The sequence below is a fragment of the Cloeon dipterum genome, chromosome 1 (assembly GCF_949628265.1).
Source record: "Cloeon dipterum chromosome 1, ieCloDipt1.1, whole genome shotgun sequence".
Lineage (NCBI taxonomy): Eukaryota > Metazoa > Arthropoda > Insecta > Ephemeroptera > Baetidae > Cloeon > Cloeon dipterum.
This window is the reverse complement of record NC_088786.1, coordinates 37,260,112-37,331,987: the sequence shown is the minus strand read 5'-3', so window position 1 is coordinate 37,331,987 and position 71,876 is coordinate 37,260,112. Positions and strand designations below refer to the sequence as shown.

General features: G+C 39.3%; 3 protein-coding genes across 4 annotated transcripts; all 3 read left to right on the top strand.

Annotated features, from left to right (window-relative positions):
* Positions 1-33,328: 33,328 nt before the first annotated feature.
* On the top strand, positions 33,329-36,798 carry LOC135945646 (major royal jelly protein 3-like). Its single transcript, XM_065493469.1, has 5 exons — positions 33,329-33,423; positions 34,247-34,568; positions 35,435-36,031; positions 36,213-36,369; positions 36,536-36,798. Exons 2-5 carry the CDS (start codon positions 34,257-34,259, stop codon positions 36,553-36,555), a joined length of 1,086 nt encoding a protein of 361 aa, XP_065349541.1. The 5' UTR covers positions 33,329-33,423; positions 34,247-34,256; the 3' UTR covers positions 36,556-36,798.
* A 723-nt stretch (positions 36,799-37,521) lies between these two features.
* LOC135945125 (protein yellow-like) lies at positions 37,522-41,001 on the top strand. Of its 2 annotated transcripts, none has more exons than XM_065492552.1 (5): positions 37,522-37,663; positions 38,417-38,738; positions 39,068-39,661; positions 39,855-40,014; positions 40,383-41,001. In XM_065492552.1, the coding sequence occupies exons 2-4, from the start codon at positions 38,427-38,429 to the stop codon at positions 40,002-40,004; spliced, it is 1,056 nt and encodes a 351-aa protein (XP_065348624.1). In that variant the 5' UTR covers positions 37,522-37,663; positions 38,417-38,426; the 3' UTR covers positions 40,005-40,014; positions 40,383-41,001. The 2 variants fall into 2 exon arrangements, with proteins under 2 accessions (XP_065348624.1, XP_065348634.1); XM_065492562.1 differs by having other exon boundaries at positions 40,335-41,001.
* A 961-nt stretch (positions 41,002-41,962) lies between these two features.
* Positions 41,963-45,834, top strand: LOC135948453 (protein yellow-like). Its single transcript, XM_065497747.1, has 4 exons — positions 41,963-42,178; positions 42,373-42,972; positions 43,351-43,510; positions 45,312-45,834. The coding sequence occupies exons 1-4, from the start codon at positions 42,041-42,043 to the stop codon at positions 45,596-45,598; spliced, it is 1,185 nt and encodes a 394-aa protein (XP_065353819.1). The 5' UTR covers positions 41,963-42,040; the 3' UTR covers positions 45,599-45,834.
* Positions 45,835-71,876: the final 26,042 nt, after the last annotated feature.

Genomic DNA, 71,876 nt, shown 5'->3' with positions numbered 1-71,876 from the left:
AAGAGGTGCGGGGTGGATACAAGCGGCCGAGAAGGAAGACGACCTGTTTATCGCACCAGTTTATTTATGATAGCAGCCAACGTGCAGCTCGGCTACCCAAATAAAGGATGAGCGGGGGAGCGAGAGAATTTCCTTCTTGCTCGTCGTCAGGAGAGCGAATGTGTGTGAGTGAGAGAGCAGGTGCGCGCTCGCGAAAGAGGCTCTTTTAGCTCTTGCGCTGCCTCTCCTGTGGGCGCCCGAAAATTTACGTCGTTACACATCGGTACAGAACAATTATTAATGCAATCGTAATCTCGTCAGGTTAAACCTTGACAATTTTGTTCCCCAATTGCGAGTTAGGGCGACCGAAATTTGCAATTATTAAGCAAAAACACGAATTATTCTCTTCCTCAAAAATGCATTGGGTTGATGAAACTTTCTCAAAATTATCTGCATTTGATATCAAGTTCAGATGGCTAGGCGGCATATTAAACTAGAATCTGGAAAAACGTTAAAAAAATCTGAAAAGTTTGATTTTTTGAAAATTTTGCCGCAAAAAAATTCACTGTGTTTCGAAAAACAGTCTGATTTTACAAAACCACACATGGGCGGACGCGCCTTATTTGTGCGCATCGACTGGCGCAGCAATCGTCGCCCGCCGGCCCTCGGGGCCCCGGCCAATCCCCGAAAACCAATTTTTTGACACAAACCGCGTTTTTTTCACTTTTAAAAATTCATATCTCGGCTCCTATCGGTCGTACGTTAAAATATTATAATGTTGGCTGTTCTCGCCGTAACATGCTGCGTATGTTGTACCCAATTGCCGCCCCCACCCACCTCCGCCACCCCAATTATGCACAATCACCACAAATAATTTATTTCACGCGAAACAAGTGAAAATGGAAGCTCGGCTAATTAATTGTACTTAAAACACGCTATCGAATTATTAGCAGGAATGGATTTTATATTTTTTATCTTAAATTAAGGAAAGGAACTCTAATGCGAGTTTAAAAAGCTATTCTTACCATTTTTGCTGCGTGTGCAGCTGCAGCGGGAGAGAGAACAAAAATTAACGTAGCGAGCGAGCGAGGGTTAATGCTCGACTGCGAGTGTCCTTTTTTAGGGGAGAATCCAGGAGCCTCTTTTCAGTGCGCGCACGGCGAGTGCGGGTATTTTTGCTGCCGCAGGTAGTAAATCTGGCGGCGGCGACAAACGCTCTCGCATGAATGATGAAATCTCCCATTCTTTTATCGCTGCGACGCTCACACTTTTTATCCTTAACTGTTTTTCTTCTTGCATTCCAGCGTATTTTTGTGATTTCAAACTGCGTGCAGGGAAACAACAATTGCAAAACGCCGTTAATACTAAAAACGGATTTTGAAAAAGAATTAATTAAGCTCTGTTATACAATTTCACACAATTTTGTTGGCATTTTTGCTGGTGGTTGCGGAGACATAAAGGATTTAATTGCAGCATCGAAAGAAAATATCGGGGGCATTGAACTTTTATTAGCATGCTGACGATTAAATTAGGGTAGCCCAGCAACTACCCCAACAATTAAATGCGATGTTTATGAACAATTTTAACCAATAAAACATCTCAAAATTCGCATTGAAAATTTTATTTTAAAGAGTGTTAGTCAGGATTCGTAACCCTTATAAAAACGGCGGTTAAAAACACCTAATGAAGTAAAATAAATATAACAAAAATTTATTAAAAAAAATTTAAGTGGATTAATTATTTTTTAATTTTTAAGAGTCTTTTAAAATGGTCTGCTGTCATTTTTTCCAATAATTTATACTTTGAGGCAAGTAATTTAGCTTTTGCAAAAGTAAATTAAGGCACAGACTGCGACAGTTGAAAATATTTGCTCTCGGTACAGTTCCAGAATTTAATTGCAATGTGAAAGAAAGGATCGCAACAAACTCGCACGCGCCCAAGCCTCCCTCTCGCGAGCGCGCACCTGCTCGCACACACACACACACACACATTCGCTCTCGCTTACGGCACGTGAGCGAGAGGGTTAATTCTCTCGCTCCCCCGCTCGTGCCTCTGGGTAGCCAAGATGCGCTTTCGCCGCTATCATCAATAAAATAGCGTCTTTTCCATCTGCCACGTCTCATTCAGCTGAAATTGCACAAAATCACAGAGAATACGCCTGTAAATAAATCTCAACGCGCCCGAGCTTCACACACACACAAACACTCCTGACGGCACGCGCGGAAGAGAGTAATTCTCTCGCTCCTTCGCTCGTCCCTCTGGGTAGCCAAGCTGCACTTTCGCCTCTTTCGTCAATAAACAGGTCGTCTTTCTTCTCGGAAGCATGTGTCCACCCTGCACCCCTGCTTTAACGTCAATTATGGCGAGAGGAACAGGGCGAAAGAGCGCACCCGGGACAGGGATTACGGGATTTCCGACGAATTTTGTATTTCGGGACAGGGCGATTTAAACATTCATGGAGATCATATGGCTAATTTTAATGGATCCTCTTATTTACTGCAGATGTCGTGAAAAATAATCGTAATCATTCTATTTAAAGCATTTGGCGCCTTCCTGCCAGTCACTGCAAGCATTATTTGAATTAACTCTGCGGCCGCCAATAAAATATACCACTCATTGTCAGAGCCGCTGATTTTTGTGCTGCAGGTGGCGGGCGCGAACGGCTCTCCGCGGGAGAGGCAGCCGAGAGAGTGAAGCGGGCGCGAGCAGCGCAGCTCTACTTCACTTGGCGCGCAGCTCGCTCCCTGCTGTCAAACCTGAATTTTGTGTTTCGGGACAGGGACAATCTGCAGCGGGACGAGGGACACTTTTATCGGCAGCATTAAAAGTCTAAGCAGGATTCTCGGTTTGTCAGTTCGAGGAGGAAAGGAAACAATCAGGGCTCGCCATTTTTGCAATAAGTTTCTGGCACAAAAAAAAACAGCAAAAAACCTCTATGGTTTTAGTTTTATCCGCATTTTCCAAATTTAAATCCGAAAAGTAATCTATATTTTGTACCAAAAGAGCCAGATATTTTGGAAAATTACGATGAAGGTTTAAATTTTCGGTCTCTTGGTGAAACCGGTGCAGAGTTCTCAAAACCCTCATTTTTTTTGGAAGAACCCCACTGCATTGCAAAAACTGTTTTTTGCGGGTTTTAATGCAATTTTTCGCAATTTTACGAATTTTTTTATTGAAAATCTAAAATTCACATGATCGATGACTTAAAATAGGGCTTTAAAAACCAGTAAAAATACCACTGGTTTCACCAAAAGATAGACAATTGTATTACGAACCACAATTTTTCAAAGTTTCTGTATTTTTCAGGGTAAAATGAGCCATCTTTGGGGTTAAATTCGGGAAAATGATAGAAAACCCGAAAACTGGTGGGTTTTCAAGCTGGTTCATTGCGCCAAAAAACTATGGTGCATTTTTGCGAATTGCAAAATTGGACCAGTGAAATTTTTAATGATTTTGTAAAATCCATATTTATAGTCGTCCATCATGAGAATATTTCATCTTCCACGTGTGTCAAAAAGATGCGCAAAATAGGAGAAAACCCCGCAAAAAATAATTTTTTATGTGACGTTTTTGCTTGGAAAAATTTGGGGTTTTGCGAACCCTGAAAACAATTAATAGTAAAAATAAGTTGCTGTTACCGCCGACCAATTTTTAAAAGTTAGCACTCTTGCAAGATTTACAATTTAAAAACGCGGAAAAAACGGCTGGAAAAACCCACCAGTCTTGGGTTTTCCGCATTTTTACGAATTTGACCCGAAAATAGTCAATTTTCGCTCGAAAAGAGTCTGAAATTTTAGAAAATTATGCAGAGAGTTAAAATTTTCAGTCTCTTGGTGGAACCAGTGGCTCGAACACTGATTTTGGTGATTCTGAAAAATCCCTATTTTTGGTCATCCGTCATGAGAATTTTTTATTTTCCATAAGAATGCATGTGTTTCGGATAAAGGCACAAAATTGCAGAAAAACCCACAAAAAAAACGGTTTCTTTGCAATGCAGTGGGTTTTTCGAAAAGTGCGGGTTTTTGCAAAACCTGCTGGTGAATGGAGCGATCCAGAAATTGGGTAAGAGGATTATAGCGTTCGCGGGCTTTGTAAAATAATTAATTTGAAGCGGAACGAATTCGAAATGAAAACACGCATTTAGTATGTTTTAAATAAAATAATTAGATTGAAATCATGATGCTGATTAAACAATAAATAAATCAAATAAATACTTTATTTTTCCGATTATTTTTTTTTTCTAATTTAAGCTGAAATCAAAACTCTTGTTGGATATATTATTTAGTTTGACTCGCACCAATAGAATAAAATCTGCACGTGAAATCTGTTAGTTGACTAACAAAATCGGCAATTATCCGACCCCCAGCCACCAAGCAAGTACAGTCATTCAGCCGACCGCCATCTAAATAAATATAAACTGCCTGGCATTCAGGTCTCTCCCGCTAGCACGAGAATAGAGAATTCTTGTCTCTTGTGCTCTTCTATTCTCCTATTTTGTGCCTCAGTTGCCCTCTCGAATCCCAGGGAATTATCTGTTTTCAATGCTCATTATTCTCTCGCCGACGATTTTCAGGGTTTTTCAAAATTATTTAGAGGCTGCACCAACCTCATTTTGCCTTTGCAAGAATACTTAATTAGTAAAGATATTCATGAAAATTTTTACAAAATTTCTACAGTGACGCTCACACTATTTATCCTTAACTGTTTTTCTTGCATTCCAGCGTATTTTTTGTGATTTCAAACTGCGTGCAGCAAAACAACAAATAACCGTTATCACAATGCGACTGATGACTGATCCCTCGGCCGAGCTGCCTTCGGCCGCCTCAATTACACCCAATTTTCTTGGCTTTTTAGCTGGTGGTTGTGGAGACATAAAGGTTTTAATTGCAGCATCGAAAAATAATTTTCGGGGGCATTGAACTTTTATTAGCATGCTGACGATTAAATTAGGGTAGCCCAGCAACTACCCCAACAATTAAATGCGATGTTTATTAACAATTTTAACCAATAAAACATCTCAAGACGGGCATTGATAATTTAATTTTAAAGAGTGTTACTCAGTACCTGAAACAGCAAATTATTTAAATTCCCGCATCCAAAATCGATTTTATTTACTTCAGTCTGTTCGATTAATTTTCTTAGACACGTTCCCGTCGAGAAAATCGTGTAAACTAGTTCCCGTGATTTTTAATTGCGACCCGGAGGATTCGCGTAACCCTTATAAAAACGGCGGTTTAAAACTCCTAATGAACTAATACAAATATAATAATTAATTTATTTAAAATTTTTAAGTGGATGAAATATTTTTTTAATTTATATCTTTTAGTCTTTTAAAAATATGCTGCTGTCAGTTTGACAATTTTGTATACTTTAATAGGCAAGTAATTCAGCTTTTGCAAAAGTAAATTAAGGCACAGACTGCGACAATTGAAAATATTTGCTCTCGGTATATAGTTACAGAATTTAATTGCAATGTGAAAGAAGGGACCGCAAACAACTCTAAATGTTGCAATTTGGTTGGGAATGAATGAGGGCGGCATTTGGAAGTACCTCGTCATATACGACATTCGTCGCTCTGATGCTTTTCAATTTTTCGCAGCGACGAGAGACGTCCAAAATTCCTGACAAAGATTCCGCCAGATCAGTGGTTCCGTCCGAAGTTCTGATAGATATTTTATTTTTTCCTGAGCCCAAAAAACCAGTTTAGCTGTCGTTTCATTCTGAGAGTATTAATTTTCTTCTAATTATACTCAGTTCACGTTAACTCCTCTCAATCCAGATTTTTGACTAATAATTATTTTGTTCGGGCAATTCTTATTATTTTAAAAATTTCTGCAGTCAAGCCTAACAGAACTATTTTTTTACTAATTTTTTTTATTAAAAATTACATCAAATGGAAATTCGATTAATACACTCTCATCAACGTGAAAAATAAATATATTTCAGTCATAAAATTGAATTACTCTGTATTCAGCATTTTGTACTCCAAAATTTTCTGAAGTAATAGCGTTTCTCAATTCAGTGAAACTTTCAAAGTAAGAGTTTTCAAGAAGGTCATCCTCGGAATTTTTCCTCGTGCTCTGATGCATGCCAAATGTCTTGAGATTTTGCAAAATATCGCGTCGCGCAATACGAGCAATGACGGTGGCGTTGTCGCTGAAGTTAATATTGGGAAGGTCGATGTAGAGGTATTCCAGCAGCGGCGCTGACAAAATGCTCGAAAAAGCAACCTCAGTATTCCAATCTTCGCTGCGGCTAAACAAGGAAAAATTGTCAAATAATTAAGTTTTTAATATTGTCTCTTTCTCTGGATTATTTTAAATTAGAAATGCATCTAAAAGCAAGCCCGTTGGCCCGCATTGTTAAGGGTGTCAAAACAATGGGAGTTTATTGAGCAGTTCGGGGATCTAATGCTGACTACCCAATCTCAGAGACGGCAAAAAGTGGTTAGTTTAGTGACTCGAAATTCTCAAATAGCTCAAAGAGCAGGGAGGACTAGCCACTTTCTGGGTTTCGCACCTTTCCAGCGTCATTAGGGACAAATATCTGGCGTTTCAATTAGGACCTCGGAGTGGAGAGGCGATAAGAAGGCCACATTGGGCCCAAGCTCCTTTGCGGCCGCTCGGGCCACTCAGGCACCATGTTATCCGCTCGGCGGTGCTATTGGAAATATGGGACCCAGATATCCTTACCATTCATTATAATTCCTCCATGAAAATCTATTCAGTTGTTGCATCGCATCAACAGGCGCATCATTCCCAAACAATATGCAACAATTTAATTCCAAGGAGTGCAGATTAGGGCATAAGCTGAAGATTTCGCTGAAGGTCATGTTCTCCTTGCTGTTCACACGGTATAGTGTCAACTCCTGAAGACTCTGTCCGTTTCTGTTCATGAAACACCGCAATGCTAGCGCCGATCCATCAAAGCAATCAAACCTTGAGTATTTTATTTCTGGAAGGTACGAAAAATCGTCCAATTCTTCAATAACCTCCTGGTCAAAGGAACGAAACTGTAACAATTATATCATTAATTTTTAAAGAATAACCAAATTTTAGAAGTGTGATTAAAATGAAATCAAATCCTTACATCTATTTTCTTTAGATTTTTAGCGAACTGTTGTACCACAAGAAGTTGTCGTTTTTCTTCTGGCACTAATCTTAATTCGGTGAATCGCGTATGACCTGCATATATCGAGTCCGATGTGGGCATCGTAGTTTGTATCAACAGGTCCATCCTTCCAGGGTTAGCACTACACATATCGATGTTGATGAACACGAAGTCATCTCTGAAGGCAACGCTTGATGCTTCCACGTCATTTATGATTTCAAAAACTTCCATGATTCTTAATTTTTCGCATCGACGAGAAATGTCCACAATTCTTGACAAAGGGACATCAATATTATATATCTTAAGGATGGCCAAATTCTTCAGCTGAATAATCGATTCAAATTCGCGTTCTCCAAGGGAATGATCGTGTTGCGAACCGTAGACAACTAGGTCTTCCAGATTTGGAGTGTTCGACCCTAAACACCGGATGAACTGAAAATGTCATCGTATATTAAATTTATAGAACGAAGTATTTAAAAGTCAATTTACCTCTTGAAAACGATAGTTTGACAAGTCTGTATGGGATCTCCAGTCCATATCGCTCAGATCTTCGGTGTCAAGTTTTGTATAGGATTTCGAGTTGATCACGAAAGGCAGAATTGCCCATATTTTATCCATGTGGTTTCCTTGACCGTCACACTCAAAGCGATGGTTGTCCTTCATTTGAAACACTGCCTCGAGCATCTTCTGCCGCACGGGTCCTGAAATTAATTCGTCGTTTTATTTCACTTGAACAATACAGTTCAAACATAATTCATTTTTTTAAAAACAAAATGCCCAGCACTTCTCGTTGGATATGAGCTCACTGATGGCCAATAACATGGGATCCGAATGGCTCCAAAAGCGCTCAGGCCCAATTTGGCCATATTTACGCCTCCCCGCACTGAGCTCAATAGCGAAACGCCAGACATTTCCCCTAAATCCACTGGTAACTTTTACAAACCAAAATGTGTCATTATTGCCATCTCTAACATATTATAGTTATCCAGTATTAGATCCCTGAACTGCTCAAATATTGCTTTGAAACTCGTGGGAATTTCTTAAAAATTCGTGCCAACTTCTTGAATTCAAGTTATTGAGGAGTATATTTCAGTCTCACAGTATTTTTCAATTTTTTTTTTTTGGGGGACGGACCTTAAAAGCATTCTGAATTTTCAAATTTGTGTATTTTTAATCTTTTGATATTGCGTTGCTTACCAATACAGGTGTTGACCAAGTCCTTGTCATAATTTTCAATGTTGTCAAACACGGTTTCGATAGCCATGTCCAATAGGCTTCGCGGCTCCTGTAAGAAAAAAGGTTTTTATGAAGAGAAGTGCAGCGTATAAGAGTAAAAGAAACATTTTATTGATTAGCCAGTTAAATTCTTATGGCAACGAGGGGTGAAAGGCAGAAATAAAATTGTAAGACGACATTTTTTTATCCAATTTTCTCTTTTTTAAACAGACACTGACGTGGTTAAAAATAAGAAGGAAATTACGATACAAATTAAATCTATATTAGGTCCATATATACAGTGTTAGAATTTTAATAGAAACAAAACCATTTTCACCCGTGAAAGAGCGAATATTGGTGGTATTCCGAGATGCACAAATTTTGGCCAAGCTCTAAATGGCCTGGAAAGCAATTTCGGAGCGGAGTTTAGGTCGATTGCCCTGAAAAAGCTACGTTGAAGCCAAGGCCAAGACGTTTCCAACGAGGGATCGTGGTCGTTGATCCTACAAACGGTTGAATTTAAAAAAAAATCAATTTTCGTATCGGAAGAGCGTAAATTTATTTTTAAATTTTTTTATTAATATTTATTTTATTTTAATATTTAGTTTTTCTATTTGGTACAAAGAAGGTTGGCTCTGTCGCACGGCGCTCCGACAAAACGTGCGCCACAGCTACGGACCACGCCACTGCACAGCACAACACAACCCGAAAAAGGTGAGTGTTCAAAATTATCGCAATATATTTTGAAAAGTGGCAGAAAGAGCGGAAAAATAATTAAAAACGCGGCGTGGGAAGGATCTCGGGTTGGGGTAGCCTGAAAAACTTCGTCAGGGTATTGCCCACGAAAGCCGAGCAAAATCTCTATTTGATGAGGGGTGTATATAACATTTGAATTATATAAAACCTTCGTCGGCTGCGCACTCGTCTTCAAAACGAGAAAAACAATTATTTTAAATTTTATGTGGGCTCCAACAATCTCAAAATTGGTACAAAGACGCGTATTAGTCTTCCTTGTTGTCTGAAACAGGTGGCAAAACATTATATCCTTTTTGAAAAAAAAAACGTTATTTTTTTATTTTCCGTGTTATTCACGTTTTTTTAATCCTCACATTGGTTCTTGTCAAAATATGAAAGAGGGATCGGGTCGTAATTGGTCTCAAAATGTTGCCACATTTAATATTTACGTTAAAATATCGTGAGTTTTGCTCGATTTTCGTCAGCAACGCGGCGCAGGGGCCGCCTAATTTGTGCAATCGGCGCGTCTTGCCTGTCTCACGAGGCCGAAAAGACTGTTCCTCTCGCCATAATTATTGTTAAGGAGAGTGCGGCGTGGACAAAAGCGGCCGAGAAGGAAGTTCATTGATGATAGCGGCGAAAGCGCAGCTTGGCAATCTAAAGGGACGAGCGGGCAGCGGGAGAATTACCCTCTTGGCTCGCGTGCCGTGAGGACTGTCAGGAGAGCGAATGTGTGTGCGAGTGTGGGTGTGCGGGCAGGTGCGCGCTCGCGAGAGAGAGGCTCTTGGCTCTTGCGCTGCTTCTCCTGTGGGCGCCCGAAAATTACATATATCGGTACAGAACTATTCGTAATGCGATCGTAATCTCGTCAGGTAAAACCCCTGGCAATTTTGTCCCCCAATCGCGAGTTAGGGCGACTGAATTTTGCAAGTTTTCGAAAAAACACGATTTTTCCTCTGCCTCAAAAATCAACTTGTTGATGAAACGTTCAAAATATAATCTTCATCTGATTAAATTTTCATTTTAATATTTAATTTGTCTATTGGCAGGAAGAGGTAAGCCGCGTTACAACGTGCGCCACTGCACTACACGGCAAAAATAATTAAAACTAATACGCCACGAAAAGGATCTCAGGTCCCAGGTCGGAGAATTCTGAAAAAGGGCGTTTGGGATTTCGAGTTAAAAGTTGATTAAACCTCTCCGTGATGGCTCGAGGAAGACAAAACGACAAACTGTCGAATTTTGACGAAAATGTGGCGTAATTGCGAGCGGGCAGCGCACAGTCACGAGAGAAAATACTTGAAAATCGAAATGAAAAATTCTAGAAGAACCACAAAGTCCAAAATCGAGATTTGAGATTGTTTCGACGCCCCCGGTGGTGCGCACAAGCTAAAAGGAAATATTATTGCCCAGGGGTCGGTGCGGCTCCCTGTGCCCATTTTGTAAAAATCCCCTCAAGTTTAAACATGGGTGAAACGGCCCGCGGATCCAAATTTTGCGATATTTATGAAATCTTCGACAGTGTTTTTAGGTGGCATACCAAACTAAAATCCGGGTCAAGGTGAAAAATCCGAAAAATTTGATTTGTTTCAAATTTATGCCGTAATAAATTCGCCGCGTTTCGAAAACAGGTTCGATTTTACAAAACCTAACACGGGCGGACACCAACGAGGCGCATCGACTGGCGCAGCAATCGTCGCCCGCCGGCCCTCGGGGCCCCGGCCAAGCCCCAAAAACCAAATTTTGAAATGTCACAAATTGCGTTTTTACACCTTTAAAAATCCATAACTCGACTCCTATGCGTCGTACGGTAAAAATCAATGTTGGCTGTTTTTGCCGTAACATGCTGCATATTTTAGCCGAAAACACGACCCCGCTCGCCCCAATTAGGCGCAATCATCACGAATTAAACAATTTATCTCACGCGAACCAAGTGAACAGGGGCGCTAGGCTGCTTAATTGTACTAAAAACACGCCTCGAAATTATTAGCAGGCACGGTTTTTAAATTTTAAATTTTTTAACAGAAATTTAGGAAGGACTCAAATGCGAGTTTAAAAAACTATTCTTACCATTTTAGTTGCGTGTGCAGCGGCAGCGGCAGAGAAACGTAGCGAGCGAGCGAGGGTGAAAACACAACTGCGAGTCTCCTTGCTTTTAGAAGAGAATCCAGGAGCCTCTTTTCCGTGCGCGCATGGCGAGTGCGAGTATTTTTGTTGCCGCAGGTAGTAAATCTGGCGGCGGACTCAAACGTTTTCGTAATAAATTGGGAAATCTTTATTGTCGCTGCGTTGCTCGACCATTAAAATACCTTTTACGTAACTTTAACAAAATATTTTCATCATTGCTCAAACTATAAATATTTTTACACAGCACGGAATTTTTTAGCTCTGTAATTGCATGCTGCATGGACCAAACTCGCGCGTTAAGCGCGGGGACGAGCAACAGGCTGAATGACCTGTGTATAATTCCAAAATATTAGTAATTTTAGGCAATACCAGATATGGTTCTTTGTTAAAAAATAATTCTCTTAAGTGAGTGAGCCTGTTTACCAGACGTGGGTTTTTTCCTGCCGCATTCCGCTGCTTCAATAAAGGCCAGTGCATCTTTGTTCTGTTTTCCTTGCTTGGGGCACGGCAAAATGCATCAATCACAAAATATTGTCCGCGGCGGGTGAAGCGACGCAGCGACGAAGAAAAGGAGCAGTGAGGGAGGAGAGCAAAAGACCACCCGCACGATGCGCGTGCATTTTTTATTATACATATAATAACTGTCGAGAAAAACTACTTCGAATGCAGTTTTTGACTCCTTTTGATGCATTGAAATGCATTCGATGGTTAAGAGGAGTTTGTTAAGTCCGTTTAAAAAATTTATTTCACACACAATCAAGGTTTTTAATTATCTTCTCACAATATTTCGTCTTTTTCTTGCTGGATTCCTAATTAAAATTATTAAATCTGATTGAAGCAAATAAAAAATTAAATAATAATCTTTTTTGAAGAATTTCAGTGGTCTTATCGCAATAAAAACGAAATTACGAATTTGCAATGTTTAAATGAAGAATAAATCAGAATATTAATCGCAGTTGTTTATATTTATCAATTTTTGTCACATTAAGGAAGATTTCAAATGCACTGTAAAGATTATTCTCGAATAAATCAGTGCATTTAATCGTTAGAATGTCACAGAAGTCAATTTAATTTAACCATTTTTATTTTCTTTGAAACTGGGTGGTCTTCGCAGCTTCGCGAGAGATTTCACGAGACAAGCTGATCATCAAATACGCTCATTCCACCTGCTGGCTGGGGGATGCAAGGTCGGTTTCGAGGGAAATAAATGGTTGTTGTCCGTGGAAGGAACGGCGAAGGCGAGAATAAAGTGAAGAAGAGAGAAAAGAGGCTGGTCAATGGAGAGAGCCACGAATCGGGTAAGAGGATTATAGCGCGCGCGGGTTTAGTAAAATAATAAATTTTGAAGAAATATTTATGCTAAACTTATAATCCTGCTCATTGGTTGAATTAGTTTGATTCGCACCAAAGGAATAAAATCTGCTCTTAATACAATTAGTTCACTAAAAATCATTTCTTAAAATCACGTTGATGGCTGCATTTCCACCTGAATGCACGTTGTGTGAGTCTGGACCCCGGGGTGTTGATAAGAATGTTATTTAATATCCAAAAAGCAAATGAATCCTTTTCTGAAAAATGTGTTTAGGAAAAATCAAGGAAAACTTCTATTTATTCAAAATAATTTCACTGAGGGTCAGCAGAGCAACAATTAAAGCCTTTCGCGCCAGAAAAGTGAAACCTTTAAAAGAGTTTGAGTTATGCGATTGGTTGAGGAGTTAAAATCCCCGACCAATCACGTGGCCAATAGTTTGCACAATCTGCTGACCAATGCAATTCACTTTCAAATAAGTTCCTTCCTTAATTCCTTCATCTCGCTGATTGTACAGAAAGTAGGCACATTTTTCGGTGATTTGAACGATTGCAGAGTCGAACAGTTGTTTGAAAATATTGTGTCGTCGTTTTCCAGTGTTCGGTGGCGGAGACGACGTGGATAAATGGGTTTGAAGCTGAAAAGGACGTTCCACAAACCCAAGAGCTGGACCGGTATGTGCAATAACCTTTGACACAATGCGACTGATCGCTCGGACAGCCACCTTCTGCCGCGTTTCCAGCAGCGGGGAAAAAGGTTGCTCGAATTCTCTCCTCATTTAGTCGCAATGTTTGCTTCACGCATTTACCAAATATCCAATAATGGCTCTTTGCCGCTTAAAAGTTCAATTACGCTAATTAGGAGAAGAAGAATTTTGAAACAATTGACTCAATAATTATATAAATAAATTATCAAGCATTTAGCGATTCACCTCGGTTTTTAGTCATATAATTTGGTGGCAACTCCCGCCACAGGAATAACAGTAAAATTAAAAATTTTTACCGGATATTAAAGAATTTTGTGAAACAATTTAACTACTAAGAATTACACCAGTTGCACAAACCTTGAGTGTTCGAAGCCGCAAAAAGATCAGTCAAGCCATTCGCAGTAGAAACGTTGGGAAAAAATTTTATTTCAAAAAATAGTTTTTTTCCAATCTACGGAGATTGGCTAAAGCGAATTTGGATTTCAGAACGTTACAAGAAAGCATATTTAGTGAAGATAGGATTCACAGTAAAAGGATCGGGTCTGAAATCGCAGCGGAAGTGTCTTAAAATTAAAATTATTATGGAAGTAAACGGTAGCGCCATCTATTGGAGGCTTCAAACTTCAAACAATGAATCGATTGCGTTTTTTAACACTTTGAATCTTTTTAAGTAAGGTGAATACTTTTCAGGGTGATTCTCGGGATTGTACAATGATTTTTCAGCCATATAAAAGTACTGGAGATTTCGCAAGATTTCGCGTCTCTGAATCCGAGCGATGACGGTGGCGTTGTCGCTCAAGTCAATTCTGGGTAGCAAAATGAAGAACTTTTCCAGGAGCGGCGCTGACAAAATGCTCGAAAAAGCGACTTCATCGGGGCAAGCAGGTCTGCAATGATTCAAAGTTAGAATAAAAGGCTAAAAAAACTGAAAATTTGGATATCATTGAATTTATGTAACGGAGTCTGTCAATCCAACGAAAAGTATTTCCTGTTCAAAATTAAAATCAGATCATAAATGCAAATATCATATCCCCTTCTTCGTAAGAAGCACAACATTCCGAAAAAAATTATTAATATTTTTGTATGAATTCCTTGCCTTGTTTTGGAAGCACAGACAGTTCTTGCATCAGTCCACCATTCAAATCGTTTGAGTTGTTGCATCGCATCAACAGGTGCATCATTCCCAACCAAAGTGCAGCAATTTAAGACCAAGGACCGAAGATTAGGGCAGAAGTTGAAGATTTCGCCAAAGGTCATGTTCTCCTTTCTGCCAACACCGCGTAGAGACAACTTCTTAAGACTCTGCCCGTTTCTTCTCATGAAACACCTCAATGCGTGCGCTGATTTATGGCCGCATTTAGCCGTTGCGTATTTTATTTCTGGAAGGTGCGGAAACTCGACCATTTCTTCAATATCCTCCAGATAAGAGGAATCAAACTAGAACAATAAAATTGTTATTAATTTTTTAAGACATTGCTTAATTATAGAAGTGAAAGTCAAAAGGAATCAAATTCTTACGGTTATTTCCTTCAGTTTGTCAGCAAAGTGTTGTGCCAAAAAAAACTCACGATTTTTTCTTGGCATCAGGCTCATATCAATGTAATGCGTGTGATCTGCATATTTCGGGTCTTCTGGCATCGTAGTTTCCATCTCCAGGTGCAGCTGACCAGGGTTGTGATTAAAAGCCTCGATGTTGACATGCAAAAAGTCATCCCTGAAGGCGGCATTTGGAAGTACCTCGTCGTACACGACATTCGTTGCTTTGATGCTTCTCAATTTTTCGCATCGACGAGAGACGTCCAAAATTCCTAAGAAAGAGACACAAACGTGTTTTATCTCAAGGATGGCTAAATTCTTCAGCTGAATAATCGAAGCCAACTCGCGTTCTTCGAGCGAAAATTTCAAATTCCTGTGTGGTCTGCAGATTTTTAATTCCCTCAGGTTCGGAGTGTTTACTCCCAAACACCTGGAAAACTGAAAAATGTAACATAATTTTATTTACCGAATTAGTATTTTAAATAAATTTACCTCTTTAAAGCGAGACTTGGACAAATCAGAGCAATTGCAACGCATCATCAGATCACGGAAGTTGAGTTTTGTGCATAATTTCGAGTAGATCAAGCAAGGCAGAACTGCCCATACTTTGTCATTGTGATTTTCATGACCATCGCATGTCACATAATGTTTCTTTGTCTTTTGAAACAATTCGTGAAGAATCTTCTGGCGAAGAGGCTCTGAAAATGTATTAATGTTTACTATTTTATTTGATTTTTGTGGTACATCAAATTTTATTCATTTTTTTATTTCTGCTCAGCACAACCCGTGCGCTATTGCTAACCACGTCCCAAAAACACCGCCAAGCTTGGGCCTAACATGGCGATCACCCTGCACCCAGGGCGTTTTATTTAAATGTCAGAAATAAAACCCTAGGATAGGGGTTTAATAGCATTTAAAATTTTTAGTTTGGTCTAATCTGTAGACATTTCTGTACTCACCAATAACGATTTTAACGTGATCCTTGTCATATTTATCAATGTTGTCACACACAGATTTGATGGCCAGGTCCAATAGGCTAGTTGGCTCCTGAAAGAAAAAAGATATTTTTTTGTTTTTTCATGCAAGAACTGCTGCGTATTAAAGGTAACTAACAATTGATATGTGGCGCAAAATTATTTCTCCTGGCAACGAGAATGAAAGGCAGAAATAAAAATGTGAGAAGACGTTTTTTGATCCAGTTTTGATCCAATTTTTCTCTGCTTTTTTAACTGTAACTAACATGGACAAAAATTTGTCCATATGTGTTAGAAGCTGCCAACAGATGGCGCAACCACAGACTTTCTAAACAAACTTTGTTTTCAGCGGTTTTAAGGCATTTCCGCTGCGATTTCAGACTCAATCTAGCTATTTTGCATTCTCCAATTAATTTCTTTTTTTTGACGTGCTGAAAACCAAAATTGGTTAAGCAATTCGCCGTAGAAACGTTGGAAAAGTTTTTTTTATTTCAAAAAATAGTTTTTCACGATTCTACGGCGATTGGCTTAACCGATTTTGGTTTTCAGCACGTCAAAAAAAGCAAATTAATTGAAGAATGCACGGTAGCTAGATTGAGTCTGAGATCGCAGCGGAAGTGCCTTAAAAGTGAAAGTCTACGCTGGCGCCATCTGTTGGCGGCTTCGAACACTTAGGGTTTATGCAACTGGTGAATTATCAAAATGTTAGAGCCCAACCAATTTATTCAAATGGAGTTCTGGTATATTCATATATTCCGAATTTTAAAGAAAAAAAAACAATTTTCGCCTGTGAACGGGCCCGCCCGGCCGGCCACAAAAATGAAAAATTTTAAAGTGACAACTCGCGTTTCCCCCTTAAAAAATCCATAACTCGACTCTTAAGCATCGTACTTTAAAATAGCGATGTTGGCTGTACTTCCCGCCAAATTCTGCATATATTAGCAAAAATCACGACCCCCGCCCGCTCCCGCCAGCCCGCCACTCCAATCATCTTAAATTAAACAATTTATTTCACGCGAACCAAGTGAAAATTAAAGCTCGGCTGCTTAATTGTTCTAAAAACACACCTCAAAATTATTAGCAGGAATGGTTTTCATATTTTTATCATGTATATATTAAGGAAAGGAACTCGAATGCGAGTTCTCAAATTTATTCTTACCATTTTTGTTGCGTGTGCAGCGGCAGCGGCAGAGAGAACAGAACACACACGTTGCGAGCGAGCGAGGGCGAAAACACGACTGCCAGTCTCCTCGCTTTTAAGGGAGAATCCAGCAGGGGCCTCTTTTCAGTGCGCGCATCGCGAGTGCGAGAATTATTGTTGCCGCAGGTAGTAAATCTGGCGCGGCGGCCTCAAACACCCTCGCATCTTCCCTCCTTTTATCGCTGCCATGATCAACCCATTTATCCTCCCGCGCTTTTCCTTTTCTTACATTCCAGCGTATTTTTTGTGACCTCACGTGCGTGCAAGGAAACAACAATAACCTTTCACACAATGCGACGGATCCCTCGGCCAGGCTAGCCGCGTCTCCAGCAGCGCGGCAAAAGGTTGCTCGCATTCTCTCTTTTCATTTATTCGCATTTATCCAATATCCAACGGCTCTTTGCCGCTTAAGAGTCCAATTACTCCACGCCGTTCGTATCCCAATATAAAAAGGGAATTTGATACAAATTAATTCTGTTATTATGCGTTATTAAACACTCAAAATATTTTTCCCAGCTCAGAAATCAAGAGAAAATGAGTGTTTTGTTGAAAAAGCAGGCAACTTTATTCAATCTGAAAATAGCTCGATTGAATTAAAATTTACTCGCCAGCAATTCAGAAACGTGTCCACTCCGTGTCCTCTTAAATTGGCTTAATTTTCATAGTTGCGGTCTTAAACCCCGATGAATAGTATTTAGTATCATGAAAAATGAGATGCCAATTACATTTTAAGCTCCATGCTTAAATTATCTCTATTTGCATTTTCCCGCTAATTTCAGTTGATGCATTTTCACATTTTGGGCAATGTGAGCGCGCTGAAGTTGGGAAAAACCAGCGCGCTCATCCGCGTGCTGAGGTGTGATCGGATTTTCTCAAAATAGGGAAATAAAAAGCAGCGTAGCAGAGCGCAGCCCACTGCCTGTCCGCGCCACTTTATTTTAATACACTTTGGCCGCGTTGACAACTCTCAATCGGTGCTAAGACGGCGGGGTTTTCCTGAAATAAATTTTGTGTTCGTCTTCCACTAAACGCTTAAAACCACTCAATCAGAATAATCTCGTCTGCATTAGATTAAATTAATTATATATTCCTCTAACGCAATGTTATTTACAGAAAAAAGAGGGAAAGGGCACTTGAAAAAGCGATCAGGTCGCTAATAAAACATCGGCAATCAAGAGATAATAGCCGAGCCAAACAAGACCTATGCTAAAACACTATTATTATTATCAGGCAATAGTTTTTCCAAAACCTTTTCACACAATGCGAGTGACCCTGAGCCGAGCCGCCTCAACAGCAGTGCACAGGGTAGCTCCATTTCTCAAACTTTATTGACAATTCGCTGTTAACCAGGATGTGTTTTTGCTGTGGAAAATAATTTGTTATCGTCGTTTGCAGCTGTGGACCAATTCCGCCAGATCATAGTGGTTCCGTCCGAAGTTCTGATAGATATTTTATTTTTTCCTGAGCCCAAAAAACCAGTCTAGCTGTCGCACCATTCTGAGAGTATTAATTTTCTTCTCTTTATACTCAGTTCACGTTAACTCCTCTCAATGCACAGATAATTTGACTAATAATTCTTTTGTTGGGGCAATTCTTATTATTTTAAAAATTCCTGCAGTCAAGCCTAACAGAATTATTTTTTTAATAATTTTATTTAATAAAAAATACATCAAATGGAAATTCGATTAATACACTCTCATCGACGTGAAAAAATATATATTTTAACCAAGAGATTCAATTCTTCTAAATTCAGCATTTTGCACTCCAGAGTTTGCTGAAGTAATAGCGTTTTGCAATTCAGTGAAACTTTCAAAGTAAGAGTTTTCAAGAAGGTCATCTTTGGAAACGATCATCCGCGTGCTCTGATACATGCCAAATGTCTTGAGATTTTGCAAAATATCGCGTCGCGCAATCCGAGCAATGACGGTGGCGTTGTCGCTGAAGTCAATTTTGGGAAGGTCGATGTAGAGGTCTTCTAGCAGCGGCGCTGACAAAATACTCGAAAAAGCAACCTCAGCATTCCAATCTCCGTCGATGCTGAACATAAAAAATTGTCAAATCATTAAAATTTTTAATATGCAGTCTCTTTCTGTTCATTTTTTCAAATTATATAAGCTTCTAAAAACATCCCGTTGGCCCGCATTGTGAATGCCTTCTCAGGAGTATCAATAAAGCAATGGGAGTTTATTGAGGAGTTCACGGATCTAATGCTGGCTACACCCAATGTAAGTATGACAAAAAGTGGTTAGTTTAGTGACTCGAAATGCTCAAATAGCTCAACGGGCAGGGAGCACTAGCCACTTTCTGGGTTTCGCACCTTTCCAGCGGCATTAGGGACAAATATCTGGCGTTTCAATTATGACTTCAGCTTGGAGAGGCTAAAAGAAGGCCACATTGGGTCCAAGCTCCTTTGCGGCCGCTCGGGCCACCATGTTAACCGCTCGGCGAAGCTATTGGAAAATATGGGACCCAGTGAGCTCTCATAACCCACGGGAAATTTTGTGCAGAGGTTCAAAATAAATAAAATCTGATTGTTAAAATTAAAATCAGTTGATAATGATCAAAAGAATGACTATTATTTTAAAATGATATCCTTACCGTTCATCATAATTCCTCCATGCAAAACTTTTCAGATGTAGCATCGCATCAACAGGCGCATCATTCCCAGACAATATGCAAATGTTTAATTCCAAGGAGTGCAGATTAGGGCAGAAGCTGAAGATTTCGCTGAAGGTAATCTTCTCCTTGCTGTTAAACCCCTCTAGAGATAACTCCTGCAGACTCTGTCCGTTTCTTTTCATGAAACACCTTAAAGCGTTCGCCGGTCCTTTATAGCAATCAAACCTTGCGTATTTTATTTCTGGAAGGTAAGGAAAATCGTCCAATTCTTTAATAACCTCATCGACAAAGAAATGAACCTGTAACAATAAAATGATAATTAATTTTTAAAGAATAACCAAATTTTAGAAGTGTAAGTAATAAGGAATCAAATTCTTACATCCATTTTCTTTACATTTTTAGCGAACTGTTGTACCAAAAGAAGTTCCCGTTTTTTTTCTAGCGCTAATATTAATTCAGTGAATCGTGTATGAGCTGCATATATCGAGTCCGATGTGGGCATCGTAGTTTGTATCATCAGGTTTATCCTTTCAGAGTTAGCATTCCACGTATCGATGCGGACGAACACGAAGTCATCTCTGAAGGCAACGCTTGATGCTTCCACGTCATTTATGATTTCAAAAACTTCCATGCTTCTTAATTTTTCGCATCGACGAGAAATGTCCACAATTCTAGATAGAGGGACATCACATCCAATTATCTCAAGGATGGCCAAATTCTTAAGCTGAATAATGGATTCAATCTCGCGTTCTCCAAGGGATGGTTTTTTCCAATTGTAGAAAATTAATTTTTCCAGGTTCGGAGTGTTCGACACTAAACACCGGATAAACTGAAAATGTCACCGTAAATTAAAGTTATGGAATGAAGTTTTTAAAATGCTTTTACCTCTTGAAAACGAGAGATGGACAATTTACCAGATCTGCAGCCTATGAACCTCAAATCTTTAGTGTCCAGTTTTGTATAAGATTTCGAGTTGATCACGACAGGCAGAATTGCCCATAGTTTGTCGACGTGGTTTCCTTGACCGTCACACTCTAAGCGATGGTTGTCCTTCATTCGAAACACTGCCTCAAGCATCTTCTGCCGCACGGGTCCTGAAATTAATTTGTCGTTTTATTTTACTTGAACAATACAGTTTAAACATAATTCTTTTTTTTAAACCAAAATGCTAAGCACTTCTCGTTGGATATGAGCTCATCGATGCCCAAATAACATGGAGCGGATAACAAGGGACCCAAATGGCTCCAAACGAGCTCAGGCTTAATTAAGCCGTATTTACTCTTCCCCGCAATGAGCTCATTTCATCGATACGCCAGACATTTTCCCTAATTCCGCTGGAAATTTTCGTAAACCAACAAGTTAAGTCCCCAGCCCGTTTCGCTTTTGGAGCACTTCGAGTCACTTTTACAAACCATAATATGTCATTTGCCATTTCTGACATTAAATAGTTAGCAAGTATTAGATCCCTGAACTGCTCAAATATTGCTTTGAAACTCCTGGGATTTTCTTAAAAATTCGATCCAACGGACTGGTTCTTGAATTAAAATTATTTAGGAGTATGTTTCCGTCTCACGTTATTTTCCAATAGTTTTTTTTTTTTGGGGGGGGGGGGGGTGGATCTTTCAGCAACCTGAATTTTCAAATTTGTGTATTTTTAATCTTTTGATAGTTCTTTGTTTACCTATACAGGTGTTGGCCAAGTCCTTGTCATAATTTTCAATGTTGTCAAACACGGTTTCGATAGCCATGTCCAATAGGCTTCGCGGCTCCTGTAAGAAAAAAAAGTTTTTTTATGAAGAAGTGCAGCGTATAAGAGTAAAATATCATTTTATTGATTAGCCAGTTAAATTCTTATGGCAACGAGGGGTGAAAGGCAGAAATAAAATTGTAAGACGACATTTTTTTATCCAATTTTCTCTTTTTTAAACAGACACTGACGTGGACAAAATTAAGAAGGAAACGATAAAAATTAAATTGATATCAGGTCCATATATTCAGTATCAGAATTTTAATAGAAACAAAACCATTTTCACCCGCGAAAGAGCGAATATTGGTGGTATTCCGAGATGCATAAATTTTGGCCAAAAGCTCAAAATGGCCCGGAAAGCAATTTCAGTTCGGAGGTTAGGTCGATTACCCTGAAAATGGTAGGTTTAAGCCAAGGCCAAGACGTTTCCAACGAGGGATCGTGGTCGTTGATCAGACAAACGGTTGAATTTAAAAAAATCCTTTTTTGTATCGAAAGAGCGTAAAATTATTTTTAAATTTTTTATTGATATTTATTTTATTTTAATATTTAATTTTTTTATTCGGTACAAATTAAGGTTGGCTCTGTCGCCCTGTCCACCACAACGTGCGCCACAGGAACGAACCACCCCAACCCCCTCCCCGCACGCCACTGCACCGCACACCACAACCCGAAGGTGAGTGTTCAAAATATATGCAATATATTGTAAAATCTCCAGAAAGAGCGGAAAAAGAATTAAAAACGCGTTGTGGAAAGGATCTCGGGTAGGGGTAGCCTGAAAAATGTCGTCAAGGTATTGCCCACGAAAGCCGAGCCAAATCTCTATTTGATGAGGGGTGAATGACATTGGAATAAAATAAAACCATCGTCGACTGCGCACTCGACTTCAAAACGAGAAAAAAATTGAATTTTAAATTATGTACGGGCTCCAAAAAATCTCAAAATTGGTACAAAGACGCGTTGTTGTGTGAAACAGGTGGCGAAATATAATGGATTCGCTTTTCCAAAAAAAAAACAGTTATTTTTCATTTTCCGTGTCATTATTTTTTTTAGAAAATTTCAAAATTCACGTTTTTTAATCCTCACATCTGTTCTTATAAAAATTTGAAAGCGGGATCGGGTCGTGATTGGTCTCAAAATGCTGCCAAATTTAATTTTCACATCAAACCATCGTGAGTTTTGCTCGATTTTTTTCAACAACGCGGCGCAGGGGCCGCCAAAGCTGTGCCTTGCCTGTCTCACGAGGTCAAAAAGACTGTTCCTCTCGCGATAATCGACGTTATAAGGGGTGCGGGGTGGACAAAATTGGCCGAGAAGGAAGACGACCTGGTTATTGATGATAGCGGCGAAAGTGCAGCTCTGCAACCCAAAGGGACGAGCGGGGAAGCAGGAGAATTACCCTCTTGCACACGTGTCGTCAGGATAAGAATGCGTGCATGATGTATGCAAGGAGCGACAAGAGAAGGTCGCGCGCTCGAGAGAGGGAGGCTATAGGGCGCAAGCGAGTTGGTTGCGATCCCTCTTCTTGTCGTGACGCGACTCGGCCTGATTTGCCCCAACATGCGCCTGCAGACCTAAGGATGGCCACCGGACGCTCCGGCCGCTACCCAAGAACCGCACCGTTTTATGTTTAAAATTGGTCTTTCTTTATTTTTCCTTAAGCGGCAAACGAGCACTGTTTAACTTAAAGTAACTTTGGCGCCCCAAACTGTGATTTTCCCATCTCTGGCTGGCACGTGAAACCCCAAGATGTGTCACACCACCCCTTTCCCCGAGCTTCGAGGCGGCTTTCGCCGGCTCGGTCCGCAGACGGTTTCCTGGCCTTTTCCGAGCAGCATCTCTCTTGCGCCTCTGCCTACTAGTTGTCCCTCTTTTGCCTTGCCAGTCACAGTAAGAATTTATCTTTTATTTTCAAAGTTTCGTCCGCGTAACTTAACTTCAGTAAGGTAATTACGGCCAATTTCGCGTTTGAAAGTCTTTTTCTCTCTGTTAGAGACACTCTGAATAATAAACCAAACAACCTAATTTCTAAGCCCAAATCTCCGCTGTTTGTCTATCTCTTGACCAGTAGCATAATTAAAAGAACGATAAAGGAACCTGAATATTTCATCATTAGTTAAAGGCTCACTTAAGGAGCAGCCTTTTTCTTTCTTGAAACTCATTGAATAATATTTAAAGTGATATTACCGCGGCCTGTCCTGATTATTCTCGGCTTGCGGCCTCGCGTGGCTCTCGACGCTGAATAATTAAGTTTGGCTCCGGGACTTATCAATTGTTTACAAGTAAATCTTAATTCGACTGATCTTGTTTGGGCCCTTCCGGCCGATTAAGGAATTAGAGCAAAATAGTGAGAATTAATTGTCAATAACTCGGAGACGATTGATCGTGAGAGGCAGCCGCCGCGACGATGAGTGAGAGGGATGGCTCGGCGGCAGCGAGAAAGCTCGGCGAGGCCAAGACGCCACTCCAGTTCTGCGGGCTTTAAGCTAACGGGTCGGAGGGCACTCTAATCATGTATTTTGGTATAGCAGTGTTGCAGATATTCGCCTTGTTTGGAATTGTACCACGAGCAATACATTCAGTTGTCAGTCTGTGCCCTAATTTATTTTCGCAAAAGCTTAATTACGTGGCTTAAAGTGTAAAAATAAAATAATGAAACTGGCATTAAAATATTTTAAAGACTCTCATAAATTAAAAAAATCAAAAAATTAATTCTTCCACTTTAAAAAATTACAAACTATGAGATTTACAGGCGTATTCACTCTGATTTTGTGCAATTTCAGCTGAATGAGATGTGGCAGATGGAAAAGACCCGTCTATCACGCCAGTTTATTTAAAATAGCGGCGAAAGTGCAGCTTGGCTACCCAAAGGGACGAGCGGGGGAGCGAGAGAATTGACCCCTTGCTCGCGTGTCGTCAGGAGAGCGAATGTGTGCGTGAGTGTGTGCGAGCAGGTGCGCGCTCGCGAGAGAGACGCTCTTGCGCTGCCTCTCCTGTCAGCGCCCGAAAATTACATATCGGTAAAGAAAAATAATTATTAATGCGAGCGTAATCTCGTCAGGTAAAACCCCTGGCAATTTAGTTCTCCAATCGCGAGTTAGAGTGCCAAAAATTTCAAGTTTTCTCAAAAACATGACTTTTCCACTTCCTCAAAAATCAAATTGTTGATGAAACGTTCACAGTATATTTTTCATCTCATCAAATTTTCATTTTAAAATTTAATTTGTAATTGGCAGGAAGAGGTGAGCCGCATTACGCTGCGCGCCACTGCACTACTCGGTAAAAAATAATTAAAAACGCACCGCGGAAGGATCTCAGGTCTCAGGTTGGAGAATTCTGAAAAAGGGCATTTGGGTTTTCGAGTTAAGAGTCGATTAAACCTCTCCGGGAGGGCTCGAGGTCGACGAAACGACGGTCTAATTTTGACAAAAATGTGGCGTGTTTGCGAGCGGACAGCGCGCCAGCCGCATTTCACACGCCGGCGAGAAAAAATACTTAAAAATCGAACTAAAAATCCTAGAAGAGCCACCCAGTCCTAACTCGAGATTTAAGATTGTTTCGACGCCCCCGGTGGTGCGCACGCGCTAAAACAAATTAATTTTGCCCAGGGAGTCGGCGGCGCCATGTATGTGCCCATTTTGCAAGAATCCCAAGTATGATTAACATGGGAGGATTCGGTAAAACGGCCACGGATCCAAATTTCGCGTTAGGTGGCATATCCAACTAAAATCTGGGTTAAAATAACAAAAAATGTCAGAAAATAATTTTTTTAATTTTTTCAGAAATAAATTGCCAGTGTTTCGAAAATTGGTCCGATTTTACAAAACCACACATGAGCGTACGCGCCTCATTTGTGCGCATCGACTGGCACTAAAAGCATCCACCCTCGAGAACGCTGGGCCCCGGCCACGCCCCAAAAACCGAAAATTTTGAAATGTCACAAATCGCGTTTCCTGCTTAAAAAATTCTTAAATTGACTCCTATATCGGTCGCACGGAAAAATATAAATGTTGGCTGTACTTGCCGCAAAATTCTGCAAACTTAAACAACAATAACTTCACCCGGCCGCCGCGGCCGCCCCAATTATGCACAATCATCACAAATTAAATAATTTATTTCACGCGAACCATGTAAAGAGGGACGCTCGGCTGCTTAATTGTACTAAAAACACGACTCGAAATTATTCGAACGTTTGTTTACTTTTATCTTGCATATAAATTAAGGAAACGAAGTCAAAAGCGGCGGGTTTAAAAAAATATTCTTACCATTTTCATTGCGTGTGCAGCAGCAGCGGGAGAGACACACAGCGAGCGGGCGAGAGCGGACACACGACTGCGGGGCTCCTTTTTTTTAGGGGAGAATCCAGGCGCCTCTTTTCCATGCGCGCATGGCGAGTGCGGGTATTTTTGTTGCCAGGCAGTAACGCACTCGCGATGAATGGTGAAATCTTCCCTTCTTTATCGCTGCGACGCTCACACTATTTATCCTCAACTGTTTTTCTTCTTGCATTCCAGCGTATTTTTTTGTGATTTCACGTGCGTGCAAGGAAACAACAATAACCTTTCACACCATGCGACGGATCCCTCGGCCAGGCCAGCCGCGTCTCCAGCAGCGCGGCAAAAGGTTGCTCGCATTCTCTCTTCTCATTTATTCGCATTTATCCAATATCCAACGGCTCTTTGTCGCTTAAGAGTCCAATTACTCCACGCCGTTAGTATCGCAATATAAAAATGGAATTTGATAAAATTAATTCTGTTATTATGCGTTATTAAACATTCAAAATATTTTTTTCCCAGCTCAGAACTCAAGAGAAAATGAGTGTTTTGTTGAAAAACTTTATTCAATTTTAAAATAGCTCGATTGAATTAAAATTTACTCGCCAGCTATTCAGACACGTGTCCACTCCGTCCTCTTAAAATGGTTTAATTTTCATAATTGCGGTCTTAAACCCCGATGAATAGTATTTATTATCATGAAAAATGAGATGCCAATTGTATTGCTTAAATTATCTCTATTTGCATTTTTCCGTTAATTTCAGTTGATGCATTTTCACATTGGAAGCTTCAGTCATTAAAAAATCATTTGTTAACAATGGCAAAATTGAATCAGCTGTAAATCTAAGCATATTGTTACAAGTTGCGTCCACTCCTTCAGCAGAGGAGACTATTCCGCGAAGTGCGAATTTCACCTCCAGTGCACTGTATTTAAAATGGGTCGATTTTACATGGTGTAGCGGTTCCCGCTCACACTCGCGTTAACTTAGTTTGTAACCTTTAGATGTCACTTGTAACTGTATGATAAGCTTTGCTCATTTACCCTGTATAATCCACCTTCACTGACCGCTCACCTACGCACGCATACGGTCGTGTGCTACTCTCACGCTCCCTGGCCAGGAGCCGCAAAAGCGAGAAGTAAATTACCTTACTGTAAATGTTAGACCCGAAGATAATACCGGGGTAAGCATTGTATTTAACTGTGATAATTATTGTTATTCTCGACTCGCATATTGATGCGTTAATTAATTGTTTATATATTGACTTTCCTTTGAGATTTTATTGTGAATATTTATAATGTAAAACTTTACAGTCTTAATTATGGATTAAATCTACGTCTACAAAGGAACCAGATGCATTTCCTTTTGGCTCGAACCGAGTATCCCACAATGGAAAGAACTTGTCAAATTGACGATGTCCGGTTTTTAACCAGCCTTACACTCGTAACAATTTTAAGCTCTCGATTGGCTAAAAGCTTATCAGACCATACTATCGCTGACTAGCTTAAAACTAGTTAAAACGCGGTCATCGTCAATTTGACAAGCTTAAACCGTGTCACTGCTGGCCTGCCGCCGTGCCGCCGCTGCACGCTGGCCACCGTGGCGTACGCTGGACGCTGGCCTGCAACCCCGTGACCACCGCGTACGCTGGCCTGTCACCCCACGGCCGCTTTACGCAGGCCACCGCACGCTGGCCGCCGCAGCTAACGCTGGACGCTTCCAATTAATGCGGCGGCTGCCTCGTTAAAAATTTTAAACGTCAATTTGACAAGGAAAAAACTTGTCAAATTGACAAGCGTCATTGGTAGCCTGCCGCTGCTGGCCGCCTTCGCTGCGGTCACGCCACTACAGCTCGCCGCCCCCGGTGTTGGCCGCCTCATCCGCGGCCGCTCCCGGTGCTGGCCACTACCTCTGACCGGCCGCCCCTACGTTACGCCACCCCCGGTGCTGGCCGCCTCCAGCGTGGCCACCCAATCGCTCGCCGCCCCCGGTGTTCGCCGTGCAACATTATGCATTATGCTATTTATCCCAATTAAATAAAAATAAATGCGGTGTGGAACATTATAAGCCTTACCTTTTTTGGTTTAATCCAGCACCACAGGCACCACGAACACCAAATTCCGCACAATTTGGTGAATTGATGTGCTATTCGAATAAATAAATTAATAAACATACACACTGACAACTGAAAATATTGCTCGTAGTACAATTCTAGATTTTAATTGCAATGTAAACGAAGAGACCGCAATGCTATGGCTGGAAATTCCTATTGCATCACGGCTTTAATATCCGATATAAAAACGGAGTTTGAAAAAAATAATTATGCAATGATGCTTTCATACCTCCAACAAAGATTTCACCACAGAACTGTTTGATGGCATTATTCACGAGCAATTCAGGAACATGTCCACTCCGTCCTCATGAAATTGCTGAAGGAAGCCAGGTCTGCACTGCAAATATGCGCTGTCCAAGCGCAAATTTGCACAGGATGTGCACGTCGGCCTTTGATTGAGTGCCTTTCCTGATCAGGAAAGCGCAGTTCAAAACATCCGAAGAATCCAGTAATATCCAAAAAGCAATGCGAACTGACAAAATTTTAAAATGCTGGTTGTTTTTTCAAAACAATTTTAAGAATTAAGGAAAAATCAAGTAAAGGGAATTAAAAAAAATGAAGAATGAGAAGTGTTCGGCGTGTTGGTGTCCGTAGGAGGAGGAAGTATAAATAAGGATTCTTCAGGGAATATTATTAAAAATTACATTAACAGAAAAGATTATAAGCGCAATAAATTTTATTGGATGTAATTAAGAATTGTGTGTTAACAATTGAATTACGCAATTACTGAATCAATAGCGTTCTTTAAATTTGTGAAACTTTTTTCGTAAAAGGAATAGCGTTCAATGTCATCCTTGAAAAAGAACCACATAATGCCTCTTTCAAATATCATATCAAATTTCTTGATATTCCGCAAGATTTCTCGTCTTTCGATCCGATCAATGACAGTGGCGTTGTCACTGAAGTCAATTTTGGGTAGCAAAATGTAAACGATTTCCAGAAGCGGCGCTGACAAAATACTCGAGAAAGCGATTCCATCATCAGGTCTGCAATCATTTTTTATTTTGTATGAAACATTAAATACCAAAGTTAAATGAAAGAGGCATAGGATGGTTAGCAAAAAAATAATAATATTGTTCAATGATTTCCTCACCCGTTTTCCAAACTCAGCCACCACACAAATCGTTTGAGTTGTTGCATCGCATCGACAGGGGCATCATTCGCACATATTGTGCAACACATTAAGTCCAAGTGTTGCAGATTAGGGCATGAGCTGAAGATTTCACCAAAGGTCATCTCTTCCTTGTTGCTAACACCTCTTAGAGACAACTCCTGCAGACTCTGTCCATTTCTTTTCATGAAACACCTTAATGCGTGCGCCGATTTATTGCCGCAATTAAAAGTCGCGTATTTTATTTCTGGAAGGTGCGGAAACTCGTCCAATTCTTCAACATCCTCAAGGTAATTGTATAAAATCTGAAATATGATTAACTAAATTTTATTAGAATAAGTAAAATGAATTTAAATTCTTACGTATATTTCCTTTAGTTTCTTAGCAAACCGTTGTGCCAAAACAAACTCTCGGTTTGTCTTTGGCTGAAGATGCATTTCAATATAATGCGTATGATGTGCATATTTTGGGTCTGTGGTTGGCATCGTAGTTTGCAAGCTCAGGTACAGCCACCCAGGGTTTTCATTTAATGATTTTATGCAGATGTACACAAAGTCATCCCTGAGGTTGGCAAGAGAAAGTTCCACGTCATTTATGACTTGAGGTGCTGTGATTTTCTTCAATTGTTTGCATTGGCGAGTGATTTCCAATATTCCCGACAAAGGAACGCAAACTCGATATTTGAAATCAAGCATTGCCAAACTCTTGAGATGAGTTAGCGAATCGATTTCGAGTTCTCCAAGTGAATTGTCATATGCACTGGAGATAGATAAGTTCTTCAAATTCGGAGTGTTCGATCCTAAACTACGGACGAACTTAAAATATTATCGTAAAGTAAAGTTATGGAATGAAATATTTAAAATTCATTTACCTCTTGAAAACGAGAGTTGGACAAGGTACAGGATACGCAGTTCATGCGCGTCAGATCTTTGATGTCGAGTGTTGTGTAGGATTCAGATTTGATCACGAAAGGCAGAATGGCCCATAGTTTGTCAATGTGATTTTCTTGACCGTCGCAGTGTAAGTAATGGTTCTCCTCCATTTCTGTCATTTTTTTAAGCATCTTTTGTCGTAAAGGCGCTGAAAGTTAATTAATTGTTTTATTTTACTTTTGTGATACGCAGTGTCTAACATTTTTAATGTTTTAGCTTCTGCTCAGTGCATCTCGTGGGCTATGAGCGGATAAAATAGGACCCGAATGGCCGCAGATGAGCCAAGGCCCAAATAATGTCTTCTCGCCTCCCCTAGTGCGTTCGCCGGGACGTGAATGACTCGGGACTCCGGGAATTCCCGGTGCCAGGAGCCACAGTCAGGAGGGGAGCGGCTAGGTTTGGTCGGGAGCGGGAATTTCCGGGATTCGATTTAATATTCTCAACTCACTATTAATTATTCAGAAACGATTCAATATAATTGTGAGGAATTTTTTGTAATCTAGACAATTTTGACAGTTGGAAAACTTTATTAATTATCCGCCGAAGCTCAATTTGTGACGTTTAGGTTGTAATATTTCTTGGTTATCATTCGGCTTACTAACAATTTAACATAATTTTCTTTCAATGGCGTGTGTTTTCCGCTCTGTTTCACACAACTTCAAAATCGGGAGCTCCTGATGTCCTAGTCTAATTCACCAGTTGCATAAACCCTAAGTGTTTGAAGCCGCCAACAGATGGCGCCGCCGTAGACTTTCGATTTTAAGGCATTTTCGCTGCGATTTCAGACTCAATCTAGCTATATTGTGCATTCTTCAATTAATTTGCTATTTTTTGACGTGCTGAAAACCAAAATTGGTTCAGCCAATCGCCGTAGAATCGTGAAAAACTATTTTTTGAAATGAAACAATCTTTTTCAACGTTTCTACGGCGAATGGCTGAACCGATTTTGGTTTTCAGCACGTCAAAAAAAGCAAAATAGCTAAATTGAGTCTGAAATCGCAGCGGAAATACCTTAAAACCGCTTAAAACAAATTTTTTAAGAAAGTCTGTGGTTGCGCCATCAGCTTTAATAACTAAGGGTTTATGCAACTGGTCAATTAAATTCAGTTTTTCGGATTTGTTTTATTAATCTCTAATCTCACTTGCACAAAAATTGAATTTTACAACATAACAGTTAACGTGGCCCAGTAGAAAGTGGGCTTCTTGAATATTTTAACTTTCAACCCCAATAGCATAGTGTTCAACTTCAAGTACTTGAACACAAAGCAGCGGCGAAATTTACTGGCGCTCCGCAGCCCGCCTGCTTCGAGCCCTGCGGGTGACTGATTTGTAGTGAAGTCCGCTCCTCGCACCCGTGTGCATATTGACGAATTCATTGTCAGCGCTTAAATTAGCAATGTCGGCCGGACTCGCCGCCAAATTCTGCCTATATGATAGGCCGATCCGCCATCCCCGAAAATCCCAGAAAGTCCCAGAAAATCGTCCAAAATTTTGAAATTTGTTGGTTCTAATCTTTTAATGTTGATTTGCTTACCAATAATGGTCCTAGCGACGTCCTTGTCATATTTATCGATGTTGTTAAACACGGTTTTGATAGCAATGTCCAATAGTTTCGGAAAAACCTGTACAGAAAATAGTTATTAGAAATTAGTGGACAGAAGTAATGTATTATACATTTTTACTTTCAACACTGATTACAACGAAAAAATAAATTGGTTTTCTGGGTATTTTAAAATACATATTTTTTTTAAAAGACAAATTTATTTCTTGCAGCGCCAGCTGCCATTATGTACAAAAAACTCACCTCAAAACTATTAGCAGGCACGGTTTCATATTAGATCAATATTAAACTAAGAAAAGGTAATCAAATGCGGGCTATAAAAACTATATTCTTACCATTTTTGTCGCTTGTGCAGCGGCAGAGAGAACAGAAACACACGATATGCGAGTTGGTCGAGATATAGCGAACAGTTTTGTTGCCAGGTTTGTAAATCCTCCAAACGCTTTCGTAAAAAAATGACGAAATCTTCCCTTCTTTGTCGCTGCGTAGCTACTTTCCCTATTAATTATCTTTTTGCACAACAGCGTGTTATTTTTATTTCACAATTCTTTCAGGGAAAACACTAACCATTTCTCAATCCTGTACAGCAGTGTGGCGGAAAGGTTGCTAGCATTCTGTGTCCCAATAGTCGCATTGTTTGCTTCACTTTTTTACCCAATATTCATAAATATTTATCTATTAATGGTTTTTTGCCACTTTAAAGAGGAATGATACTGCAAAAGCCTGGAAAATGCATGTTGCCAATGCATAAACTCATCCCTTAGGATTCAGTTAAAGCCTAAATTGACCTAAGGAGCGCTGTAATTTTTTGAGAAAATCGACTGGAAAGTTACCGTGCTTTTCAAATGGTGCTGGCTGTCTCCTAACTTGAAATCCGATTTAATTTCAAAACCAAGAGTTTCCCCACTAAGTGGCATACACCGTTGGACAGATCTCGGCGAGAGGAATCGGAATATGCCAAGAAAATATGTTCAAGCACTGTACATTTTGGAGAAAATTGGCAAAATTTGAATTTTTATTGTAGGAAGGTCATTTTTTTATTGTTGCAAATTGCTGAACAAATTGTTAATCGGTCAATTGTTTAAGGCATCCAACAATTTAAATAATTTTCAATTGTTGCCCATAGTATCATTCCACTTTAAAAATAACAAAAATAAACAAACACGTAGGCTAAATTTCCTAAATTCATTTAAATTAAACAAGAGGCAAATGCACACTAGATTTTATCAATTATTTCATCATTGCTTAAAAGACAATGATTATTTCTACACCAAACAGAATTTTGTAGCTCTCTAACAGCAGGCGCCAAACAGCAAACAAGCGCGCCAGGTGCGCGGGGTGCAACGGGCTAAAAGAATACCCGTGTAAAATTCCAAAATATTTAACTTAAGGCAATATCAGACGAGCTCATAACCCACGGGAAGTGCCAAATGCGCTTGAAATTGCTGAAAAATCATCAACATTTCGGCTTCGTAGAGGATTTTTGGTCGGGGCACCCTGGAAAAGGTCGTCAGGGTATGCAAAGTTGAAGAGCAAACCGACACTTTTCAGATGACGATTCGTGGTCGAGGATCGGATGAACGGCCGAATTAAAAAAAATAAAATCGTTTTCGCGAGTGAGCATTTTGCGTGGCAAAGCAGAAAAGATGACTGTGAAACATTTATCTTAATTCACAGGCCGGTAGCGGAAACCAAAATTTGTGTGCGCGCGAGCCGGACTAAAAGAATAACGTCCGCGTGTGCACCAATTGCAGCTATTCGCGAGTGCAAAACCGCAAAAAAATTAATATTATCAAATTTTTGAATTACCACACTCGAGATTTGAGTTTCTTTGAACTCCCCGGGTGTGATTCAATGGCAAAAAGGAAAAAAATCTCCCTCTGAGCCCTGAGATGCTCGCAAGGTAATTCTTACAATAGTCCGAAATAATTTTTGGTTAATATACTTATCTCAGGACTAAAACCTCCAGCCGCAATTAACATATTTATTTAGACATGGTGTTTATTTACAACGGCAGTCCGATTACTAAAAATTGTCACGCGAAATGACGTCAATTCCGACCTCCGACCCGACGAATTATCAAAAGTAAAAGCGTTATTTAGACGCTCTCTCAACGTCGACAAGGCAGCGTCTCGGCTCAGCTGAAAGTTGGGGCCGATTTTTGCTGCATTTAAGGTAAAGCAAACGTTTCGTGTAGGCCTGTCTTAATTACTAATTTTTGCTTTTGATTTCTTTTTTTTAAATGCGGTTGTTCAAATTAAAATTTTAATTATTCACGCGCTGAAATTATTTTTCACCATTCAATATCTTATTAATTAAAGATTTTCTTAGTTTAATCAGTTAGGAAGGATTAAAATTTGACCTTAAATACATATTTTAGATATTGCTTCGATTAAATCTGAAGGAGGCGTGGAGACGATCAAAGCCTTTCCTACGTGTTTTTTTTAAATTAATTTTCTGGACTCAAAATCTGCTCAGCTATGTTAATTCAGTTTATTTATTCGCTAAAATTTCATTGGATTGAGCGACCATAATATGAGAAACGGGTCCAAGTTCACTGTGGAGAGCGATAACGCGAAGAGGTCGTACAGATCGAGCGCCTTATCGTCCCACAGTGCGGATTTTTATGCTTTTTCGTTCTCTTAAACAATCGATTCGACAAAATTTTGTTTGAAGCTGCCAACAGATGGCGCCACAGTATACTCCGTTAAAATATTTAATTTTAAGCTAAACGCTGAACAATTTCGTTAAATAACAAAAAGAAAATGTGATAAATCACTCTCCTTGACAATAATCTTTTTTTGTTATCAAGTCACAATAAGACGGAAAGTTAGCGAATTTTCCAGAAAATAAATAACCGCGATATAAAGCTACTGGTTCACTCAAAATTTCCCCAAAATGTTCAATGCCATCACTCTTTTTACAACAAATTAGGGAGCAATTTAGTAGTGCAGTAGTGGTTATATGTTTTAAAATCGGATTTAAATTTGATTTTCAGCTCGACCACAATGTCACCATTCTTAGCCGCCATCTTTTTGCATGGCCTGTGCGTGGCCAACGCCATCAACTTCAAAACCGTCTACGAGTGGAATCAACTCGATTTCATCTGGCCATCAGGAGCGGACAGTTCAATTGAACAGATTAAAGATGACTACAGGCCGGAGTATGTTTTTCTTCAATACATGGCTCTTTTCGGAGAAAGACTGTTTCTAACCGTTGAATCGCTACCCGGAATTCCCGCAACTTTGGTGCGGCTGCCAACGAGCGGCACGTCGAATGCACCTCCGAAACTTGCTCCTTTCCCATCCTGGAATTTACACGTAAGTCTCTCTGAAGTCTGAATGAAAATACTAATTTATTCTACTATTATTAGAATAAATGGGAAATTTTGAAATAAACTCGCATTTAATAGAAAATCTCTTAAATGCCGGGAAAAATCTCAAATTACTGCTCGAGACTTTGAACTCTACCTCCTTTGGGCTATTTATTAAAAATAAAATTTACTTAATAACAACAAAATCTGATATTTTCTCCCCAATTCACCAGTTGCATACACCGTAAGTGTTCGAAGCCTTTAACAGATGGCGCCACCGTAGACTTTCGATTTTAAGGCACTTGCGCTGCGATTTCAGACTCAATCCAGCTACTTTGCATTCTTCAATTAATTTGCTATTTTTTGACGTGCTGAAAACCAAAATCGGTTCAGCCAATCGCCGTAGAATCGTGAAAAACTATTTTTTGAAATAAAAAAATCTTTTTCAACGTTTCTACGGCGAATGGCTGAACCGATTTTGGTTTTCAGCACGTCAAAAAAAGCAAAATAGCTAAATTGAGTCTGAAATCGCAGCGGAAATGCCTTAAAACCGCTTAAAACAAATTTTTTAAGAAAGTCTGTGGTTGCGCCATCTATTGGCGGCTTCAAACACTAAGGGTTTATGCAACTGGTCAATTTTCCCTTTTTTATTTCAGTGATGTTCCACGCAAAATTCTACCTTTGGAAAAATAAGAAAATGATTTTTTCTTTTAATAATTCTTTAAGTCTCACACTGAACGAGACAAAAGTAAGAAAAAATGATTTAAAGTAGATAATTAATTTCCATGACTTTTCATACTGCTAAATTTAATTAATAAATAAGAAAAGTCTGCCTACGAATAGTAACTAGTATGTTTTTATTTTTCCTGCCAGGAAAAAGACAACTGCAATTCTATTCAGTCGGTCAAAGGTGTGGAAACGGACCCTGATGGACGGTTGTGGGTGCTTGATGACGGTAACCAGAAATGTCCGGGCAAACTTTGGATATTCAACCTGGTGAACCACGACTCCATCGAGCGCGTTCACCAGTTCCCGGAGACAGTCGTCTCTAATTCATATAATCAGCGGTGGCTGCATGATATTGTGCTGGACATAACAACAGACGATCACCTTGCGTACATCACGGAAATTACCTTTGAGCGCCTCATCGTTTACAGCCGAAAAATGGACAAATCCTGGACAGTTAAGACACCAGGGAGAAAATGGGAACCGTCGGCCCTCTCTGCTAACAGGGAAGCGAGACAGTTGTACCTTGGAAAATATCAATCCAACGAACTGTACTCGGTGTCGGTGTCTGAGCTGAAGAACGAAGGCGGAAACGCAACTGCAAAATTCATCGGCGAATGGACTGCAAGACCCTACAGAATGTTAATCGACAGCTCCAATGTCTTGTATGCCGCCTTTTTCAACCAGAGTTACACCTCCAAATGGAATATCTCGGAGCCCTTTGGCGAACAGCGTATTTATGAGGTAAAAAAATTGAAATTTTGGTTCTGCCCAATAAAATCTGATATAAAGAAAAATGTTTTTTATAGCTTGTATCATAGGCAAAATTTCGTGGATATTTGAAAATATAAATTTTAAATATTTTAAGTCTACAATTTATGCTTTGTTAGGCTAACAATATCAAATCACTGCACTACTCTTTTAGGTCGGAAGTCTGCAGGCTGCGTGGCCTTTTACGTTTGCTTTGGACACGAACGGAACATTATGGATGACGGAGAGAAATGGAACTGGGAGTGGGAATAAATATAAACTACTCAAGGGTGGAGTCGGCGCAAGATCGTATTTATTCAGCACATCCACAGGTGAATAAAACCCTAAAGCACTTTCCATTGCGAGGATAAAACGCTTATTTATTTATATATTTATCTAAATAAACTTATCAATCTGAGTCCCCAGAGTCAGTTTCTAGGGAAGACCCAACACCGCCAACAAAGTCTAATCTCTCTCACGTTCCTGATCCTTTTGCAGACTTTTCAGTTCGTGGCTGACCCTGAGGATGAAAAGAATGCAAACCTCTTTCAGGCACACGTCGATGGACAACTTTCCCGGACAGCAAACAGGCTACTGAGACTTTAATAAAATAGAGTGTGTTGCAATTTAATTTAAAATAAACATAGATAGATGAAAAAAGCGCTTTTAAGGTCTATCGCATTTTTCAACATAATAATCTTTCGTTTGTAGGAATTTTTGAGTTAATTAAAATGTATATTGCATTACATTCCCAAAATAAACTGTTCGTTTTTCTTATCTTATCCTTTTTTAAATCTAGAGATGATGGTGTCATGTTAAAAAATCCTTTTCATTTGTTAATTATCTTGCAAGAATTTCTCAAACGTTCTGATGCACATCCCTTAAAAAAATGACAATTTGCTGGCAATTATAAAGATAAATATTTTTTAACAGAGTGGCAATTTTGTTTCCCTTTATTAAATATATTAATTTAATGCTTGCATTACGTTTGCAATTTAAAATTAAACAACTAAATTGACATTGCTGTGCGCTAGATAGTCATTTTCTTAATTGTACGTTTCAATTTGTTCAAAAATTAATTTTTATATCGATAGTCAAGCTGAAATGAAAGGCGTAATATATTTACTCTTGCTACGCAATTCGCTCTGCGCTTTTGTCGAGCCGGTTGCATAAATTTTCAACAAATATACTGACATTATCCGCGAGACAGAATTTTTGCTGTGAAGATTTCACGAAAGCAGTGAAAATCACGGGACAAGTTGGAGTCTGGAATTAGGATTTTCGAGAATATCTCATCATTTTTAATTATTATAAATTGAGCCCTGAGATGCTCGCAAGATATTTCCCACAATAGTCCGAAAAATTTATTATTTATAATAGTTGTATCTGAGGACTACAAACTTCAGTTGCAATTAACATATTTATTTAAACATGTTGTTTATTCAGAAAGTCAGCCCGAGCAATTTTGCGACTAAAAATTATCACGCGAAATGACGTCATCTTCGACCTCTGAACCGACGAGAGTTATCAACAGTAAAAGCGCTTTTTAGACGCTCTCTCATCGCCGACAAGGCAGACAGCGTCTCGGTCCAGCTGAAAGTCGGGGGCCGATCTTTGCAGCTTACGGTAATGAAAACGTTTAATTCTTGTTGGCATGTTTTATTGAAACTCGTCTATGCTTTTGATTTCTCCAAAATTAAAAATTCAGCTCAGTTCAAAGTCAAATTATTTTCACCATAGTTTTTCTTTTAAATAAAGATTTTTAGAGATTTAACAGATAGAAAACTCATTTATTGCTTTAATCTTGAACGTGAAAATGGAGATATTCTGTGGAGACTTTTTTTAATTTCTGGACACAAAATCTGCTCGGCTAAATGTTACTTTAGTTTATTATTTATTCGTGATAATTTCACTGGATCGAGCGACCATGAGAAACGGGTCCAAGTTCTCTGGGGCAGCGATAACGCGCACGAACAGGACGTGCAGATCGTCTAACAGCGCGGATTTTTATGCTTTCGTTCTCTTATTGACAAAAATTGAAATATTTTGGTTTTCGAGTTTTTTACTTAACGACGGGCAGATCGTTTGGCAGCTGCGTGTTGCCAGTGGAGCCTAATAGATAAATTAAATACCACACAGGGATTTTTTGAAGGATCCTTTCGCCTTGATTTACATGAAAAGGTTTTATTATTTTTGTCAAAATTCAACCGCTGGTCCGATGGTAGACCAGATAAGTCTCGGTCTACGCTTCAACCTGCCCTACCCTGACGACCTCTTTCAGGGTATCCGACCTGACCTCCACTCCCGAGCCGGTTTTTTATGCTTTTTTAAGCAATTTCGAGCTTTATTTATTAGCTGATTTATTATTTTTGCTTTCAGTTCGACCACAATGTCTTCGTTCGTTACTGTTTTCTTTTTGCTTGGCCTGTGCGTGGCCAACGCCATCAACTTTACAACCGTCTACGAGTGGGACAAATTCGATTTCATCTGGCCATCAGGAGCGTACACTTCAAACGGACAGATTAAAGATAAATTTGATCCGAAGAATGTTGACTTTCGATACATGGCTATTTTTGGAGAAAGGCTCTTTCTAGGCCTTGAAATGGATTCCGGAATTCCCGCCACTTTGGTGTGGCTGCCAACGAGCGGCACGTCGACTGCACCTCCGAAACTTGCTCCTTTCCCAACCTTGGAATTACACGTAAGTCTAACTGGAGTCTGAATGAAAATACTGTTTTAAGCTACTATATTAGAAGAAAATTAGACGTGAATTAAACTCGCATTTATAATAGAAAATATTTGACAGTTGCATGACGTCTAAAATGTCGGACAAATTCTCAAATTAATGAAAACTCGAGTCTTTGATCGTTCAACTCCTTTGAGTTATTTCATAAAAATGGCAGAGATCATTCAGTCCGAACAAACCATTTTAAAATACATGTTATAAGCAGTTAATAATTTTTAGATAAAATTTATCGATAAATTAATAAAAAAAATCGATATAACAACTGTTTTCATTTCCTTTTCCAGAAAAGAAACAACTGCGACACTATTCAGGTGGCCAGAGGAATGGAAACGGACACTGACGGTCGGTTGTGGGTGCTCGATGATGGGAGTGACGAATGTCCAGGAAAACTTTGGGTATTCAACCTTCTCAACGACACAACCGAGCGTGTCCACCAGTTCCCGGACACGGTCGTGCCTCATGCATCTCATAAGAGGTCGCTGCTTGATATAGCGCTGGACAAAACGCAAGAAGATTACCTTGCGTACATCTCGAACTCACGGTCTGAGCAAATCGTCGTTCACAGCCGAAAAATGGACAAATCCCGGACAGTGAAAACACCAGGAGTAAGTTGGGCTACTTTGGCTCTCTCTCCTAAAAGGGAGGCGAGGCAGTTGTACCTTAGAAGAGCTGATTCCAACGAACTGTACTCAATGTCTGTGTCTGCGCTGAAGAATGAAGGTGGAAGCGCTACGGCGAAATTAATCGGCAAATGGACTGATGATCCTTACACCATCTTAATCGACAGCGCCAATGTCATGTATGCCGCCTTTTGGAGCAAGAATTACTTCTCCAAATGGAATATTTCGGAGCCCTTTCGTGAACAGAGTATTCACGAGGTAAATAATCCCATTTAATAATTAAAATTTTAGTTTAGCCCATTTTTTACACATTGAAACAAATTGGTTTCCTGTTTGTTGATCTGCTGTCACACATGCAAATTTTCGTGGAAATTTAATTTAAATGTTTTATAGTCTCCTTTTATTAAGCTTTGTCAGGCGAACATAATCAATAATCAATGCACTCTTTTAGGTCGGAAGACTGGATGCTTATCGGCCATTAACTTTTGCCTTGGACACAGACGGCGTTTTATGGATGATGCAGAGAAATGTAACTGAGGGTTGGGCTAAGACTAGGCATAAACTGCTCAAGGCTGCAGTTGGCGCAAATTCATATCAATAATTCAGCGCAGGTAAATAAAATCAAACTACGCGAGAAATACGATAAAATTTTGGGAGGGAATCTCTAGCTCTTTAAATTTGCTAATAGTTGTTGGACTTTGTTTGTTAAAAACTCAAATTAATTTCAGATTTTCAATAAAAAAAAACTAAACTCACACCAGTTTAAATGATATATTATATTTAAAATAGGCGGCAGCTGGCCATTTGGCACGACTAACAATATTTTAAACGCGAAAGTTGATTAATTTTTAATGCCGGAAGAATTTTTTTAATTTATGAGCATTTTTAAACCGGCGGCTAGCTAATATAATTTCAAATACTCTTTTTCTAGTCCATGCTGAGTCTAAATAAATATCTCCCGTTCCTGATCCTTTTGCAGACTTGTCATTGCGTGGCCGGCTCTGAGGACGAGAAGAATGCAAACCTCTTTCAGGCACATTTCGATGGACTACTTCGCTTTCCCGGACAACAAACGGTCTTTTACCGATACTGTTATAAAATACATAGTACTTGTGTTGGATTTTAATTGTGGTTTAGTTAAAAAAAACAGATTATTAGAATGCTTTATGTATTTTATTGTCATTTTTAACAGAATAATATTTTATTGCATCATTCCCTTTCTAATTAAAATGTTTTGTTCCTAAAATAATCCGTTTTTAATTCTAAAGATGATGGCTGAAAAATACTTTTCAATAGTTAACTTTTTAATTAAAGCTAGAAAAAATTTCTCGAGCGTTCTGCCACTCATTCTTAAAAAAATTGACAATTTGCTGGCAATTTTCTCAAAAAAATAGAGCTTTATCTAAATAAAATTTTTGTAAACAGAGCAGCAATTTTGCTCCCCTACATTCAATATTATCATTTCATGCTTGCATTACGTTTGACATTTAAAATTAAACAACTAAAACTTGACATTGCTGTGCGCTAGACAGTCTTTTTCTTAAAGTGTTTTATGTAGAAATGATGATTACTAGGAATAAAGTCCGGCGACCAATTCATTTGCGAATTTTTCTTCAAAACATTATCACGTAAAATGACGTCATTTCCGACCTCCAACCCAACGAGTTATCAGAAATGAAAGCGCTTTTTAGATGCTCTCTCAACCTCGAGAAGGCCAGCGCCTCGGCTTTTATAGTTGACACTTGGGGACGGTTTTTGCTGCATTTAAGGTAAAGAAAATGCGTTTTCGTGTAGGCCTCTTTTATTGATACTCAAGCACATCATTGCTTTGAATTTGTCTTATATAATTATTAAAAATCCAGCTCACTTCAAAATAAAATTATTTTTGAGCATTGAATAATTTTTTAAATATGTAGATTTTCTGAAAATCGACAGACAGGACTGACAGAGAAAAGAAATGGATTCTGGATTCATTTATTGATTTAATTTTGAACGTGAAAATTTGGTTACATCTAAAAGAAGAGTGGAGATATATATTTATATTTTTTGTTTTAAAATTTCTGCCAGGATATGTTAAACTTCAGTTTATTTATTCAAGATAATTCTTTTGGAATGAGCGACAACGAGAAACGGGTGCAAGTAGTTCACTCTGTGGAAGCGATGAAGCGATGAACAGGACGTACGCAGATCGAGTGCCTTATCGTCCCACAGCGGGGATTTTTATGCTTTCGTTCTCCAACACAATCGAGTCGACAAAATTGTATGGGCCCTTAGTGTTTGAAGCTGCCAACAGATGGCGCCTCCGTATAATTTTGTATAAATTTAATTTTAAGGCACTTCCGCTGCAAATTTATACTCAATCCTGCTAGTGCACCAAAAGTTACAAAGGCGCAATCGTGATGGTTTTGCTGCAGTTCGAATTTGATGTTTAAAAACCGGCTCGAACGCGCATGCGCAGTTCACCTCTCGTTCGTAAAGTATATTTTTTCGCATTTCATATGCTTAGAAACACCAAGCGTCAACTTCACTACGGTCTACGAGTGGAATCACTTCGATTTCATCTGGCCATCAGGAGCGGACTGTTCAATTGAACAGATTAAACAAAACTTTAAACCAAAGGATGTTGAGCTACATTATATGGCTGTTTTTGGAGAAAGACTGTTCCTAAGCTTTTACAAGGATTCCGGAATTCCCGCCACTTTGGTGTGGCTGCCAACCAGCGGCACGTCAACTGCACCTCCAACGCTTGCTCCTTTCCCCTCCTGGGAATTACATGTAAGTCTCTGAGTAAAACACTGTTTTGGACTTCTAAAGGAATAAACTTTCGGGCCAATTTCTAAGGATAATTCAGCACATACAATTGCTTTTCTTTTAAAATTATCAAACGTACATAGCTGCTATTGAATTGATTTTTAAATTAACTGCTTTGAATCTATGATAGTTAACTGTTTTTATTTCCCTTTTGCCAGAAAAATGACAACTGTGATTCTATTCAGTCAGCCAAAGGTATGGAAACGGACACTGATGGTCGGTTATGGGTGCTTGATCAAGGCAGCAAGAAATGTCCAGGAAAACTTTGGCTATTCGACCTGCTCTACAACGACACAATCGAGCGCGTTCACCAGTTCCCGGCTAGAGTCATCTCTCCTTCATTTAATGAAAGATTACTTCTTGACATAGTGCTGGACAATTCGCCAGACGATAATCTAGCGTACATCACGGACTCTGATTCTGCGCACATCATCGTTTACAGCCGAAAAAGGGACAAATCCTGGTCAGTTAAAACACCAGGGAGAAAATGGTATTCGTTGGCCCTCTCTGCTAACAGGGAAGCGAGGCGTTTGTACCTTGGAAGATATGGTTCTAATGAACTCTATTCAATTTCTGTGTCTGAGCTGAAGAATGAAGGCGGAAGCGCTGCTGTAAAACTAATCGGTGAATGGACCAAATTTAACCTTTACAGAATGGTAATCGACAATGCCAATGTCTTGTATGCTGCCTTTTACCGCCAGAATTACCTCTCAAAATGGAATATTTCGGAGCCCTTTCGTGAGCAGCGATTTCATGAGGTAAAAATTCCTTTCATGTAATTTTTTTTTTAAATCTGCAAAGTTTAAATGTTTTATGTGGGCTGAGTTTAGCTTCAAACAGGATATTAACATGATTAAATTTAAACGCTTATTTTTACAATTGTTTCAACCCAAAAAAAGCGTAAGTTTTCGTCAAATTTAAAAAGTAGAAGTTAACACTGTCTTTAATTTTCTACAAAATAAACTGCCAAACTAGAGTGATAATCCTCTTGGTCGCGATTAAAATTAAAATTCACAGATTTTCTCGACGAGGATAAGTCTAAAATAATTTATTTAACTCTCCATTTATAATTTCGACTATCTTTATATACTTTGTGAGGCTAATATTATATATTAAATCACTGCGCACTCTTTTAGGTTGGAATTTTGGATTCTGGAAGGCCATTTACTTTAGCTTTGGACACGACCAACACTTTATGGATGACGGAGAGAAACAAATCTGAGAGTGGGAGCAGTAGTTTTAAACTACTCGAGGCTGCAGTCGGCGCAAAATCATATCTATTCAGCACATCCACAGGTAAATAAAATACAATGCGATATAAATTTTTACTTGTTTTTAAACAACATATAATTCATTAAAATGGGTCTAAAAACTTGAAAGTAACATATATAACACTAACTTAAACTTTTATAAATATATTATTAATTTCATTTTCCCTCTAAGAGACGCGGACAAAAAATCTCACACTGTCTGTTTTTGCTTTGGCGGCTTGACACAGCATCAAATTGTTATTATGACATCCAACGAATTCATTGATTTATCACACAATTTGCACTCACATAGTCCTAACTCAGGCAGGAGTGAAAGGTCACTTTTGGTTCACCATGCCAGTGGTTGCTTGGGTCGATATCAAAAGCCGTATAATTTTAGTCAGCAATGAATTTTTTAAATGAATCAGTTTGTCTATTCTCTTAAGAAATTTTGATCAGTTTTTTCTCTCTGAAGACGATCGAAAAATGGATTTCTGATACAAAATCTAAGATTTTTAAATCAGTTATTCCATCTAAATTGACCAGTTGCATAAACCCTTAGTTATTGAAGACTAGAGCGTATTCAAGAAAGGTTTTTCTGTTCCTGTCCTGACCTGTTCCGGGAAAAAATTTCCTGTCCTGTCCTGTTCCTGTTCCAAAATTGGATTTCCGGTCCTGTCCTGTTCCTGTTTTTTCCTGTTTTTTTTCTTAAATTTAATTCAAATTTACAAAATGGTCTTCTAATTCTTCCATATTAATATTTATACCTGTTTTTTGTTTGTTTTTAATTATTTGAAACTTCCATTTGACAGATTTTCTAAGTGTTTAAATTTTGATAGAGTATATAATTTCTAATTCATCTAATTCCCCTTTATGAACAAAACGGAAAAAATGATATGCACCCCGCACAGAATTTAGTATTCAAAAAGTGCTTAAAATGAAAAAGAATTGCAGAAAAACCTAAAAAATGTTATTTTTTGATACAGGTGATTGTTTCCGTAAAACGCTTGTTTTTTCGAACACCACTGACTATAATTAAAGAGTTGTGCATTTTAATTAAAGCTTTAGAGCAAAATTGTAAACGTCGTGGATAATTTTTAGGCTTTTTTGGAAAAATATTTATAGTTACATGAAAGAAAGTAAACATTGTAAGGCAGTATCAAAATGTAAAGTAATGCGCTGTCTATAAATGAGGTATATTTGATACAAAATAGACCAAGAATGGAATTGTTTTGAAACAAAATTCTTGTCTTGTCCTGTTCCTGAAAAATATTTTCCTGTCCTTCCGGAATTCCAGGAAAAAGCAGGAATTCTTGTTTCCTGTTTCAATTTCCTGTCTTGGATTACGCTCTATTGAAGACACCAACAGATGGCGCAACCACAGACTTTCTTAAAAATTTTGTTTTAAGCGGTTTTAAGGCATTTTTGCTGCGATTTCAGACTCAATCCAGCTATTTTGCTTTTTTTAATTAATTTGCTTTTTTTTTACGTGCTGAAAACCAAAATCAGTTCAGCCATTCGCCGTAGAAACGTTGAAAAAGATTGTTTCATTTCAAAAAATAGTTTTTCACGATTCCACGGTGATTGGCTGAACCGATTTTGGTTTTCAGCACGTCAAAAATTAGCAAATTAATTGAAGAATGCACGGTAGCTAGATTGAGTCTGAAATCGCAGCGGAAGTGCCTTAAAATCGAAAGTCTACGGTGGCGCCATCTGTTGACGGCTTCGAACACGTAGAGTTTATGCAACTGGTGAATTGGCTAAAATGATTTCAGTTTTATTTTATATTCATTTGCTTAACTGAACGATTTTAGTTCTTATAATATGTCCAATTGATGCGATTTCAGTTTCAACGGACGTTGATGAGACCTCGGAACAGCAGGAAATCACAGAATCATCCCTTCGTTATAAATCTACCCCTCCTCCCTCTTTAAAAACAATTGAAACGCAGAGTCTACTCGGAGTCTTCTTTATCAATCCGAGTCCACGGAGTCAATTTATTGGGCAGACCCAACAGCGCTCACAAAGTCTGATCTCTCTGCCGTTCCTGATCCTTTTGCAGACTTGTCATTGCGTGGCTGACCCTGAAAATGGGAAGAACGTCCATTTTCCAGGACAGCATACAGTTTTCTGATATAAAATAAAGTGGGTTGCATTTCTATGAATAGTTAGTTTAAAAAGAACCTAGAGAGATGATCATAACTCTATATTGTTTGTCGTCTTGTTTAACAGAATAAATTTTCATTATTTGTAGGAACTTTTCGAGTTAAATATGTGTATCGCATTATATTCCCTAAAAGTACTGTTGGTTTTTCTTATCTAATCAATTTTTAAATCTATATAGAGATTTTGGTCATAATAAAGAATCCTTTTCATAAAATTATTTTCTAATAAAAGCTTACAAGAGTTTTTCCAGCGTTCTGCCATGCTTTAAAAAGTAAAAAATAAAATTGGCATAAAAAAGCGATAATTTTGACACCCTTTGTGTATTAATATAATTTCATGCTTTCATTACGTTTAAAATTATAAAATTAAACAGCCAACTAGACATTGCTTTGCGTTAAGACAGTCATTATTTTCTAAATTTATTTAAAAAAATAAATTGTTGTATTAAAGCTGAAATGAAAGGCGAAGTATGTTTCCTCTCTTGTTATTAGTTCACTAAGAAAATGTTATTTTAGAAAACCACGTTGACTTAAAGCATGGGCAGCTTTGCCGTTCCTAATTTTCTCGCCGAAATACACTAAACTTGACACCACTTTTTTCAACCAAAATGACCTGACCTTGAAGAAGGCCAAGGAAAACCCAGAATCCAATACACTGAAGCGTCAGTGTGATTTACTTCTCGAGTTAAAGAACGCCGCAACAACGTTCGTGACAACCTCGGCAAAATCCATTTCTCATATCAGCAATAAGTTTTAGTAGTAAAGTCAGAGGAGTTTGTTTTTACGATGCAAAAGACTTAATTAGTTAAGAGAGTAATGCAAATTATGCGTCATAATATTGACCAAAACTTGGTTCTTTTCGCGCATTCTCACGTGACCGTTTTTCACGCCATACTCCACTGGATGCCATATCTGCGCGTCGCATGAATCTGGTCCCCGCTGGTTCAAGTAAATATTTGACAAAATTCTTTAGTCGAAACTAACGTAATTATCATTTTTCTATAAAAATAAAATCAAACGGAAATTTCATAAATACACTCGCCAATGTGCAAACAATTTTTTTTTAATATTCATTAATATCTTTATATTCAGCATTTTGTACACCAGAGTTTGCTGAAGTAATAGCGTTTCTCAATTCAGTGAAACTTTCTAAGTGAGAGGAGTTTTCAAGGTCATCTTCGGAATCGATCCTTAGCGTGGTTCGATACATGCCAAATGTCTTGAGATTTTGCAAAATATCGCGTCGCGCAATCCGAGCAATGACAATGGCGTTGTCGCTGAAGTCAATTTTGGGAAGGTCGATGTAGAGTTCTTCTAGCAGCGGCGCCGACAAAATGCTCGAAAAAGCAACTTCAGCATTCCAATCTGTGCCACTGCTTAAACAAGAAAAAAATCATGTCATATCATTTAATTTTTAATATGATCTCTTTCTCTTCATCTTTTCAAATTATATAAGCTTCTAAAATCATCCCGTTGGCCCGCATTGTTAATGCCTTCTCAGGAGTGTCATAAGCAATGGGAGTTAAATGATCAGTTCAAGGATCTAATGCTGACTACCCAATGTCAGAGATGGCAAAAGGTGGTTAGTTTAATGATTTGAAACTCTCCAATAGCTCAACGAGCAAGGAAGACTAGCCACTTTCTAGGTTTCACACCTTTCCAGCGGCTTTTTGGACAAATTGCTAGCGTTTCAATAATAGACCTCGGTGCGGAGACGCGGAGAGGCGAAAAGATGGCCACATTGGGCCCAGTAAGCTCCTTTGCAGCCGCTCGGGCCACTCAGGCGCCATGTTATCCACTCGGCGGTGTTATTTGGACCTATGCGGGACCCAGTGAACTAATAACCCACCGGAAATTCTGTGCCGAGGTTTAAAAATAATTAAAAACTTACTGTAAAAATTTAAATTAGCTGATAAATGCAAAATGACAAGTGTCGTTGAGTGTCAGAAGCTTTAAATTACCAACCAGGTTAAGAGAAAATGGTCTTTCGAACGGAAGAGTGTTATTTTTAAATGATTTCCTTACTATTCTCCATAATTCCTCCATTTAAATCGTTTCAGTTGTTGCATCGCATCAACCTGTGCATCATTTCCAGATAATACGCAATAATGTAGTTCCAAGGAGTGCAGATTGGGGCATAAGCTGAAGATTTCGCTCAAGGTCATGTTCTTCTTGCTTTCAACCCCCTCTAGAGTCAACTCCTGCAGACTCTGTCCGTTTCTTTTCATGAAACACCTCAATGCGTGCGCCGATTCACCGCCGCAATAAATCGTTGCGTATTTTATTTCCGGAAGGTGTGGAAACTCTACCATTTCTTCAATATCCTTCAATCTATTTAAATCAAGCTGAAAAATAAAAATGATGATTAATTTAAAAAATTAACCCAATTTTCGCAATATTGGAAAAAAGGAATCAAATTCTTACAATTATTTTCTTCAGGTTTTTAGCGAACCGTAGTGCCAAAAGACAATCTCGATTTTCCTTTGGGTGAAGATACAGTTCGGTGAATCGCGTATGAGCCGCATATATCGGGTTCCATGTGTCCATCGTAGTGTCTATCTTCATCCATATATTTTCAGAGTTAACAATGAACGCCTCGATGTTGACGAACACGAAGTCATCTCTGAAGGCGATGATTGAAGGTTCCTCTTCAATTATGACATCAGAAGCTTCGATCATCTTTAATTTTTCGCATCGACGAGAAATGTCCAAAATTCCTGATAGAGGGACATCAACTCCAATGATCTCAAGGATGGTCAAATTCTTGAGCTGAATAATCGATTCCAATTCGCGTATTCCAAGGTAGTTATTCCAATTGGAGATTAATAATTCCTTCAGGTTTGGAGTGTTCGACCCTAAACACCGGATGAACTGAAAACGTCATCGTAAATTAAAGTTATGGAATGAAGTTTTTAAAATGCTTTTACCTCTTGAAAACGAGAGTTGGACAACGGCCATGTACGGGATCTGCAGTCCATTGGCCTCAGATCTTCGGTGTATAGTTTTGTATAGGATTTCGAGTTGATCACGAAAGGCAGAATTGCCCATAGTTTGTCCATGTGGTTTCCTTGACCGTCACACTCTAAGTGATGGTTCTCCATCATTTGAATCACTGTCTCAAGCATCTTCTGCCGGACGGGTCCTGAAATTAATTCGTCATTTTATTTTACTCATTTTACTTTTGCAATACAGTTTTAACATTTCTGCTAAGCACTTCTCGTGGGATATGAGCTCACTGATGCCCAATAACGTGGGATCCAAATGGCTCCAAATGAGCCCAGGCCCAATTTGGCCGTATTTACGCTTCCCCGCAATGAGGTCATTTAATTGAAACGCCGGACAGTTCCCCTAAATCCGCTGGACATTTTCGTAAAATAACAAGTTGCGAGTCCTCAGTCCGTTGGGCTATTTGAGCATTTCGAGTCTCTTTTACAAACAATAATATGCCATTTGCCATTTCTGACATTTTATAGTTAGCCAGTATTGGATCCCAAACTGCTTTGATATTGAATTGCTTTGATACTCGTTAGATTTCCTTCCAAATTCAAGCCAACGAACCGATATTATTTCTTTAATTAAAATAATTTAAGTTAAGTTGAAATAATTAAGGAGTATATATCAGTCTCACGTTATTTCCCAATATTTTTTAAGGTAATTTTTTAATCTTTTGATATTGCTTTGCTTACCAATACAGGTGTTGACTAAGTCCTTGTCATAATTATCGATGTTGTCACACACGGTTTTGATAGTCAGGTCCAATAGGCTTTGCGGCATCTGTAAGAAAAAAAGATTTTAGTACAAATTGCAGTGAATAAGAGTAAAATAACATTTTATTGATGAGTCAGTTAATCTTTTGTGGCACCGAGGAATGAGAGTAGGCAGAAATAGAATTGTTAGTCGGCGTTTGATCCAATTTTCCCTGCTCTTTTAATTAGAAAGTGACGTGGACAAAAAATAAGAAGGAAATGATAAGAATGCAATCTATATCCGTTATATATTTCAGTTGCCAAATTATAAGAAATTGTTTTCCAGACCTGATGCGGTCGTTTGCGTGCATTTGAGGAAAATTTCGAATTTTTCGAAAATTCGGCAGAACAAATTCTTGAAAATAAGAAGAATGGCCACACCAAAGGTGCACTATTATAGAACAAAAATTGGTGCCATCCTTCCTACAGACCGCCATCACCGAATGGTAATCAGCACCTGCTCTTAAAAGGGCGTGCCTTGTCTCGATTGTCTCGAATAAAATTCACCCCCATGGCACCGCAAGTTAGTAATTGATGGAAAAGTGACTTGCACGGCCTTGCCCTGCTCGCATTCTCGGACCTCCGACCATCGAGGGAATCACGCCACTCGCGTCGGGCCTGGGTCAGTTGGCGCGACTTGGCGAAGGTTGGTAATATTCCGAGATGCACAAATTTTAGGTGAAATTACATTGAAAAAGGTGTTCAGGGTACTGCAGATTGACGCCAACACCAAAATACGTATCCAACAAGGGTTCGCGGTCGATGATCGGAAAAGCGGTTGAATTTTAACAAAAATAAAAGCATTTTCGTATCGAAAAGGCGAAAGAAACGTAAAATTTAAATTTAATATTTAATTTTTCTATTGGGTGCAAAAAAGGTTGGCTCCGTTGCATGACGCTCTGCAAAAACGTGCGCCACAGCCACGGGCCACCCCCTCCCCTCCCCCTGCACGCCACTGCACCGCACGCCACATCCCGCGTAACATAAGAGTTGAAAATCATCGCGCTAAATATTGTCAAAAGTGCCAGAAACTTCGAAACAAGAATAGAAAACGTGTCGTGGAAAGGATCTCGTTATCAGGTCAAGGTACCCTGAAAAATGTCGCCCATGAAAGCAGACTCAAATTCCTATTCGATGAGGGGTTAATTAAATTTGAAAAAACGAGAAATAAATAAAATTTTTCTATTGGCTCAAATAATCTCAAAAGGGTAGACAGAGGCGCGGTATTATTCCTCGTTTGGTGAAATAGGTGGCGAAACATTAATGGATCTGCGCTACGAAAAAATCGTTAAATTTCAATTTTATCCCGTGTTATTCTAAATAGAAAATTTCAAAATTCACGTTTTTTTATGTTAATTATCGAACTTGTAAAAATATGCAAACTGGATCGGGTCGTAATTTGTCTCAAAAGATTGCCAGAAAAATTTCACGTCAATTCTGTACGAGTTTTGCTCCATTTTTGTCAGCAACGCGGCGCAGGGGTAGCCAAAATTGTGCAATAAACCCTGCCGGCGCGCCTTGCCTCTCTCAAGAGGTCGAAAAGCCTTTTCCTCCCGCCAAAATTAATGTTAAAGGTTACAGTGGCAGGGTGGGCTAAAGCGGCTGGGAAGGAAGACGACCTGTTTATCACACCAATTTATTTGTGATAGCGGCCAGCGTGCAGCTTGGCTACCCAAATAAAGGACAGGCGGGGGAGCGAGAGAATTAATCTCTTGGCTCGCGTGTCGTCAGGAGAGCGAATGTGTGTGAGTGAGAGAGCAGGTGCACGCTCGCGAGAGAGGCTCTTGGCTCTTTCTCTGCCTCTCCTGTGGGCGCCCGAAAATTTACGTCGTTACACATCGGTACAGAACAATTATAATGCGATCGTAATCTCGTCAGGTTAAACCCTGACAATTTTGTTTCCCAATTGCGAGTTAGAGCGACCGAAATTTGCAAGTTTTCGCAAAAACACGAATTTTCCTCTTTTTCAAAAATTAAATTGGGTTGACGAAACTTTCATAAAATTATCTCCATTCAACAGTTTATAAATTTAGGTGGCACATTCAATTAAAATCTGGAAAAACGTGAAAAATGCAAAGTTTTATTTGTTGAAAATATCCCAAAAAAAGTCACTGTGTTTCAAAAAACTGTTAGATTTTGCAAAACCACACACGAGGCGCACCAATCACCACCCGCCGGCCCTCGGGGCCCCGCCCAAGCCCCGAGAACCACTTTTTTTAGCTTAAAAAATTCATAGCTCGACTCCTTTGGGTCATACGGTGTTAAAACAATGTTGGCTGTTCTTGCCGTAACACGCTGCGTATGAGGGGCACCATCGCTACCCTTTTCCACCCCCGCCACCCCAATCATGCACAATCATCTCGAATAAAACAATTAATTTCACGCGAACCATGTGAAAATGCAAGCTCTGCTGCTTAATTGTACTAAACACATACCTAAAAATTATTAGCTGGCAAGGTTTTTGTATTTTTATCTTGTATCAATTAGGAAAATAGGAACTCGAATGCGAGTTTAAAAAACTCTTCTCACCATTTTTGTTCCTTGTGCAGCGGCAGCGGGAGAAACACACAGTGACCGGGTGAGAGCGAACACTCGACTGCGAGTCTCCTTTTTTTAGGGAAGAATCCAGGCACCTCTTTTCCGTGCGCGCATGGCGAGTGCGAGTATTTTTGTTGCCGCAGGTAGTAAATTCGGCGGCGGCCTCAACCGCCCTCGCAGCGAATGGTTCTTTTTCTCTGCGACGCTCGACCATTAAATTACCTTTTACGTAATTTCAACAACATATTTTAATCAAAGCTCAAACAATAAAATATTTTTACATCGAACATAATTATGTTTCGAGCTCTTTAAAAGCAGGCGCCAAATATGCGAGTTAAGTGTCACGGGGAGCATCAAGCTAAACGAACTGTGCATATAATTCAAAAGTATTTTAAATTTAAGGCAATGCCAGATGGTTCTTTGTTAAAAATAATTCTTTTCAGTTGAGCAAGCCCGTTTTCCATATTTGGGTTTTTCCTGCCGCATCTCGCTGCTTCAATAAAGGCCAGTGGCATCTTTGTTCTGTTTTCCTTGCTCGGGTCGCGAGCAAACGCATCAATCACAAAATATGGTTGGTACAGCGGCGCAGGGATGAAGAAAATCAGCGGCAAGGAGAATAGAAATACGGACCGCGCGATGCATGCGGATAAGCGCGATCAATTTTTTAACTACCTGCTCCAATATTTCATCTTTTTCTTGCAGGAGTAAATTGAGTTTCCTAAATAAAATAATTTAAAATGATTTGAGGCACGAAGTTTCCGTCATTAAATAATTGAGGCGTAAAATAATCTCAGGTGTCTATATTTATTTATATTAATTTTTGTCACATCAGGAAAGAAGATATTTCATGGCACTGATTAAATTACCCCGAATTAATGACAGGATTTAATCATTAGAATGTCACTCAAGTCAATTTTATCAATTTGTCAATCTGCCAAACTGGGTGGTCGACGCAGTTCAGAGAGAGAGAAAGATTTTCGAGACGAGCTGAGCATCAAATACGCTATTTCCATCTGCTGGCCTGGAGGGTGCGAGGTCGGTTTCGAGGGAAATAAAAGGTCCGTGGAAAGAACGGCGAGGGCGAGAATAGAGTTCAGAAGAAGGAAGAGATGCTGGTGAATGCGGAGCGAATCAGAAATCGGGTAAGAGGATTATAGCGCGTGCGGGTTTAGTAAAATAATATGAATGATTTTAGCAGTTCAAAATGAAAACACGCATTTGGTATGTTTTAAATAAAATAATAAGATTTAAGTCATGATGCTGATTAAATAATAATTAAATCATTTAAATGCTCTACTATTTCGATTAAAATCTTTTTTTTAAGCTAAAACTATAACTCCCATTGGATATATCCATTTCTCATATCAACAATAAAGTTTTAGTAGTAAAATCTTTTTGTAAAAAGCTAAAAAATACTTTTTCTGAAGAGTGTATTTTAAATAATAAAATATTTTAAAGGTAAAATTATATTTCGGAGCAACAACTAAAGACCCAACACTTTTTACGCTACATTCGTTTCATTTTCGCGTGTGTCTGACAAATGTATATGCGAATGGAAGAGTACACGCGATTGGTTGAGGAGTTAAAATCTCCGACCAATTACGTGACTACTTGTTTAGACAATCAGCTCTGCTGGCCTTGCCTTGGATGAGTTCATTCATTCGTTAAGCAAGCTATGGTTTTAAATAAAAGGCAGGCAAGATTTGAGGGGATTTAAACGATTGCAGGGCCGAATGATATTGTTTGAAAGTGTTGTATCATAATTTTCAAGTATTTGGCGGCGCAGACGAGGTGAAATAATGATTTTAAGACTGAAAGTGGCGTTCCAAGTCAAGAACAGCCTAGCCTGTGTTAACACCATTTTATTTGTATGAAGTCATTTAATTTTAATTTATTATTATTTTGTAAGAGGGAAGAAACGTATTTTGACTTTTTCTTATTTAATATTATTTTTTGATGCAACGTTCTGACAACCAAATCAGTTAGGCTAGCAAATTATGGGACAGATATTTGTTAGAAATCAGCAGCCGGGGCCAGCTGTGCGATAAGATAGGTTCGCACTGCGCAGATCCAAGATGGCGTCTGGATGTGGGAAGCAAAGATCTCTTTGGATTGCCGTTCGTTTTTTCATGCCATACTCCACCCAGACGCCATATCTGCGCGTCGCACGAATCTGGTCCCCGCTGATTCTAGTAAATATTTCACAAATTTCTTTAGTAATACCTACAATACTATTCAAAATTAAATCAAATGGAAATTTCATTAATATTCTCGCCAATGTGTAAACAATTTTATTTTAATAATATTCAATTTCTTTATATTCAGCATTTTGTACACCAGAGTTTGCTGAAGTAATAGCATTTCTCAATTCAGTGAAACATTCAAAGTAAGAGTTTTCAAGAAGGTCATCCTCGGAAATGATCCTCGTGCTCTCATACATGCCAAATGTCTGGAGATTTTGCAAAATATCGCGTCTGTTAATCCGAGCAATGATGGTGGCGTTGTCGCTGAAGTCAATTTTGGGAAGGTCGATGTAGAGGTATTCCAGCAGCGGCGCTGACAAAATGTTCGAAAAAGCAACCTCAGCATTCCAATCTTTGCCGTGGCTAAAAAAGAAAAATTTGTCAAATAATTGAGTTTTTAATATTGTCTCTTTCTCTGGATTATTTTAAATTATAAATGCTTCTAAAAACAAACCCGTTGGGCCTCATTGTTAAGGCAATGGGAGTTTATTGAGCAGTTCGGGGATCTAATGCTGACTACCCAATGTCAGAGATGGCAAAAAGTTGTTTGTTTAGTGACTCGAAATGCTTGAATAGCTGGGAGAACCCACCACTTGCTGGTTTGCGCACCTTTCCAGCAGCTTTAAGGAAAAATGCCTGGCGCGTTTCAATTAAAAGCCTCGGGGCGGGGATAAGAAAAGATGGCCACATTGGGCCCAAGCTCCTTTGCGGCCAATCGGGCCACTCGCAGGTTCCATGTTATCTACTCGGTGGTGTTTTTTTGACCTATTTGGACTCAGTGAACTAAAAATCAACCGGAAATTCTTTTCAGAGATTCAAAAAAATTAAAAACTGACTGTCAAAATTAAAATCAGCTGATAAATGCCAAATGACAAGTGTCGTTGAGTGTCAGAAGCTTTAAATTACCAACCAAGGTTAAGAGAAAATGGTCTTTCGAGAGGAAGAGTGTTATTTTTAAATGATTTCCTTACTATTCTTCATAATTCCTCCATTTAAATCGTTTCAGCTGTTTCATCGCATCAACAGGCGCATCATTTTGAGCCAATATGCAGCAATTTAATTCCAAGGAGTGCAGATTAGGGCATAAGCTGAAGATTTCGCTCAAGGTCATCTTCTCCTTGATGTCAACATCAAATAGAGTCAACTCCTGAAGACTCTGTCCGTTTCTTTTCATGAAACACCTCAATGCGTGCGCCGATTCATCGCCGCAATAAATCGTTGCGTATTTTACTTCAGGAAGGTGCGGAAACTCGACCATTTCTTCAATATCCTTCAATCCATATAAATGAAGCTGAAAAATAAAAATGATGATTAATATAAGAAATGAACCTAATTTTCGCAATACAAGAAAAAAGGAATCAAATTCTTACATTTATTTTCTTCAGATTTTTAGCGAACCGTAGTGCCAAACGAAATTCTCGATTTTCCTCTGGCTCAAGAGTCAATTCGGTGAATCGCGAATGAACTGCAAATATCGGGTTCCATGTGGGCATCGTAGTGTCTATTCTCATCCATATCTTTCCAGATTTAAGATTGTACGCCTCGATGTTGACGAACACGAAGTCATCCCTGAAGGCGATGATTGGAGGTTCCTCTTCAATTATGACATCAGTAGCTTTGATCATCTTTAATTTTTCGCATCGATGAGAAATGTCCAACATTCCTGATAGAAGGACATCAACATTAAGTATCTCAAGGAAGGCCAAATTCTTGAGCTGAATAATCGATTCCAATTCGCGTTCTCCAAGGGATTTATTTTGCCAATAGTAGATAACTAATTTTGTCAGGTTCGGAGTGTTCGACCCTAAACACCGGATGAACTGAAAACGTCATCGTAAATTATAGTTATAGAACGAAGTATTTAAAAGTCAATTTACCTCTTGAAAACGAGAGTCGGACAAGTGTGTAGTGGATCCGCAGATCATCTTGCGCGTCAGATCTCTGGTTTCAAGTTTTGTATAGGATTTCGAGTTGATCACGAAAGGCAGAGTTGCCCATATTTTGTCCATGTGGTTTCCTTTACCGTCACACTCTAAGCGATGGTTCTCCATCTTTTGAACCACTGCGTAAAGCATCTTTTGCCGCACGGGTCCTGAAATTAATTTGTCGTTTTATTTTACTCATTTTTCTTTTGCAAAATACAGTTTTAACATTTCTGCTCAGCACTTCTCGTGGGATACGAGCTCACCAATGCCCAAGAATACGGAGCGGATAACATGGGAAATGGGACCCGAGTGGCTCCAAATGAGCTCAGGCCCACTTTGGCCGTATGTACGCTTCCCCGCGCTGAGGTCATTTAATCTAAACTTCAGAAATTTCCCCTAATTCCGCTGGAAATTTTCGTAAACCAACAAGTTGTGAGTTACCCACTCTTTGGGCTATTTGATCATTTCGAGTCTCTTTTACAAACCATAATATGCCATTTTTTTATTTCTGACATTAAATAGTTAGCCAGTATTAGATCCCTGAACTGCTCAAATAACCCGATTGCTTTGATACTCCTGAGATTTCCTTCAAAATTCAAGCCAACGAACCAACATTAGTTCTTTAATTAAAATAATTTGAGTTAAGTTGAAATAATTTAGGAGTATATATCAGTCTAACGTTATTTCCCAATATTTTTTTAGGTAATTTTTTTAATCTTTTGATGTTGCGTTGCTTACCAATACAGATGTTGACCAAGTCCTTGTCATAATTTTCAATGTTATCAAACACGGTTTTGATAGCCTTGTCCAATAGGCTTCGCGGTTCCTGTAAGAAAAAAGGTTTTATGAAGAAGTGCAGCGTATAAAAGTAAAAGTAAAATAAAAATTTATTGATGAGCCAGTTAATTTCTTATGGCAACGAGGGATGAAAGGCAGAAATAAAATTTATAGACGACCTTTTTGATCCCATTTTCTCTTTTTCAAACAGACACTGACATGGACAAAAATAAGAAGGAAATTATGAAAATTAAATCTACATCAGGTCCATATTTTCAGTATCCAAATTTTAATAGAAGCAAACCATTTTCACTCTTGAAATCTGTGTGCTCTCATTGCATGTAGTGAAAATACCGTAAAAATTAATTTAAACTTTTCTACGGGTGCGATAAATCCGAAAATTGGTTTCCAGACCGGATGCGGTTTTTGCGTGCATTTGAGTCATCAATTAAATATCTTAAATTTTCATCTCTTTGGAATTTGTCGTAAATTTTCGATTTCCTGTGTTCGTTACGGAAAAAAGCAATTTGGGAATTAAAAAAAATTTCTCCAACTAGGATTTTGCTCGCATCGGATCATACATTTTGTCTTAAAATTATTCCTGATAATTTTCGCTTCGATTGTGGATCTTTTTTTTACTTTTTTTTACTTCTTTCCATTGGCCGGAGATATTGTCGGCGGAAGTTTTAGGAGCCTACTTTCCCCCTCTTATCACCTGTATAACGCGACCCTTCTATGCGCTAGCAAGCGGGGAGGAAGAGGATTGAAACCTAGGCCTATAAGAAGAATAGCCACACCAAGGGAGCACTTTTATAATTATAATTGGGGCCATTTGCCTATACACCGATATCACAATACGGTAGCCGGCACCTGCTCTGCAAAGGGCGTGTCTTGTCTCGAATAAAATTCACCCCCACGGCACCGCAAGTTAGTATTGATGGACAAGTGGCTTCAGTGCCGCTTGGCCCTGCGGGCGTCCGACGGGTCTCTCCACAGCCCACCTGGCTCCCTGGCTGCTCGCGCCCTCCGACCTCCCCGGTCCGACGGGTGACTGATTGTCGAGAGAACCGCGTATGGCCGCGAGGTCAGGTGGCGCGACTCGACGAAGGTTGGTGGTTTTGGTAAGAGGAGCCGTGACAGAAATGCGTCTTTTATTGTCAGTAGTGCAACTCGTTTTATTTATCTATAGTCTCGTGGTAGAAGTATTAGTAATTAAAACACCCGTATATGTAGGGCGGGTCTGATATGAATTAGCTTATTGAATATTCTCGCAAGAAATCTCATCCTAGCCGGAGAGATAACATTTCGTTTCGCCTGCTGTCGTGCGAGGCTAAAGGTGCAGTAAGGGTGCACTGCACAAGGTTAGAGTTAAAAAACATCGCTATGAATTTTCAAATGTTCCAGCCTTATTATGGTTCATCTGGCGTAAGAAACACCACCCTTAGGCCCGCGGGGCCTCTGCTCGGCCTCAACACAAAAAAATTTGAACTGTCAAAAGTCGCGTTTTTTATATTTAAAAATTCATAACTTTGCTCCTAGGGCTCATACGGTAAAATAATAACGTTGGTTGTTCTTGCCGTAAATTTCTGCGTATGTGGAGCCTCATCGCAACCCTCTTCCGCCCCGTCCACCCCTAAACCCGCCAAAAATTGACGCAGGAGTGCAAATTGGACGAAAACCAGCATGCATGCCGTATTTCAAGTAAATTAAGGGAAACAATAGAAAAATAATCCAACAAAACATTATACACTCAACATTGAAAAAAAGTAAAACAAAACTTATTTTTTAAATAATTTGAGAAACTTAAAAACGAAACAGCCAACAGTATATTTCTTTAATTTAAAAAAGGCAAGTGCACGCTTTCATTTGTGCTCACATCAAGGAAACTAAATACAATAGCACAGAATAAAACAATTAATTTCACGCGAACCATGTGCTCCATCCAATTTAAATTGAATGCTTGGCTGCTTAATTGTACTAAAAACACGCCTCAAAATTATTAGCTGGCAAGGATTTTATATTTTTATCTCCTATTAATTAAGGACAGGAACTCGAATGCGAGTTAAAAAACTATTCTTACCATTTCTGTTGCGTGTGCAGCTGCAGCGGGAGAGAGAACAGAACACACACGTAGCGAGCAAGCGAGGGTGAATGCACGACTGCGACGCATCTTGCTTTTAGGGGAGAGTCCAGTCGCCTCTTTTTCGTGCACGCATGGCGAGTGCGAGTATTATTGTTGCCGCAGGTGGTCAATCTGGCGGCAGCCTCAAAAGCCCTCGCATCTTCCCTCCTTTATTGCTGCGATGGTCATCCTATTTATCCTCCCACGCTGTTTTTCTTCTTGCATTCCAGCGTATTTTTGATGATTTCTAACTGCGTGCAGATGCAGAGGGAATAAACAATAACCTTTCACACAATGCGACGGATCCCTGGCCCAGCCACCTTCGGCAGCCTCTCCAGCAGCGCGGAAAAAGGCCAGTGGCATCTTTGTTCTGCAAACGCATCAATCACAAAATATGGTGGGTGCAGCGGCGCAGGGATTAAGAAAATCGGCGGCAAGGAGAATAGAGAGACGGACCGCGCGATGCATGCGGTTAAGCGCAATCATTTTTTTTTAACTACCTGCTCCAATTTTACAACATCTTCTTGCAGAAGTAAGTTAAGTTTCCTAAATAAAAATATTCAAATTAGTTAGAGACGCAAAAAAGTTTCCTTCATTAAATAATTGAGGCGTAAAATAATCTCAGGTGTCTATATTTATTTATATTTATTAATTTTTGTCACATCAGGAAAGAAGATATTTTATGGCGCTGATAAATTTAGCCCGAATGAATGACAGGATTTAATCATTAGAATGTCACTCAAGTCAATTTTATCAATTTATCAATCTGCCAAACTGGGTGGTCGTCGCAGCTCAGAGAGAAAAAGGTTTACGAGACAAGCTGAGCATCAAATACGCTTTTCCATCTGCTGGCCTGGAGGGTGCAAGGTCGGTTACGAGGGAAATAAAAGGTCGTTGTCCATTGAAAAAACGGCGAGGGCGAGAATAAAGGGGAGAAGAGGGAAAAGAGGCTGCCATGGAGGATGGAGCGAGCTAGAAATCGGGTAAGAGGATTATAGCGCGCGCGGGTTTAGTAAAATAATATGAATGATTTTAGCAGTTCAAAATGAAAACACGCATTTGGTATGTTTTAAATAAAATAATAAGATTGAAATCTAATAAGATTAAATAATAATTATATCAAGTAAATATTCAGATTAAATTCATTTTTTTTTCAAATTTAAGCTAAAATTAAAACTCGCATTGGATACATTCATTATGATTCGAGCCAGTAGAATAAAATCTGCTCGTGAAAACTATTAGTTCACCAACATTATGTTATTTTAGAAAAGCACTCGACTTAAAGTATGGGCAGCGTTTTGGACGTGAATCAATGGTTTTGATGCTGAAAAAGACTTTCCAAATCCAGAACAGCCGTGCTGGTAAGTGTCAACTTCATTTTGCGTGCATGAAGTCGGTTCTGGGTTGAGATTGTTTTTAATACACCCCTATTTTGTATCAGGAACGTAATGAATTTTGGCTTTATCCAATTAAATACAATTTTTTGATGCAACTTTCCGACAGTCAAATAAAATACACTAGCAAATTATGTCACAAAATTTACCAACACTAGCTACATTTCGCGCTTTTTAACGTGGCGGTTTTTCATGCCATGCTCCACCGGACGCCATATCTGCGCGTCGCACGAATCTGGTCCCCGCTGATTCTAGTAAATATTTCACAAATTTCTTTAGTAATACCTACAATACTATTCAAAATTAAATCAAATGGAAATTTCATTATTATTCTCGCCAATGTGTAAACATTTTTATTTTAATAATATTCAATTTCTTTATATTCAGCATTTTGTACACCAGAGTTTGCTGAAGTAATGGCGTTTTTCAATTCAGTGAAACTTTCTAAGTAGAAGTTTTCAAGAAGGTCATCCTCGGAATTGATCCTCGTGCTCTGATACATGCCAAAAGTCTTGAGATTTTGCAAAATATCGCGTCGCGCAATCCGAGCAATGATGGTGGCGTTGTCGCTGAAGTCAATTTTGGGAAGGTCGATGTAGACGTCTTCTAGCAGCGGCGCTGATAAAATGCTCGAAAAAGCAACGTCAGCATTCCAATCTTCGCCGTGGCTAAACAAGAAAAAAATTTGTCATATAATTAAGTTTTTAATATTGTCTCTTTCTCTGGATTATTTTAAATTATAGATGCTTCTAAAAACCAACCCGTTGGGCCTCATTGTTAAGGCCTCAAAGCAATGGGAGTTAAATGATCAGTTCAAGGATCTAATGCTGACTACCCAATGTCAGAGATGGCAAAAAGTTGTTAGTTTAGTGACTCGAAATGCTTGACGAGCTGGGAGGACCCACCACTTGCTGGTTTGCGCACCTTTCCAGCGGCTTTAAGGAAAAATGCCAGGCGTTTCAATTAAAAGCCTCGGGACGGGGATGTGAAAAGATGGCCAAATTGGGCAGAAGCTTCTTTGTGGCTACTCAGACACCATGTTATCCACTTGGCGGTGTCATTTGGACCTATGGGACTCAGTGAACTAATAACCCGCCGGAAATTCTTTTCAGAGGTTCAAAAATAATTAAAGACTGACTGTAAAATTTAAAATCAGCTGATAAATGCCAAATGACAAGTGTCGTTGAGTGTCAGAAGCTTTAAATTACCAACCAGATTAAGAAAAAAAAGGTCTGCCGAAAGGAAGAGTATTATTTTTAAGTGATTTCCTTACTATTCTTCATCATTCCTCCATTCAAATCGTTTGAGTTGTTGCATCGCATCAACAGGTGCATCATTCTCGGACAATATGCAATCAATTAATCTCAAGGAGTGCAGATTGGGGCATAAGCTGAAGATTTCGCTAAAGGTCATCTTCTCCTTGATGTCAACATGGAATAGAGTCAACTGCTGAAGAGTTTCTCCGTTTCTTTTCATGAAACACTTCAATGCGTGCGCCGATACACCGCTGCAATAAATCGTCGCGTATTTTACTTCAGGAAGGTGCGGAAACTCGACCATTTCTTCAATATCCTTCAATCCATATAAATAAAGCTGAAAATAAAAATGATGAATAATTTAAAAAATTAACACAATTTTCGCAATATTGGAAAAAAGGAATCAAATTCTTACAATTATGTCCTTCAGATTTTTAGCGAACCGTAGTGCCAAAAGTAAGTCTCGATTTTCCCTTGGCAGAAGAGTTAATCGGGTGAATCGCGTATGAGCCGCAAATATCGGGTTCGATAAGGGCATCGTAGTGTCTATTCTCATCCATATCTTTCTAGAGTTATTATTGTACAATGTACGCCTCGATGTTGACGAACACGAAGTCATCCCTGAAGGCGATGATTGGAGGTTCCTCTTCAATTATGACATGAGTAGCATTGATCATCTTTAATTTTTCGCATCGACGAGAAATGTCCAAAATTCCTGATAATGGGACAGCAACACAAAGTATCTCAAGGAAGGCCAAATTTTTTAGCTGAATAATCGATTCCAATTCGCGTTCTCCAAGGGATTTATGTTGCCCATAGTAGATAACTAATTTTGTCAGGTTCGGAGTGTTCGACCCTAAACACCGGATGAACTGAAAATGTTTTCGTAAATTAAAGTTATAGAATGAAGTATTTAAAAGTCTTTTACCTCTTGAAAACGAGAGTTGGACAAGCTTGTAGGGGATCTGCAGTTCATGCGCAACAGATCTATGGTTTCAAGTTCTGTATAGGATTTCGAGTTGAACACGAAAGGCAGAATTGCCCATAGTTTGTCGTCGTGGTTTCCTTGACCGTCACACTCTAAGTGATGGTTCTCCATCTTTTGAATCACTGCGTAAAGCATCTTCTGCCGCACGGGTCCTGAAATTTATTCTTCGTTTTATTTTACTCATTTTACTTTTGCAAAATACAGTTTTAACATTTCTGTTCAGCACTTCTCGTGGGATATCCGAGCTCACCAATGCTCAAGAATAAGGAGCGGATAACATGGGAAATGGGACCCGAGTGGCTCAAGATGAGCTCAGGCCCAATTTGGCTGTATTTACGCCTCCCCGCACTGAGGTCCTTTAATCTAGCTCCAGAAATTTCCCCTAAATCCGCTGGATATTTTCGTAAACCATCAAGTGCTGCACGTCCCTAGTCCGTTGGGCTATTTGAGCATATCGAGTCTCTTTTACAAACCATAATATGCCATTTGCCTACTCTTACATTTTATAGTTAGCCAGTATTAGATCCCTGAACTGCTCAAATAACCCGATTGCTTTGCAACTCCTGGGATTTCTTTCAAAATACAAGCCAACTTTCTGGTATTATATAGTCCTTGTATTAAAATTATTTTGGGGTATATTTTCCATATACGTTTTTTCCCAATACTTTTTAGTGACTTTATATTTTTAATCTTTTGATAGTTCTTTGCTTACCAATACAGGTGTTGACCAAGTCCTTGTCATAATTTTCAATGTTGTCAAACACGGTTTTGATAGCCAGGTCCAATAGGCTTCGCGTCTCCTGTAAGAAAAAAGGTTTTAGCCAGAAATGTGTAACGCGCGTGTCTAGGGGAAATGCGCTACGCGTTACTATCTGGCGCGGCTTGAAGAGCCGGCGCCCAGATCTAGCCTGTTCTGCTTTTTGGGCTGCGGGAACTCTCTCGTGGGAGTTCCCGCGATTAAACTGAATTCGGACTCTTTCGGCTGGTCATCGGCACCCAGAGCCGGGCACTCGCCTTGGTCGATCTCGTGGTCGACAGGCGGTGTCCTCGAACTCCGTCACTGTCAGACGGACAGTGCACAAATATGGAGATTTACGTTATTTAACTGAATTGCTTTAAGTCAACTTACTTTCCTTCAGGTGATCTCAAACAATTATACAACTCCTCTTATCATTTGAGCACTTGAGTTTTATTATCCGAAACGACGACCGCTGCCCGCGACGGCCTAACTTACATTGACCTCCTCCCCGCTCGCTAGCGCATAGAGGGGTCGCCTTATACAGGTGCTAGTGGGGGAAAAGGTGGCTCCTACAAATGCAGGGAATAAGAGTATAAAATAGCATTTTATTGATGAGCCAGTTAATCTTTTGTGGCACCGAGGGATGAGAGTAGGTAGAAATAAAATTGTTAGTCGGCGTTTGATCCAATTTTCCCTGCTCTTTTAATTAGAAAGTGACGTGGACAAAAAATAAGAAGGAAATGATAAGAATGCAACCTATATCCGTTCTATATTTCAGTTTCCAGATTATAATAAATTGTTTTCCAGACCTGATGCGGTTGTTTGCGTTGAGGAAAATTTCGAATTTTTCGAAAATTCGGCAGAACAAATTCTTGAAAATAAGAAGAATGGCCACACCAAAGGTGCACTATTAGTATAAATATTGGTGCCATCCTTCCTACAGACCGCCATCACAGAATGGTAATCAGCACCTGCTCTTAAAAGGGCGTGCCTTGTTTCGAATAAAATTCACCCCCATGGCACCGCAAGTTAGTATTGATGGACAAGTGACTTGCACCGCCTTGCCCTGCTCGCATTCTCGGACCTCCGACCATCGAGGGAATCACGCCACTCGCCTAAGGTCGGGGTCAGGTGGCGTGACTTGGCGAAGGTTGCAATATTCCTAGATGCACAAATTTTAGGTGAAATTACATTGAAAACTAACTTGGGAGCGGAGGTTAGGTCGGGACCCTAAAAAAGGTGTTCAGGGTACTGCAGATTGACGCCCACACCAAAATACGTATCCAACAAGGGTTCGCGGTCGATAAACAGACAACCGGTTGAATTTTAACAAGAATAAAACCATTTTCGTATCGAAAAGGCGAAAGAAACGTAAAATTTAAATTTATTGGGTATCATACAAAAAAGGTTGGCTCAGTTGCACGGCGCTCTGCAAAAATGTGCGCAATAGCAACGGGCCACCCCCTCCCCTCCCTGCACGCCACATCCCGCGTAAGATAAGAGTTTAAAATCATCGCGCTAAATATTGTCAAAAGTGCCAGAAACTGCGAAACAAGAAAAGAAAACGTGCCGTGGAAAGGAACTCGTTGTCAGGTCAGGGTACCCTGAAAAATGTCGCCCATGAAAGTAGACTCAAATCCCTATTGGATGAGGGGTGAATGAAATTTGAATAAAAACGAGAAAAAAAATCTAATTTTAATTTTTCTATTGGCTCAAATAATCTCAAAAGGGTAGACAGACGCGCGGTAGTATTCCTCGTTTGGTGAAATAGGTGGCGAAACCTTAATGGATCAGCGCTACGAAAAAATCGTTAAATTTCAATTTTATCCCGTGTTATTGTAGAGAGAAATGTTCAAAATTCCCGTTTTTTATGTTAATTTTAGATCTTGTAAAAATATGCAAATGTGATCGGGTCGTAATTTGTCTCAAAAGATTGCTAGAAAAATTCCACGTCAATTCTGTACGAGTTTTGCTCCATTTTTGTCAGCAACGCGGCGCAGGGGCCTCCAAAAGTGTGCAATCGACGCTGCCGGCGCGCCTTGCCTCTCTCAAGAGGTTTAAAAGCCTTTTCCTCCCTCCAAAATTAATGTTAAAGGTTAGAGTGGCAGGGTGGGCTAAAGCGGCTGGGAAGGAAGACGACCTGTTTATCACACCAATTTATTTATGATAGCGGCGAAAGTTGCAAAGCGCAGCTTGGCTACCCAAATAAGGGACGAGCGGGGGAGCGAGAGAACTTCCCTCTTGCTCACGTGTTGTCAGCAGGAGAGCGAATGTGTGCGTGTGCGTGTGCGCGTGTATGTGTGTGTGTGAGTGCGAGCAGGTGCGTGCTCGCCGCAGGCCCGCCGGCCCTCGGGGCCCCGGCCAAGCCCCGAAAAGCAAAATTTTGAAATGTCACAAATCGCATTTTTTTCAGCTTAAAAAACTCATAGCTCGACTCCTTTGGGTCATACGGTGTTAAAACAATGTTGGCTGTTCCCGCCGTAACACGCTGCGTATGAGGAGCCCCATCGCCACCCTTTTCCGCCCCCGCCACCCCAATCATGCACAATCATCTCGAATAAAAAAATTTATTTCACGCGAACCATGTGAAAATGCAAACTCTGCTGCTTAATTGTACTAAACGCATACCTAAAAATTATAAGCTGGCAAGGTTTTTGTATTTTTATCTTGTATCAATCAGGGAAAGAGGAACTTGAATGCGAGTTTAAAAAATATTATTACCATTTTTGTTCCTTGTGCAGCGGCAGCGGGAGAAACACACAGCGACCGGGCGAGAGCGAACACTCGACTGCGAGTCTCCTTTTTTTAGGGCAGAATCCAGAGGAGCGTCTTTTCCGTGCGCGCATGACGAGTGCGAGTATTATTGTTGCAGCAGGTGGTCAATCTGGCGGACGCCTCAAAAGCCCTCGCATCTTCCCTCCTTTATTGCTGCGTTGGTCATCCTATTTATCCTCCCACGCTGTTTTTCTTCTTGCTCTCCAGTGTATTTTTGGTGATTTGAAACTGCGTGCAGATGCAGAGAGAATAAACAATAACCTTTCACACAATGCGACGGGATCCCTGGCCCAGCCACCTTCGGCAGCCTCTCCAGCAGCGCGGAAAAAGGCCAGTGGCATCTTTGTTCTGCAAACGCATCAATCACAAAATATGGTGGGTGCAGCGGCGCAGGGATGAAGAAAATCGGCGGCAAGGAGAATAGAGAGAGACGGACCGCGCGATGCATGCGGATAAGCGCAATTAATTTTTTTTTAATTACCTGCTCCAATTTTACAACATCTTCTTGCAAGGAGTAAGTTTAGTTTCCTAAATAAAAAATATTAAAATTAGTTAGAGACGTAAAAAAAGTTTCCGTCACTAAAAAATTGAGGCGTAAAATAATCTCAGGTGTCTATATTTATTTATATTAATTTTTGTCACATCAGGAAAGAAGATATTTCATGGCACTGATTAAATTTAACCCAAATTAATGACTGGATTTAATCATTAGAATGTCACTCAAGTCAATTTTATCAATTTATCAATCTGCCAAACTGGGTGGTCTTCGCAGCTCAGAGAAAAAGGTTTACGAGACAAGCTGATCATCAAATACGCTTTTTCCATGCATCTTCTGGCCTGGAGGGTGCAAGGTCGGTTTCGAGGGAAAAAGAGGTTATTGTCCTCTGAAAGAACGGCGAGGGCTAAGTAAAGCAGAAGAGGGAAAAGAGGCTGGAGGATGGAGCGAGCTAGAAATCGGGTAAGAGGATTATAGCGCGCGCGGGTTTAGTAAAATAATATGAATGATTTTAGCAGTTCAAAATGAAAACACGTATTTGGTATGTTTTAAATAAAATAATAAGATTTAAGTCATGATGCTGATTAAATAATAATTAAATCAAGTAAATAAATGCTTTACTATTTCGATTAATTTTTTTTTCAATTTTAAGCTGAAATTAAAACTCGCATTGGATATATATCATTATGATTCGAGCCAATAGAATAAAATCTGCTCTTGAAAACTATTAGTTCACCAACAATATGTTATTTTAGAAAACGACTCGACTTCAAGTATATGGGCAGCTTTGCCGTTCCTAATTTTCTCGCCGAAATACACTAAACTTGACACCACTTTTTTCAACCAAAATGACCTCACCTTGCAGAAGGCCAAGGGAAACCCAGAATCCAATACACTAAAGCGACAGTGTGATTTACTTCTCGACTCAAAGAACGCCGCAGATCTCAATTTCGTTCAAGGTTGAACCCTCGTCTGGTTGCTTTACCAGCGGCGCCGGCATCGTGATTTTAATCTTGGCCGCCGGCGGAGCCATGTTCGTGGCAACCTCGGCAAAATCCATTTCTCATATCAACAATAAGTTTTAGTTGTAAAATTCTTTTTGTAAAAAGCTAAAAAATACTTTTTCTGAAGAGTTTTTTTAATAATAAAATTATTTAAAGGTAAAATTATATTGCGGAGCAACAAGTAAAGACCCAACAATTTTTACGCTACATTATTTTTATTTTCGCGCGTGTCTGACAAACGTATATGCGAATGGAAGAGTACACGCGATTGGTTGAGGAGTTAAAATCTCCGACCAATTACACACGTGACTACTTGTTTAGACAATCAGCTCTGCTGGCCTTGCCTTGGATGAGTTCATTCATTTGTTAAGCAAGCTATGGTTTTAAATAAAAGGCAGGCAAGATTTGAGGGGATTTCAACGATTGCAGGGCCGAATGATATTGTTTGAAAGTGTTGTATCATAATTTTCAAGTATTTGGCGGCGCAGACGAGGTGAAATAATGGTTTTAAGACTGAAAACGGCGTTCCAAGTCAAGAACAGCCTTGCCTGTGTTAACACCATTTTATTTGTATGAAGTCATTTAATTTTAATTTATCATTATTTTGTAAGAGGGAAGAAACGTATTTTGACTTTTTCTTATTTAATATTATTTTTTGATACAACGTTCTGACAACCAAATCAGATTGGCTAGCAAATTAAGGGACAGATATTTGTTAGAAATCAGCTGCGGGGGCCAGCTGTGCGACAAAATTGGTTCGCACTGCGCAGATCCAAGATGGCGTCTGGATGTGGGAAGCAAAAATCTCTTTGGATTGCCGTTCATACTCCACCGGACGCCATATCTGCGCGTCGCATGAATCTGGCCCCCACTGATTCTAGCAAATATTTCACAAATTTCTTAAGTAAAACCTACTAAACTATTCAAAATTAAATCAAATGGAAATTTTATTAATATTCTCGCCAATGTGTAAACAATTTTAATTCAATAATATTAAATTTCTTTATATTATGCATTTTGTACACCAGATATTGCTGAAGAAATACCGTCCCTCAATTCTATGAAACATTCTAAGTAGAAGTTTTCAAGTTCATCCTCGAAATTGATCCTCGCGCTTTGAAACATTCTAAATGTCTTGAGATTTTGCAAAATATCGCGTCTGTTAATTCGAGCAATGACGGTGGCGTTGTCGCTGAAGTCAATTGTGGGAAGGTCGATGTAGAGGTCTTCTAGCAGCGGCGCAGACAAAATGCTCGAAAAAGCAACTTCATCATTCATATCTCTGAAAAGATTTGAAATTAAAATAAGGCTTCACAACAAAATTAATTTAAAATTTACTATGGTCTCTTTCTCTTTATTTATTTTAATTATGTAAGCTTCTTAAAACAAGCCCGTTGGCCCGCATTGTTGAGGGTGTCAATGTCAAAGCAATGGGAGCAGTTAGGGGATGAAATACTGGCTACCCAATATCAGAAATGGTTTGGGCCACTCAGGTGCCATGTTATACACTCGGCGGTGTTTATTGGAACTATGGCCCCCAGTGAACTTAATATGCCACAGGAAGTGCTGCGCAGAGGTTCAAAAATCAATAAACACTTACTGTAAAAATTAAAATCAGCTGATAAATGCAAAATAACAAGTGTCGTTGAGTTTCAGAAGCTTTAAATTACCAACCAGGTTAAGAGAAAAAGGTCTTTCGAAAGAAAGTATTATTTTTAAAATGATTTCCTTACCGTTGTTCATAATTTTTCCATGAAAATCGTTTCAGTTGCTGCAGCGCATCAACAGGCGCATCATTCCCAGACAATACGCAATCATCTAATTCCAAAGAGTGCAGATTGGGGCATAAGCTAAAGATTTCGCTGAAGGTCATGTTCTCCTTGATGTCAATTCCATCTAGAGACAACTCCTGCAGACTCTGTCCGTTCCTTTTCATGAAACACCTCAATGCGTGCTGCGATTCACCGCCGCAACAAATCGTTGCGTATTTTACTTCAGGAAGGTGCGGAAAGTCGAACATTTCTTCAATATCCTTCAATCCATATAAATCAAGCTGAAAAATAAAAATGATGATTAATTTAAAAAATTAACCTTATTTTCGAAATATATGAAAAAAGGAATCAAATTCTTACAAATATTTTCTTCAGATTTTTAGCGAACCGTAGTGCCAAAAGACAATCTCGATTTTCCTCTGGCTGAAGATACAGTTCGGTGAATCGCGTATGAGCCGCAAATATCGGGTTCCATGTGGGCATCGTAGTGTCTATCTTCAACCGTATCTCTCTAGAGTCAACATTGAACGCCTCGATGTCGACGTACACGAAGTCATCCCTGAAGGCGATGATTGAAGGTTCCTCTTCAATTATGACATTGTTAGCTTTGATCATCTTTAATTTTTCGCATCGACGAGAAATGTCCACAATTCTTGACAAAGGGACATTAATATTAGCTATCCGAAGGACGGCCAAATTCTTGAGCTGAATAATCGATTCAAATTCGCGTTCTCCAAGGGATTCGTAACGCGAACTGTAGACAACTAAGTCTTCCAGATTCGGAGTGTTCGACCCTAAACACCGGATGAACTGAAAACGTCATCGTAAATTAAAGTTATGGAATGAAGTTTTTAAAATGCATTTACCTCTTGAAAGCGAGAGTTGGACAACCATGTACGGGATCTGCAGTCCATACGCCTCAGATGTTCGGTGTTTAGTTTTGTATAGGATTTCGAGTTGATCACGAAAGGCAGAATTGCCCATAGTTTGTCCATGTGGTTTCCTTGACCGTCACACTCTAAGCGATGGTTCTTCATCATTTGAAACATTGCCTCGAGCATCTTCTGCCGCACGGGTCCTGAAATTAAGTCGTCGTTTTATTTTACTCTCATTTTACTTTTGCAATACAGTTTTAACATTTCTGCTCAGCACTTATCGTGGGATACGAGCTCATCAATGCCCAAGAATACGGAGCGGATAACATGGGACCCGAGTGGCTCCAAATGAGCTCAGGCCCACTTTGGCCGTATTTACGCTTCCCCGCACTGAGGTAATTTAATTTAAACTCCAGAAATTTCCCCTAATACCGCTGAAAATTTTCGTAAACCAACAAGTTGTGAGTTGCCCACTCTTTGGGCTATTTGATCATTTCGAGTCTCTTTTACAAACCATAATATGCCATTTTTTTATTTCTGACATTAAATAGTTAGCCAGTATTAGATCCCGGAACTGCTCAAATAACCCGATTGCTTTGATGCTTCTGAGATTTCGTTCAAAATTCAAGTCAACGAACCAACATTAGTTCTTTAATTAAAATAATTTGAGTTAAGTTGAAATAATTTAGAAGTATATTTGAGCCACATTCCGTCAAAGCAACAAATTTCTGTCCGGGGGTCGATGGATTTTGATGAATTTTTTTGCGGTAATTTGGCCCTAATTGTACTACAATACAATTGAGAAAACTCCGACTTTCCAATTTTTGCGGGTTTTGCGGGCGTTAAAGGGTCAAAATCTGGGAATTTTGAGTTCTTCATAACTTTGCTTAGGGTGGTCCTAGAACAAAAATTAAAAAACCCGCAAACTCGTCTTAACAAGACAAACAACTTTTACATTGACCTCAAAGTGGTAGGTCAAAGGTCAAGGTCATTAAAATTGATTTTTTATTTTGAACTCAAATTTGAAAATGAATATATTGAAAATTTTTATTTTTTTCGTAGCCATTTTGTAGAGCACAAAAAATGAAGCTAAAAACGTTAAAATTTGGAATGGCGTTTTGCCTCATTTTTTTAATAAAAAATGAAAACTTCGAAAACCCTTGTTTTTCGAGGTTGGTAAAAAACGATGATTGACCAAATCTCGACTTCTAGTCATCCGAATTTAAAAAACCGCATACCGTTAGACTCCTCTCGACGTCCCTAAGTGCACTAAAGGGGTATAAGACCCATCAACCCCCAACCCCCTTTTTACCCCCTCAATAACGTGAAATTTATCATTTTTTCGTCAATTTCAACACCTTAACACGACGTTGACGAGTTATGGTCTTCTCCAAACCAATTCATTAACTTAGTTCACTCAAAGACGAGTCAAATGGAACTTATTTTTTGTATATAGGACCACCACAACCTGAGATTCGGGTGCACAAAGATTTTTTTCCAAACGCGATGCAATAAAATTCTGGATGATCGACCAAATCTCGACTTTTAATCATCTGATTTTGAAAAACCGCATACCGTTAGACTCGTCTTGACATCC

Excerpts from the sequence above, each read along its gene's own strand:
- LOC135945646 (XM_065493469.1), top strand. The coding sequence starts at position 34,257 with ATGTCACCATTCTTAGCCGCCATCTTTTTGCATGGCCTGTGCGTGGCC. Across the intron at positions 36,032-36,212 it reads GCGAACAGCGTATTTATGAG|GTCGGAAGTCTGCAGGCTGC; the intron begins GTAAAAAAATTG and ends CTACTCTTTTAG. Across the intron at positions 36,370-36,535 it reads TTTATTCAGCACATCCACAG|ACTTTTCAGTTCGTGGCTGA; the intron begins GTGAATAAAACC and ends ATCCTTTTGCAG.
- LOC135945125 (XM_065492552.1), top strand. The coding sequence starts at position 38,427 with ATGTCTTCGTTCGTTACTGTTTTCTTTTTGCTTGGCCTGTGCGTGGCC. Across the intron at positions 38,739-39,067 it reads TCCCAACCTTGGAATTACAC|AAAAGAAACAACTGCGACAC; the intron begins GTAAGTCTAACT and ends TTCCTTTTCCAG. Across the intron at positions 39,662-39,854 it reads GTGAACAGAGTATTCACGAG|GTCGGAAGACTGGATGCTTA; the intron begins GTAAATAATCCC and ends GCACTCTTTTAG.
- LOC135948453 (XM_065497747.1), top strand. The coding sequence starts at position 42,041 with ATGGCTGTTTTTGGAGAAAGACTGTTCCTAAGCTTTTACAAGGATTCC. Across the intron at positions 42,179-42,372 it reads TCCCCTCCTGGGAATTACAT|AAAAATGACAACTGTGATTC; the intron begins GTAAGTCTCTGA and ends CCCTTTTGCCAG. Across the intron at positions 43,511-45,311 it reads TCTATTCAGCACATCCACAG|TTTCAACGGACGTTGATGAG; the intron begins GTAAATAAAATA and ends ATGCGATTTCAG.